General features: G+C 34.3%; 1 long non-coding RNA gene and 1 other non-coding gene across 2 annotated transcripts; both read right to left on the bottom strand.

The window, feature by feature from the left end:
- Positions 1-18,768: 18,768 nt before the first annotated feature.
- TRNAG-GCC (transfer RNA glycine (anticodon GCC)) lies at positions 18,769-18,839 on the bottom strand. Its single transcript has one exon. It is a non-coding gene; the product is annotated as a tRNA-Gly (tRNA).
- Positions 18,840-22,969: 4,130 nt separating this feature from the next.
- Positions 22,970-25,775, bottom strand: LOC136231964 (uncharacterized). Its single transcript, XR_010690204.1, has 3 exons — positions 24,694-25,775; positions 24,311-24,486; positions 22,970-23,788 (listed from the first exon to the last, which is right to left on the bottom strand). It is a non-coding gene; the product is annotated as an uncharacterized lncRNA (long non-coding RNA).
- Between the last annotated feature and the right edge of the window lie 46,314 nt (positions 25,776-72,089).

Genomic DNA, 72,089 nt, shown 5'->3' with positions numbered 1-72,089 from the left:
ACAACTTGTTTTGGTATTCCAAGACTTCAATATTTACAAACTCAAATTCATAAAATTGAAATTTAAAATTATAACTATAGGAGTAAAATAATAAAAGAAAAAGCCCCAACAATCCATAATTATATCAATCAAGAGAACACAACATCAATTAACTATAAAAGAACTTAGATGGCTCTGATACCACTTGAAGGATTTGAAGCGGAAGCATGTTGGTATTTAGGAACGAATTTCAAAAAAATTCCCTAAACAAACAATCAGTGAGATCCAATCACTCTGATAAACAGTCAAACATCCGATGTCTGACATCAAATCCTTAACCAAGATCATTAAGTTCTTCAATAATCAAATTGATATTTATACTACGAGATTGGAAAAATACCTCTTGTAGATTCCAATCGGGTATTAAAGCTTCTCTAGTGTTGAAGCCTCTAGTCAGTCCACTAAGTCGATTAGATCAAGCCTTGCAGAAATTGATTAATCTTGCTCAAAATTGAAAACTGATTCCGGATTCGATTTTCTGAACCGAAAAACCGTATCTCTCTATTGTATCTCTTAGTCTATATATATATATATATATATTTTTTTTTTGGTGACGAAAAAGTTTAGGTAAGGGTAGGTCTACCCACTCCCAAGGTCAGGGCAAACCACAGACCTCGATGAGGGTTTATAGTAGAATTTACAGATCACCTACCAATGAGGGCTAAATTTTGACGGAGCGAGGAATCGAACCTTAAACCACAGACCACGATGAGGGTTTATAGTGGAATTTATTTATATATATATATACTTTGTTTCAATCCATTCATGGATTGAAACAGATCATGCACTAGGACACTACGTGTCCTAGTGCATGTTTTATATATATATATATATATTATATATATAATAGAATAATAATAAATTAATATAAATTAATATAATAATTAATTATATTATTATTATTATTAATTTATAATATATATAATAATAATTAATTAATAACTTAATTAATTACTATTATATCCTTTAATAATATCTTAGAGGAGCTAAGTTAAAACACCTCTAAATTCCAACAGTCAACACTTGACTATTGTATTTGAAAAAAGCCATCAATTTAAATTGAGCAAGAATAATAATTTATAAATTCCTCAATTGAATATCAAACAGTGTTAGAATGTTTTGTTAATCCCATTGACATATTCAATTGTATCAATCAATTAATTAAAACATTTTTAATTAATCAATTTAACTAAAGCTTGATACAAACAACTTGTATGTGTGTGACTTTCTAGGTTCATCTTTAACTGGCATTAGAGACATAATAATAACACTTATTAATTATGTTAGGAATCCAATTCCTTGTACTACAAGTGTATCCTATATAAGCTTAGCTTATATATACTTATAGTCCTCTAAAGGTCATGATCTCCAGCTAACATATTGCGCCATGACGTCCCAATTAAAGAATGAAGTTACTTGAACTTATAATTAAACTAATTATGAACCATCGATCATAATTTCCATGCATTAAAGTCCTTTCATTAAAAATCCCGATCTTGACTAGAGTCACAAAGTGTCAAACTCTAATCGTCAAGATACTAAGAAATATTGATTAAGTCTTTGATAAAATAAGACTCTCATCAAAGAACCATTCTTTGATACTTATCTCATAAGGTGAGTCTTATTGTCCTGGCCAGGAACTCATTCCATCAAAAAACTAATCAATAACTATCTTAGGATTGATCTCTATTTACTTAGAGTAATGAATCCTCTATTAGCAAACTCTTAGTACACTACACAACTAACTATAGCGATTCACGGCCGGATTACCAGAATTAAGATCCCAGTACAAGGTAGGAACAAACTATAATTACCTGTGCAAGAACAACTAAGTTTCCTCAAGTCAAAGGACTATATGCACTATTATGACCTAGATAATAATTATGTTGACTAGGAGTAAACCTTCGTGCAATTATTATCTAACGTCACAGTTCGAACCATTCATCTCTTTGAATGTCAACATATTTATTCTGATATCAACATATCAAACAGAATGAGATTTTCTGTTTCTGGTTAATATCTCATACTAATCAAGAAAATAAACAGAGGTGATAGTGTAAGGATACATGAGTGTCCAATTCACTATCCACCGACTATGAACATTTAAGATTATTATTTTACCAAAGAAATATATCTCATTATTATTAACTCTTAATAATATTATCACTTTGTAAACAATCTTTGGACTAATATATATTCATTAAATAATTAAACAATACAAATAATTACACATGAATACATATTTTAATAACTGTCATTTGGATACAAAATTCACACTGTAAAATATACAAAAGGAATGGCCTAGGGCACACTACACTTAATTATGATCCTATTTACTTTTTTAACTCCATAAAAATGATATTTCTTATCCCTTTATAGTAGTCAAAAAAGTTGAAAAGAGAAAGAACGAATAAAAAATACAAATAACAAAAACATTAATATAAACAAGTTAAATAAATTATATGTAGGGATAATGTACCAAAATAGGTCTATGATTTTTGGGGAAGTATCAATTTAGGTTCCACTTACAAAATAGCATAAATATAGGTTTAATGTTTAAAAAAAGTTATCAATTTAGGCTTCGATAACGGATTGTAAGGGGTGAAAAATACCACTTTTATGGAGTTAAGGGGGTAAATAGAACATTCTATGAGTTGAGGGGATAAATGGACAAGTTGAGGGGGTGAGAAATACCACTTTTATGGAGTTAAGGGGGTGAATAGGACATTCGATGAGTTGAGGGGGTAAAATGATCAATTTGGACAAGTTAAGGGGGTTGGGGAAGCATTAGGCCTAATAATTTTAAACATTCATGACAATTGTTAACAAGTCAATTTCAAGGGATAAAAACCAAATTTAACCCTAATGTTTTAAAGGAAGTGCAGCTTTAGATTTAATCTATAAAATGATACAAGTTTAACCCTAACATTTTAAGCGAAATGCAGATTTAGCTTTAACGTATGAAACAATACAAATTTCACCCTCACATTTCCAAGCAACATCAATTTTAACCCTACGTTATCGAAAATTAGAAAAAACTATTTAACTGGTGATATTTAATTCTCATCTTTTCTAATTCTTTAACCAGTCCGGTTTCGATAACTATGGTACTTGGTTAAATATCAGATATAAAACAATTGAAAATCAAGCATGAGATGCATAAAGGCTACTGAGAGTTAATCATAGCAACAATGTTGTTTAGACGTATAAAACAACAAAACATTAACAGAAAATCTAGAATTGATATCATCATAACGAAGCTTTATCAAGCATAGAATAGTTGATCAACTACAACAATAATATGCAAATAAGAGTCACTTGTGTAACTAGTTTTAGTCTTTTACCATTAGAAAATGTCAAGTAGCTAGTTTTCTTACCTACTGCGACATTGTCGGCGGAAGTAGACTCTCAAAGTATGGAGATGCAGGCAAGGAGTACTAAGAATGCTTCTCTTTTTCTTACCATTCGACGTAAAGCTGAAGTAGCCATGAGATTTTCAACATGGAATTTTTTTCCATGAGCTTTTCAACCCACAATGGTGTTCGAATACCCATAACTCTTGTTGGCATTCAGAGTATTCCCGTGTAATTTCTATAGACTCCTTGTAGTTCATCACAGTTGAACAATCCAAACTTTTTGAAGGCAATTTTATATAATTCAGGCTTTCTTCCGTCAAATCAAAATATATTATGCAGTTGATGTGCTCATCTTCTTCTTCTTTGTTAAACAGCGTTTCAGTCCAATGGAGACCATTCTTTGCATAAATAAACCTTGAAGTATAATAATAGACCGAATTCCTTTTGGCTATCCTCTTGCTTTTCCATGAACTGCTTTTCAATAAAAATGTGATTCCTGTCAGCGTTTGTAACTCTTGTGATGGAGTAATATGATTCCTTAGAGATCTATGGAATCCATGTGTCCCAACTGAGTATAAGATAATACAATCTCTATTGATTTCAATAAACCTTGAAGTATAGTAATAGACCGAACTCCTTTTCAGCATGTATAGTGCCATCTCATGCGCCTCTGAGCTACCGCTCCTAGAGACTCACTAAGGGATAAGTGTACCCCGTCATTATTAAGTAATAATCTAGACAATTCCAGGTATCAAATCCACAGGATTTACTCCTGCAAGTATCGAGCTACTAGGTTTCTAATATTATCTAGGCTGTGGGGGGTTTAAGATTGAGTTTGATTAAGTTAAACTACTCCTAATTAAGTTATTCTACTCCTAAGTAATCCTTAAATAATGTAATTAACCTGGAGGGATATGGAAAGATATGATAATATCAAATTCAAACATATTTAATCAACCAAATATTAACCTAATCTGAGTCACTTGTGCCTAAGGCGATTAACCCTACTTATTCTTCTATGGTTCCTAGCGCGTGATTCCATTGTAAGGTCGAAACTAGCTCTAAGGCTCAGAAATTTGGGCTTAATCTTCTATAAGGTTTTCAATCCAATTAGTTGTATTTTCAGCTTAAACCTAATCTAACTTGTTTCCCAATGCAGGTGAAAGAGTGAGGACAAAATCGTGAAGTCATGGGGCCGGGAATCAGTCAAAAGACTGATTCCCGTAGGCCAACTCATCGAGCTGGGCATGGCCAGCTCGTCGAGCTGGCCTCTAGTGGCTAGCTCGTCGAGCTAGCCTACAAAGGCCAGTTCGGCGAGATGGACATGCCCAATTTGCCGAGCGACTGCCGGGGGTCCCCGAGACGTGATTTTTGCCCGAAATTGATCCCGTTTTAACCTACACATGCATATAAACTCCAAACAACGTAAGTCCAAAGGCTAAATTGACCCACCGGTCGTTAGATTTGAGTAAAAACTCCATTTGGTGTGACCTTTGGTGGATCAATTAGCCGAAATAAATAAGTGATAGTTCACGTGTGTGCTATTTTGGCAATATTTTGCCTGAAAACAATCAGAAAATAGCTAGAAACTACAAAAATTAATAAAACATATACTAAAATTAATAATCACGCGAACATGCATAAAAGTGCGACTGCCGGGGGTCTCCGAGACGCGATTTTTGCCCGAAATTGATCCCGTTTCAACCTGCACACGCATATAAACCCCAAACAACATAAGTCCAAAGGCTAAATTGACCCACCAGTCATTAGATTTGAGTAAAAACTCCATTTGGTGCGACCTTTGGTGGATCAATTAGCCGAAATAAATAAGTGATAGTTCACGTGTGTGCTATTTTGGCAATATTTTGCCTGAAAACAATCAGAAAACAGCTAGAAACTACAAAAGTAAATAAAACATATACTAAAACTAATAATCACGCGCACATGCATAAAAGTGTGAGATTTGCTCGCTTATTGAATGAAAACTAATCAAAACTATCCTAAAAACCGTACCTAAAGATAGGGGTTTTCGACCCCTTTCACCATCATAATCTTCTTTGTACAAAAGATAGGAATACGAAGCATTCTTATAAGGAAAAACAGGGCCAAGGAATTTCTTATGCTGATTGTAACCGGCAGCACGAGCAAAATGTAGATGTTTTTTTATGAACCCGGTACAGTTTATAATGGAATGCCAATACTTGCAAACTGTCTTAAATCTCAAAAGAGATTTCATAGGCAACCTCAATAGAATTTTTGTCATAATTTCCTCTGGCAACAATTCCACCATTGCATATTGTTCTTTAATTCTCCTTTTTTTCATCCATTTGCAGGTGAATAGATATTTGTTGATTTAACCTAACATTTTAAAGGAAATGCAGATTTAACTTTAACTTATGAAACAATACAAATTTTAACCCTCACATTTCCAAGCAAGATCAATTATAACCCTACCATTGTTAGTTCACTCAATTCAAACAATATTTAGTGGCTTAAGTGTTTACTCTCGGCTTATGTTCTTGCTTAGGATTACGTTGAATTTGCACGTTCATCCGAGTACCTCTACTTTGCTACATGACTCCAATAATATCAAAAAGCCTCGAAATGGGGTTGTAATGTGGTTAGAAAAGGTTATAGGTACAACAAAGGTTAAGAATTTTAACGTTATAAAAACAAGACTAGATGGATTTTAGCAAAAATAAAGGGAACGAGCTTTTTATTTCTCTTTTTTTCCTGAGATGTTTGATTTTAAGAACTGGGGAATGCTGTTTCAACCCTAAGCATTGGCAAGATATAAGAAGGCTTCAGCATGTAGTGGTGAATGGAACATGTCAACGTACACGGACGTAAGAGGTGGAGTTGGCATAAGGAACACTATAGGGGACAGGGACTATCCTGGCGTATAGATCTCCGCCACCCCCTAGGTCAGTAGTCGGTACTGGCTTAAGTGATCCACCCTAGTCTGCTAGAGACTAAGAGAGTCAGGCATGCGTCCTTCGGAAAGGGAGGCAAATGTCTTCATAGAGGGGAACTCTACGGACATTATGGGGCCGATGAGTGCCCATAGTGAGAGCCCATTTTAGGGCGAGGTTGCCCCACAGGGAGACCCTCCAGGACGGAATACCGATAAAGGCATTGACGGGACCCTTCGGTAGGAGTTGGCTGGTCGAGACTTGTGGAAGTCGAGGTGCCACACGGGCCTTTGGCTCGACCGAGAGTTACCCCCGTGTTTGCTCGGAAGAGCACCTTGGGATTGCTCTTGCCTCTCACGGTTCATTTGAGCCAATTGGTCGCTCAAATCCTTGCAAAACGCCTCATTGATTGCAAGTCGGGCTGACATTGCTTTCAAAAGGGACAATACCTCATCTTGTGAGCTACAGGGTTGTGGAGGAACTTGGCTGGCTTGTTCGTAAGGAAACCTTCCCAATTCATTTACCCCGTGCTTATTAACAAACATATATGGAGGCCTCAACATGTTACGGTTCCTGTAGACGGGACCCTTCGGTAGGAGTTGGCTGGCAAAGACTTGGGGAAGTCGAAACGCCATATGAGGCTTTGGCTCGACCCAGAGTTACCCCCGTGTTTGCTTAGGAGAGCACCTTAGGATTGCTCTTGCCTCTCACGATTCATTTGAGCCAATTGGTCGCTCAAGTTTTTGCAAAACGCCTCATTGAATGCAAGTCGGGCTGACATTGCTTTTAAAAGGGACAATACCTCATCTTGTGAGCTAGAGGGTTGTGGAGGAACTTGGCTGGCTTGTTTGTAAGGAAACATTCCCAATTCATTTTCCCCATGCTCATTAACAAACATATGTGGAGGCCTCAACATGTTATGGTTCCCGTAGGACAAATTTGAGTGTTGAGGTTTCCTCTAATCATTATCATAAAAGCTATAAGGATTGGGGTTAGAATTGTACCTTTGGTGATTGCCCACAAAACTTACACTTTCATTGGTGTTGAGGCTTAGTTTCTCCATCAAGATATCCATTTCTTATTTAACTCGACCATGGAGGGATTGGAAGCCTCACTCTTCAGGGCATGATTATGTTGTCTTGATGGGACAGTGAACTTTTGAGCTTGCCACTGGACTTTTTCTTGCCAATTAATTGATCAAAGAAAGCTGAGGAAAAGTGAAGTTCTATAGCACAAAAGTTCATAAGTAAGTTTTACAGCTATGAACACAAAATTTAACAAGTATAAAATGAAAAATCACAACTATGAAATTTTAACAAGTATAATCAAAGTTTACAACTATAAGATTTAACACGAACAGTCTATGTCTAGGAATATATACAGCAAAACAAATCAAGAGAAATCACATCTATCAACAAGTATGTAGTGTGCAGATTTTACACTTATCGAAGATATAAAGAAGTATATATATATATATATATATATAATTGTAATATAAACAGTTATAAACAAATAGAATGCCTAAACTAACAAATTCGACCTTTGGTTCGATATTGTAGGAAAAAAATCCCCCACAACAGCGCCAAAAACTTGATGCGCCTCCGAGCTGCCGCTCCTAGAGACTCACTAAGGGATAAGTGTACCCCGTTGTTATCAAGTAATAATCTAGACAAGTCCAGGTATCGAATCCATATGATTTACTCCTACAAGTATCGAGCTACTAGGTTTCTAATGTTATCTAGGCTGTGGGGGGTTTGAGATTGAGTTTGATTAAGTTAAACTACTCCTAATTAAGTTATTCTACTCCTAAGTGATCCTTAAATAATGTAATTAATCCGGAGGGATATGGAAAGATACGATAATATCAAATTCAAACCTATTTAATCAACCAATTGTTAACTTAATCTGAGTCACTTGTGCCTAAGGTGATTAACCCTACTTATCCTTCTATGGTTCCTAGCGCGTGATTCCCTTGTAAGGCCGAAACTAGCTCTAAGGCTCAGAAATTTGGGCTTAATCTTTTATAAGGTTGTCAATCCTATAGGCTTTGACTAGGTCAGATTCAGCTTGCAATATGTGCCAAGTAATTGTTTGGACTTATGAATGAGTTAAACCAAAAAGGCAAAGTGTAAGACAAAGATTAAATAAAATAATCAATTGAACAAAATAAGAAATTGAATTAACATTAAAGATGAAGAATATGTTTGTCATGATGTTACAATTAGCCTAGGATTCATAGAATGGATCAGAAGCAAACAGAATATAAAAGAGAAGAAATCCCTTTCAAGGAACCTGTCGACCAATGCAGACGTCTTCCTAGGACTTGAAGGATGGAGCCTTGAATAATCCTCGGGGGATGCGGAGCTTGAAGGTTCTTCAATGGTGGATGGAAATGAGAAGATGATTCTTCAAGGATAGAGGCTAGGGTTTTTAGAAAATAAAGGATGCCTAATACAATGTTACAAAGTCCTATTTATAGTTGTAGTTTCGTGCCTAAACCTAATCTAACTTGTTTCCCAATGCAGGTGGAAGAGTGGGGGAGAAATCGTGAAGTCGTGGGGCCGGGAAGCAGTCCGCAGGCCAATTCGTGGAGCTGGCCTCTGGTGGCCAGCTTGTCGAGTTGGCCTACAGAGGCCAGTTTGGTGGGATGGACATGCCCAATTCGTCGAGCGACTACCGGGGGTCCCCAAGACGCGATTTGAGTAAAAACTCAGTACAACATTAGTCCAAAGGCTAAATTGACACACCAGTCGTTAGATTTGAGTAAAAACTCTGTTTTGTGTGACCTTTGGTGGATCAATTAGCCAAAATAAATAAGTGATAGTTCACGTGTGTGCTATTTTGGCAATATTTTGCCTGAAAACAATCAGAAAACAGCTAGAAACTACAAAAGTAAATAAAACATATATTAAAACTAATAATCACGCGCACATGCATAAAAGTGCGAGATTTGCTCACATATTACATGAAAACTAATCAAAACTATCCTAAAAACCGTACCTAAAGATAGGGGTTTTCGACCGCTATCACCATCATAATCTTCTTTGTACAAAAGATAGGAATACGAAGCATTCTTATCAGGAAAAATAGGGCCAATGAATTTCTTATGCTGATTGTAACCGGCAGCATGAGCAAGATGTAGATGTTTTTTTATGAACCCGGTACAGTTTATAATGGAATGCCAATACTTGCAAACTGTCTTAAATCTCAAAAGAGATTTCATAGGCAACCTCAATAGAATTTCTGTCACAATTTCCTCTGGCAGTGATTCCAACATTGCCTCTTGTTCTTTAATTCTCCTTTTTCATCCATTTGCAGGTGAATAGATATTTGTTGATTTAACCTAACATTTTAAAGGAAATGCAGATTTAACTTTAACTTATGAAACAATTTAAATTTAACCCTCACATTTCCAAGCAAGATCAATTCTAACCCTATGTTATCGAAAATTAGAAAAAATTGTTTAAAGATCAGTTAAGTATAATACAAGATCAATTTACATATTACCTACCAATAATAGCTAAATTTTGACAAAGAATTGAATCGCAAACCTAACAAGTAGAAATTGTATCAAAATTGAAGTACATAGATATGATATAGATGATACAAAAATGGTAATCGTGTTAAACTAGTCATATAAAAATATGAATTGTCTCAATAAATCGTAATATCATGTTTCACAGCCGAGTGACGTTTATGTAGGCTAACATGGACAGATTCAAAGGGGACAGGGAGTTTGAGAAACCACTCATCAACTGAAAACGTCATTGAAATTGCGTACAAAACTTTGTTGTTTCCTACAAAAGTACTAAGATGGCGTTTGGTTCGAGCAGGGGTAACATAATGGAATCTAGAAAGGAAACAAGGAAAAAGGTATGAAATGACTATGAATTCTCTTGTCTGTTTGTTTCAATTCCACAAAGGGAATGATAAAGCTTTGATTCCATTTGTGGTTGTTTGTTTCAAATGAGGTAATAAACCATAATTATGTTTTTAATAACAATTTCCATACATACATTCTATTTTTAAAAAAAGCATTTTAAAATAATTAAAAATAAATACTAAAACTGAATAATATGATAAAAAAAATGATCAAAATTATTTTTCAAATGCAAAAAAAAGTAAAAATAAATAAGTATAAGGTTAAAAAATGAAATTAGTGTAGGGATAAAAAAATATAAATAATAAGTAAAAGAACAAAACAAAATCAAAAGGTAAAATTTAGTCAAAATATTTTTTGAGGAAAAAAAATAAAAATATGTAAGAAAAAGGATCAAAAGTGAAATTAATCCAATGATAAAAAAACGTAAAAATAAATAAATAAATAGACCAAATAAAAAGTAAAAAGTAAAATAGAGACTAAAATAGAATTTTACAAAAATGGTAAATGTTCAAGTTAGTATGAGAGGAGAAAGAGAATAGAAAACCTTGTGGGTTGGAGAATGAGATTAGAGGAGTTAGGAGTAAACCCAAAACTAAAAATAGGTAGAGGAAATAATTGAATTAATAAAACAAATACCAACAAATGATTGAATTAATAAAACCTCCTCTATCCCTTGTTCTTTCCTGAAACCCCCAAACAAGCAACCCCTAAAAAAATTCAATCAAACATCCATAGACATACACCACCTAGGAATGGAACGAATTTGTATACAAAAAGCACTCAAACAATTAAATTAGGCGTCGATAAACATGCACTAGCTAGGAATCGAACTCGTCATGGAAATTGTGTATGAAACTTTAATTTTTTCTAAGAAAAATATCAATCTAGTGCCCGCCCATAGGCATGCATCAGCTAGGAATCAAATCCGGGTCTGTAGTATGGGAAGATACTATTCTACCACTAGACCACTGATGCTTCATGCTATTGAGTGTATAAAAAGTTTTAAAACCTTCTTATTATTTATGCGTAACGAAATGATGTAACCTAAAGTTAAATAATAACCTAAAGATTTTATCACTTATTTTATGTGATAACCATGAAATTTAATAATATTTGATTATCTCATTCACAATCCTGTAATCAAATACCAACATTTGATGTATAAATTATAGTAGTAGTTGACCTGAAATAAGCTGAGCTTTGATCTTCTCATGCTCGCTAGTCAAAATCATTATGCTCATAAACTATAACCTACTAACATTATGCTCATAAACTTCAGTTACATAAAAATCATTGAACTTACATTACTATAACATTAAAGTTTAAAGCAATCAAAATCCATTAAAAACATAACGAAATGATGACGAAAGTTTAAACAACAAGCATGAGATGCATAAAGGCTACTGAGAGTTACTGAGAGTTAATCATAGCAACAATGTTGTTTAGACGTATAAAACAGCAAAACATTAACAGAAAATCTAGAATTAATATCATCATAACGAAGCTTTATTAAGCATAGAATAGTTGATCAACTACAACAACAAGATGCAAATAAGTCATTTGTGTAACTAGTTTTAGTCTTTCACCATTAGAAATTGTCAAGTAGCTAGTTTTCTTACCTACTGCAACTTTGTAGGTGAAAGTAGACTCTCAAAGTATGGAGATGCCGGCAAGGAGTAGTAAGAATGCTTCTCTTTATCTTTTGTGTCGTATTTGCCAAGTCGAACCAAAGTTTCTCCAGTCGATGTAGATATGAAGTGGCAAGGGAGGAAAGGGGAAGTAAAATCAAAACATGAAATTTTGTTCCACGAGCTTTTCAACCCACAATGAAGTTCGAGTACCCATAACTCTTACTGGGATTCAGAGTTTGTCCCTGTAATTGCTATAGATTCATTGTAATTCATCAAGGCTAAACAAGTGAAACCTTTTGAAGGCAAATTCATATAATCCAAATTTTCTTTCGCCAAATCAAAATATATTATACATTCGGTGTACTCATTTTCTTCTTCGTCAAACTTCATTGCAATCCAATGGAGACCATTCTTTCCATAAATAAACCTGGAAGTATGATAATAGATTAAATAACTTTTGGAGATCCTCTTGCTTTTCCATGAGCTGTTTTTCAATGAAAATATTTCAACTGAAATGTGATCTACATTAATGGGGCATTCATGGGACACTTTTATAATCCTGTAATCATCAGACATAGGATGATAACCCACTACGACTATATCTTTGATTGAAACCAATGGAGATTGTATAATCTTATAGTCAGCCGGGACATATGGATTCCATATTAGTATCCTTTGATCTTTAATTAAACATACTAATCCATCACAACAGTTAGAAACGCTGATCCGAATCAACTTTTCATGACCGAAAAAAAGCTTATATGGAAAATCAAATTGTTCCGTATGTATACTGCCATCATAACCTTCTTTGGACAAAAGCCAGGAATAAGTATTCTTATCGGGAAAAACAGGGCCAAAGAATTTCTTATGCTGATAGTAACCGGCAGCACGAGCACGAGCAAAATGTAGATGTTTTTTTTATGAACTCAGTACAGTTTATAATGGAATGCCAATACTTGCAAACTGTCTTAAATCTCAAAAGAGATTTCACAGGCAACCTAAGTAGAATTTCTGTCACAATTTCCTCCAGCAGCAATTCCACCATAGCCTTTTGTTCTGTGTTTCTCCTTTTTCCATCCATTTGTAGGTGAACAGATATTTGTTGTTAACTTCTCTGATAGCATAGCAGAATAAACAATCAGAATATAAGCATAATCAATTGCTCCAATAAAATGCAGAAGGGCATAAAATTGGATAAGAAGAACAGAAATCTAGCTAGATTTATCTATATGAAATCTGGATTTCGACTTTAAAACAAATATCTTATATGAAGGCAGTGGCGGACGCAGGACTTGAGGACGACTAGGTTGTTTATTTTTTGGTAAGCGAAATCGAAATCCTATCTTGAAGGCAGTGGCGGACGCAGGATTTCCGAATAGGGGGCAACCTGCAAAATATGATATGCCTAAGCACTAAGAGAGACATCATGTGCGGGAGTGAACAGTCAACCATGAGGCAAGGTACCCTTTTTTTAAGATAGCGAAAGATCTGCTTCGCTAGTTAAACGCGAGTGATCTTATTCTACTTCTACAGGCTAGGGATTACCCCTAATTTATCCTCTAAGCTAGATACATACTCTTTTACATATTTGTATAGGTAGGTCTGGGTAGGCTCCGAATATTTAAGTTTAACGTTAACATCCGCCACTAACTGCGGATGATTTTTGTTTATTAAGATAAGAGACGGATACTCTGGCCGCCGTCAAGGCTTTCTAGAAGATATTACTTCTACTTTTTTTTGCTAAATGTTATTAAAATAGGTGAACTTGGGATAAGGCTGTACACTATCTTAATCTATCTATCTTTAGTAGGTCACTGATGGTCTAGACTGCATTGGATCCTACTTGTTAGTACGGCTGGCTAGGGGGGCTAATTTAATCCCAACATTAAAAAAAATTATTTTACCATTATTAGTAACAGATCACAAACATATCATTAAACATGAAAAAAAAATTAAAAAATATTTCATTATTTAAAAATGGAAGACAAAAAGTTTAATATTGGATATATAAAACATTATTTATGACAAATAAATATTGTTTATTGACTCTTCACTTTCCTATTTCTAGTGTTTTATTATATATAAGAAGATATCTTCTTTTGAGTAATTTTATATCCGCATAATCCATATAATTTGTATCAAATAGCAAGAAGCTGATTTAAACAAGCATGACTGAGTAGAATTATAAACCAACTGGGGACGACGGCGGCGGCGGCGGACGAGGAGATTTGGAGAAATAGGGGATTAGGCCATCTCCAACCCATTACGTTATCTCCATCTCCATTTTCTATTTTCTAAATATCAAATCTTATTTTTTCTCCAACCCACTACATCATTTATTATACTAAAAATGATATTCTCCACTTTATTCCATTTTACATAACATTTTTATTAATATTTTATTATTTTTTACATATATTATTATTATCATCAATAATCTACAATAAAAAATTAATTCGAAAATTAATTAGAAAATAAGAAAACAATGTTATTTAATTTTAAATAATTAATAATATATTTAACTACAAAATATAAAAAAGAAAAAAACCTTTAAAAAATATTTATTTAAATTAAATAATTTAGGAAACATAATTTTAATTCTTTTAAAATAATAAATATAATAAATAAATAAATATATATATATATATATATATATTAAAATATTGGTTCTACCAAAATCAACCAAAATTGATTGGTTTTGGGATTTCTATGCCAAAATGGCATAGAAATCCAACCACCACCAAAATGGCATTTCCAACCCTCAATTGGTGAGGGTTGGAGATACTCTTATACAGATTTGGTTATTGAATGACAAATTATAAAAATAAACCAACTGTTTCAAAGTTTATAAATATGAAACGATACAAATTTACAAATTTATACCTAATATTTCCAAATAAAAGCAATTTACTCCTATCTAACGAAAAATTTAAATGAGTTAATTTGATAATTATTTGACTATCATATTGTATTTTTCAAACAATTTTGTCAATTAACTGAATCAGTTTCATACATTTTAGTTATTAATATTCTGACAAGTTATTTATAATTATGTTAGTACATAGTAAATATTTTAGACATTGTCTGGCTAACTCGCTCTGATATTTAAATCAGTTTAAGGTATGACTTGAAGATGAACACAACAATAAATCAAAACTGTAATATAAGTTTAATAAATTAATAAAGTAGTGAGTTGAGCTTACTCTATTTATATTGTGATCGAACTGTAGATGACAGTTATGAATTAAGGAGCGAGATGTGCTATGTATCACCTGTTGATATGTGAACGTGTGCTCAGATATCGAGGTATGGGATTCCTCAAACCCATGAGTCTCGTGATTCATGAAACCGACGTGATTGTGGTAACAAATAGATCTTTAACTGGGTCGTTAAGATTTTCCCAATCGAGATCTGTAATACGGAGTCGTATTGTCCAATTTGGCTATGGAGGCACCACGTTTTCCCTTTCCCCAAGTACTAGTTATGGTCTTTTAAGTGTCGCATGATGAGGTTTTATTCGTTTGATATCAGCTACCAATATTATGAGATATGGTGCAAAAATACTCATAACATTAACAGCCAAGAACAAGTTTATCATTAACATCATTGTGCAATTTTACCTTTAATATTTGCAGACAAGAAGAAGTTTACTCCCAAAGTTAACAAGTTTGATCAATTTTAGATATCATTATAAAACACAAATATTTTGTTTTTTATTCTGCACGATTGCATATCAATTCGTTTAAAAAACGATTTGACATTTTTTATGATTTAATAATAGAATTAAAGATCAATATTTTAAATTCGATGAAATTTTTGAATTATTTTTTGTCCAACTCGTATAAAATGCAATATAATTTTTTTTCACGTATATCAATATGTTTGCGATTTGTTACTAATGAGTAATACAATGATACACATTTAAAGTGTATATGACAAAATTCATGACTGAGAAAATAAATTAATGATTTATTTGTCAAATTCACTCAACTCATCAATATTAGAGGTAAATTTGCTCTTTATTACTAACATTAGATGTAAAATGACACATCAAGGGTAACTTACTTTTTACTGTCAATGTTGATGATATTTTTACATAATACATTATTTTTTCATAAAATATTAACCTATTAAATTTATATTGAATTGATTTTGTATTATTATATTCATAATTCTCCGTAGGACTATAAAGTGAAATAATTTATAGTGTTGAGTTTTAATTCAACCTAACCTATTAAAACAAGCAATTCCTATATGGATTGATAAAACCAATCCAACCCATCAAATATTGAGTTAAAATGGATTGGATTTTATTTTAAATTAAGAGAAAAGTAAAAAGATTTTTTAAATTAGATCTCATTCTTGTTTGATCCAACTAACAATTTGATAAAAAAAATGAAAGGACAAGGTTTTTTTTTTTAGTCTTTACCCATTTATTAATGCAAAACATGTATGTATAAATGTGGTTGTTAAAACGAATTCACAATTCTAGTAGATATGCCCTTTAATGAAACATGCACAAACGAATTCCCCTTTCTGGAACCGAACCTAACAGATAAAGAAATTCAGAATCATTCATTCTCTTTCTTTCTCCTTAAGCTCTTTCTGAATTCTTTTTGTTACCCATGCACGAACCAAATACTCCATAATGTATTGTAGGTCACCTAGTTTCAGTGGCGGATGTAGGGGGGTCAAAGGGGCACCCCCCCCCCCCCCCTCTCATCCTATAAAAAAAAATTTAAGTACAAAAAGAAGGGTTAAGTTGCAAAAATACACCTAATATTTTGGGTCAGGAGTAATTTTACCCCTAACGTCTAAATGGTATAATTTTACCCATAACGTTGGAAGCCAAGAGCAGTTTTACCCCTAACATTGATAAATTGGGTCAATTTGAGAAAAAAATTCATCAAACTGTCTTCTCGGTCGTGAATCTTGTCATCTACACTTCACACCATGCGTTATTTTATTAGTAACAAATCACAAACATATGTTGGGATGTGAAAAAAATAAGAAAAAATATTAAAAATATACTGTCTTTTGTACGATTTAGACAAAAAAAAATTCAAAAAATTCACCAAATTTATAAATATTAATCTCCAATATTATTATTAAATTACAAAAAACATTATATCCTTTTTTGGGAATTGCTCTTGGCTACAAACATTACGGGTAAAATTGCTCCTGACCCAAAACGTTAGGGATATTTGATGCGTAACAACCCGAGAATCCTGGAAATGGATGATTACGAGTCGGAAACATTAAAATTTATGTTTTTTATCAAAAAAAATAATGAAAATAATGCATGATAATTGAACGATTTTGCATTTTTTGTCACCAAAAATTAAACAATTTTGCATTTTTTGTCATAAAAAATTAAACAATTTTGCATTTTTTGTCTAAAATTTTTTTACATAGAATTTTGCCCCCCCCTCCCTCAAATCCTGGATCCGCCACTGCCTAGTTTAAAATGCTTTTATATGACATTTCAGTTATTATAATGCATTTCACTGATATAATTTTCTATTACTCTTTTTTCCATATGTATTAGTTTGGAAGTGCAATTACGCGTTAAATTAGTTCAAATACTAATATTTTAAGGATTAATTTAAAAAAAAAACATGTAGTTACACTAATTTGCATATGAAAGACTGTTTTTTTTTATTGTCAAAATGAGAACTGTGCTTGTCAAGATTTGTAAAATCGAGAACTTTTAGGTTAACATTACCAAGTTGGCCGTTAACGACCTCAAAATGAACCAAAAGCTCCCTTATTGTATTGTAGGTTACCTAGTTTAAAATGCTTTTATATCACGTTTAGTTACTATAACGTATTTTACCCTTTTAAGGGTTAATTTAAAAAAAAAAACATGTGGTTGCACTAATTTGTATATAAGAGACTGTGATTTTTTGTTGTCAAAACGAGAACTATACTTGTCAAAAATTGCAAAATCAATGACTTTTGGTTAACATTACCAATTTGGCCGTTAACGACCTCAAGTGAAAATTTTCAAAAATCAAAGTTGTTTTAGTATCACATTTACTATGGAATCACATTTTTTATTTTTCAAAATCATTAATTTTGGAGCTTTATCTCTCTAAATATTAACTTTCTCTCCTCACCAAACAACACATAAATGATCTTAAAACTAGAAAGTTGAAAATTAAAGTTGTTTAGAATATTATCAAATTCTTAAAAATTTCAATTTTGAGGTCGTTAATGGTCAAATTGACAATGTCAATCCAAAAGTCATCGATTTTGCAAATATCGACAAGCACTACCCACGTTTTGACAACAGAAAACTCACAGTCATTCATCTGCAAATCAGTGTAACCACATGCTTTTTTTTAATAACCATTTTAAATTAAAAATACAAAGTGTTTACTTTTTATTTTAATTTTTTAATTGTTGAACATATTCAAAATAAATAAAAATTAATCATTTATTATCGTTCAATACCGTGAAATTAAAAATCATACGGGGTGTTTGTTAGAGGGGATAAAGACACGAGGATAGGGATAAAAAAAACTTAGATGAGTTGTCCCGTGTTTGTTTTAGAGATAGATTAGGGAGATAAGAGCAAGATATGAGTCTTATCCCTCAAATCCTATACCCAAGAGGGGGTGGTATAAGGAGGTGGGATAAGCTCCTGCGAATTCAATAGGATGGAAAAGTCCATCTTATCCCTCAAATTAATGTTATGTAGTTTAAATAAGGTTAAAATAGTAAAATGTATTATTTTATCTATATTTCTATCCTACATACCAAACATTGAATAATAATTCTCGACTATCATATTTTTAAAATAAAATTACAGGCTCAAACCTTGAAACTAAAAAGGTTGGAGGACTTAATTATGGGTTTTATTTTTTCTTTCATCACATCAACATAGAAAATCAGAAAATAAAACAAAAAGAGCTCCAGTGAAATTATCATTGCTCTAAAAAAACTGCACCAGCCGGGAATCGAACCCGGGTCTGTACCGTGGCAGGGCACTATTCTACCACTAGACCACTGGTGCTTCGTGAGCTCCAGTTGGGATAGTTTATGAGTCAAATATAACCAAATAATAAGTAAAAAAATAGTGTCATGATATACCACAGGAAAATTACAAAATTGGATCAAATGGGAAACTCATTTATATTTTTAACTCATTTACTTAACCTATTACATATCTAGACTATGTTTCTGTGACTTTTCTACTCGTAGACTTCTCGAAATCATCGATTCGCGAAGTAGATCGTCACGTTTCAGGCTCTTTCTCATCGTAGATCTTCGCGAAACCAGACTACGCGAAGTGATTTTCTGGAAAAACGTAGAGAAAACAGTAGATACTTACATTTTTCGCGCCTTTCACCATTAAAATCGACAATAACAATATTATAAACTAGGAAAAACGATGAAAATAACGTAGAATAACCATTTCTTCGATGGTCACAAGAAAAAGGAAACAAAGGAACGAGCAGGAACAGGAAAATGAAGAACCATGGCTTCGTTTTGTAGGATTAGGAAGATGAAGAGATGAAGAAGAGAAATACATGGTGATGTGGAGAAATGGAGAAGATTTCGTGAAATTTAAAGGAATAGAGGAAGATCGAAAGTTTGGGAGAGCAACCGTTCGCGTAGGGAAGAGAAGCGGGAAGGGGGAAGATGAAAGTGTGAGGGTATTTTGGAAAAGTCATACAAACATAGTCTAGATATGTAATAGGTTGAGTAAATGGGTTAAAAATGTAAATGAGTCTCCCATTTAACCCAAATTTATAATTTTCCCTTCTACCACTAGATCATTGGTGCTTCATATTGCTCAACGCATCTAAATTAATATAATCTGTAATAGTAATGGATATTCTCCATAACAATATGGGATTTTGCTCCTATTTAGGGCTTTTATGAAGATTTAATTTTCATAAAGGTCCTAGTTTAGCATTTGATCCATTGTGGGTCTCTGCTAAGGGTGAAATCGGTAGTTTTTTTACTGGTTTCATTTTGTAAAAAAACCGGTAAATTAACTACCGGTTTCATAATTTTTTTCTCTAAATTCAAATGAAACTGGTAGTTGGTCTACCAGTTTCAATATATAATGAAAATCGTTGGACAGTGCTCATGCTCATCTCTGGGGTTTTGAAAATTTTAAAGAAAATTTTCAAAAATGATCTCTCTATGCTTTTAAAATTTTAACTTAACTTTAATCTTTAACTATTTATTTTTGGACTCATTAATTAAATCTTTCATTGCTAAATTAGTTTGTAGTTAATATCCAATTCAGTTAAAAATGTTTTATTCTTTTAAATGTGAGTTTGAAATTATATTTTTCACAGTTTAAATTAGGATTTTTTACCGTTTCTTTATAGTCACATTACAGTTTGAATTATGGTTTTTATAATTTGAAATTAGAAATTTAACCATAACGTTTTCAAGCAAGATCCTTACATTTCTGAAAATTGAAAAAACTGGTTTCAGTGTTATTTAACTGTCACATCAAACATTCCAAACAAGTTTGTGGATAAATTAAAATAGTTTCATACATTTTTGGTTAATTATTTGTAACTATATTAGTAACACAGTAAAAAAATTAGACATTTTGAAAACATTTTTTTTATGATTAACTTATATGTGAAAAACTTGGTTATTAGTATGTTAACATTATTTTTTTTTTGTAATTGTATTAGTAACACATTAATATATCTTAGACATAATTGAAGTTTGAAATGTCAAAAGTGAGTTAAATAACAGTCAAAACAATCTTTTCAAATTTTCTGTGATGTTAGGCTAAAATTGATTTTTCTTAAAAACGTTAGGTTTTAATTTATACTATTTCATATGTTAGGACTAATTAACCATTTTCTAAAATTAAATAACAAAATTTAAATATTAATGTTTGAAGTTAAATTGAAATTATTAAAACTATATGACTCTAGAGGTCATGGGTTCAAATCACATTGGGGTGGGGTGGGTTGAGGGTTTTCCTTTCTCTTTAATGTAATCTTCCTTTGTTTAATATAAGTGCATTGCGCACAACTTTTTTTTTTAAAAAAATTATTAAAACTATAAGGATCAGTTTTGAAATTTTTCCTTAAAATTTTCAAAAGTACACAGATGAGCTGCTACATGCCATCCACATATTAAATTCATTATATAACTAAAACTGGTAGATTAGCTACGAGTTAGAAAAAAAATATGAAACCGGTAATTAATCTACCGATTTCTTTACAAAATGAAACCGGTAGAAAAACTACCGGTTTGACCCCTGGTTAGTAGAAACGCACCGTGCCTAGGACCCTTATAAGGATTAAATTCTCATAAGGGCTCTAAATGGGGGCAAAACCGAACAATAGGACACATACTTTAGGTGATTTTTTTTTCAAAGCTGATAGCCTCTCAACTTAAATAAAAAGTACAATTAGTTCATTAAACTTGCGTAAAATGTAATCAATTAATCACTCAGTTGCAAAAGAGTAAATTAAATGCGAAAAATATATTGACACGTCTTAAAAAAAAGTAAAACAACCAAGGTCTTGGTATGCAATTCTAATATTAGAGAAGACATATTTTACCGTTGAACAAGTAAAAACTTCATTTTTAATCTATTATGTGAATTATATAATAACATTTTAAGGAGCGTGCAACACATCTTGTGCATAAAGTTTATTTTTTTTTATTTTAACCGAATGATTAATTGATTACATTTTATGCAAGTTTAAAGAGCTAACTGAATATTTTATGCAACTTGAGAAAGCTATCGAAACACTTTAAAAATTAAAAGGTCAATCAAACGTTTTAGATAAATTCAATGGTCAAATGATGTATAAAGTCTTTTTTATATATATAAACGAGTTAAGCTAACTTAAGTCCTTCCATTTTTATTTAATATACTGTTTATGTCATACTTTATTAATATACTATTTAGGTTTTGCGTTTATTTTATTCAATTGTTTAGTCTATCAATTTTAACCGACTTAAAAAATTTGTGTCAATTTAAAAATGTCCAATTATAGGTTCAAATATTAAACCTAAAGCTTTTCTCACTTATTTCTCATTCACAATCCTGCAATAAAGTAGCAACAAATCACCCAACTATAGATGTACAAAGGCAGTTCATTTAAACAAGCCTGACTGAGTAGAATTATAAACGGAATGGAAAAAAACATGTAATGAATTTATATTTCACTCCTGAGTCAGGTTGGACTATAATCGAGTCGAGCTGAGCCGAACTTTAACCTGTTCAAGTTCGGCTCGCTATAAAATTAACAAGCCCGAGCCCGAGCCAAGCTTTGGCTTGCTCAAGTTAAGGTTTTAAAAGACGCTAAGCGCTAGTCGGGCGGAGAGGGCCCTTACTGATTAATCGGTGATTAATCGGGATTAATTGGATTTGTATTTTTTATATTTATTTATTTTTTATTAAATAAAGTATTATATAAATACCATTAATATATGAATTATACAATGTAAAAATAATAATATAAAATATTTAGAATAAAAAAACATACCTATTTTAATATTATTTATATTAATGTTCTTAAAAAAAATAACAAATTGATTAATAAAATAATATTTATAATAAAATGTATCAAAATAAAAAAAAAATTCTTAAAAATAAATTTAATAGTTTAAGGTTTTTTTTTATTTTTTTGTTATTTAATATTTTTTTTTAAATTAAAAAAGTTAACACAAAATTTAAGGACCAATTTTTTCAAAAAGGCCGCCTGGGAGTCGCCTAGGACCGCCTGGAACCGCCTGGGACCGCCTAGGCGGCCAAAAATCGGTCAACCGATTTATACCGCCTGATTAGTGAAAATCAGGACGGTGTTTTAAAAATTCCCGCCTAGGCGGCCGCATTGGCCGTTTTTTAGAACACTGGCTCAAGCTCAGCTCAACTTATTAGAAAATAAATGAGTTCGAACCGAACTTCGAGCTTGTTTCAAACCCAAAATTCTCTTTGAACTTGATTCATTAAGAAAATTATCAATCATAATTTGTTTGTGAATAAATTATTAATTATATTTATGAAGTTTGTTCATAAATAACTTTTTAATTGTGTACATAAACAATTGATTCAAAAAAAAATTGTGTACATAAACAAGCTCAGAAACAAAATTCGTGAATAAATAAACAAGATGCTTTCTAATAGTTTGTTTATTACTAATTTATTATATTTGTGAACCAACTAATCTAATAGCATATGAAATAATATTAAGTTTACATATTTTTGAACTAACACAAAAACTAGATAATTTTCTACAAAACTAAAATTTAGACTTAATATATATTTACACCCTTAAACTTGGCAAGTTTTACCTATTGACACCCTAAACTTTTTAAATAACCTATCACACTTATAGTTGGCATTAAAACTCATCACACACTAATCTGTCAACTTTGACAGATGTCCGCATGAACCAACTTTAGGGGTGTGATAGGTTATTTAAAAAGTTTGGTGTGCCAATAGACAAAACTTGCTAAAATTAAGGGTGTAAATATACATTAAGCCTAAAATTTATTCATAAATGTTCTAATCGAGCCTACTCATGAGCTTTCGAACCGTACTTTGGTCTGCTCTAACCAGGCCAGTAAATCGTGCTCACGAGCAGCTAATTTACAAATCAAGTCAAGCTTTTATAGTCGACCACCAAACCGCTCATAAACGACTTAGCTCATTTACAGCCCTAACCCCAACCTACTAAAAATTTACATTTCTCACCCTCAAACCCACACACCCCTCAATATAGGGTAAAAAAAATTATGACCACCAGTAAAAAAAAACACAATCAAAACAAAATCCCTGCTTTTTCACTCTACTATTTAACTAGATATGATCATATGAGGACCTGGAAAAAGAATGTTTCATCTACATGAATATTATTTTGTTAGTGAGTCAAATCTTCACTTCCAACACGAACACTTGACTTGTCGATGGAGCGTTCGTATACTCTTCCCCTAATCTCTGCTTGCTTCTCGCTGAACCGCTTTCAACTGCATTTACACAATACATTCAACAATTTCGTGTTATTGTCTCAAATCGTTATCTATATCTTCCATATGTGATATACATATGTAAGAAAAACGATAATTGTGTTGTGTGAATCGAATTGGCTTTTTTTTTTTTTTTGTAAATCATGTTACTATATCATAAATTCTCACTCTGAAGTTCATGACTATAGCAAAATACATCCATGACCCTTAATTATAGGGCTGCTAACATCATAACTCTTAGACTACATTTTTTATTTGTAAACAAAAACCCTTAAGACTTACATTACTTCACAAACTCAAAGTTGAATGATTTTATTGAGACAAATTGAAGTTGAGTGACCATTTTGAAACAACTATGTAAGTCCAGTGACCAACAGTTCATTTAACCCGTGAAATTTTGTAATAGATAATCCGAAATACCATGAATTATGTCAGCAATAGCCTGTGAATCACAATTTTCTCCACTTCGGATTGACAAAGGGATTAAAAGGGTATAATACTCATAAATTGATTTGCACTAACCTTTTACAAAACTAAACACTCTCAGTTACCCTTTCTTTCAAGCAAATTGATTTGACTCAAACCGCAGCAAATAAGATTAAGGAGAGTGATGAAGAGAGGTGAAGTCCCAGAGCGCAAATCCCATAATAGGTTGAAGGGGACAAATCTTCCACCAGGCTCCTTCGAAGCCCGTCAAACTGATTAAAGCAAGCAAAACTCGCATTAGTTTTTTAAACAAATTTCTCAAAATTTGAAGAAACAAGCTTAAATGTAACTTAGCAAAACATTAACAGAAAATCTAGAATTGATATCAACGTAACCAAGCTCAAGATGCAAATAAGTCATTTGTGTATCTAGTTTTAGTCTTTCACCATTAGAAAACGTCAAGTAGCTAGTTTTCTTACCTACTGCAGCTTTGTAGGCGAAAGTAGACTCTCAAAGTATGGAGATGCAGGCAAGCAGTAGTAAGAATGCTTATCATATCCTGTCTGAACCAAAGTTTCTCCATTCGAGTAGCCGAGGAAAGGGGAAGTAAAATCAAAACATGAAATTTTGTTCCATGAGCTTTTCAACCCACAATGGTGTTCGAGTACCCATAACTCTTGTTGGGATTCAGAGTTTTCCCCTGCAATTGCTATAGACTCTTTGTAATTCATCAAGGCTGAACAAGTGAAACCTTTTGAAGGCAAATTCATATAATCTAAATTTTCTTCCGCCAAATCAAAATATATTATATATTCGGTGCCCTCATCTTCTTCGTCAAACTCAGTTGCAATCCAATGGAGACCATTCTTTGCATAAAGAAACCTCGAATTATAGTAATGCGAACCTCTTACTTTTCCATGAAAAGCTTTTCAATGAAAATATTTCAAGTGAAATGTAATCTTCAGCAATGGGGCATTCTTCGGACACTCTTATAATCTTGTAATCATCACACATAGGATCATAACCCATTGCGACTATATCATCAATTGAAATCAATGGAGATTGTATTATCTTATACTCAGTTGGGACGAATGGATTCCATATGAGTATCCTCTGATCTTTAAGAAAGCATATTAATCCATCACAAGAGTTACAAAAGCTGACCCGAATCGGCTTTTCATCACCAAAAAAATGCTTATATGGAAAATTAAATGGTTCAGCATATACAGTACTGTTCTTGCAGACCTGATATGAACAACTTGAGGACGACTCAGTTGTTTATCTTTTGGTAAGCGAAATCCAAATCATACCTTGAAGATCGTTAAGCAGGTGGAGATCGGAGCGTCTCTGTATGCTGCAACGGCGGTGGTTCAGCGGAGGATCCGGCAGCTGCGGTGATTTGAGACGCAGCGGCGGTTCAGCGGATGACGCGACGGCGTTTAAACAGATGATACAGCGGCGGCGGCGGACGATGAGATTCGGAGAAATAGGAATTGGGGTTTATAAAGAGATGGGCAGGCGGGGAAGAACGAATATAAAGTGTGCTTATGTTCATTGAACGGCAAATTACAAAAACATATCAATTGTTTCATGAATTTATAAATATGAATTAGCTTAAATTTTGCCCGGTGTAATTATGAATGATACAAATTTACAAATTTACACCTAATGTTTTCAAATGATACGAATTTACACATGACGTTTCTAAATAAAAGCAATTTACTCCTATCTAACAAAAAATTTAAACGGGTTAATTTGATAATTATTTGGCTATGATATTGTATTTTTCAAACAATTTTTTTGATTTAACTGAATCAGTTTCATATATAAATTATTAATATTCACCAACTTATTAATAATTATGTTAGTACATAGTAAATATTTTAGACATTGTCCAGCTAATTCGCTTTGATATCTAAGTCGGTTTAAGTAGGGATGCAAGTGGGGCGGAGATTCCTCGTCCCCATCAGTGCCCTGCCCCGATAGGGATGGGGAATCACCGATAAGAATCCACATGGAACGGGGATGAGGACAATTTTATCCCCCATGATGGGGATGGGGCGGGATGGAGAATGTTATCCCCGCACCGTGGGGATCCCCGACCCCGCCCTACTAATTCCCGATGGGGAACCTCTGATGGATCCCCAATTATAATTAAAATTATACTTTAAATATTATAATTTATAAATTTAACTTAGATTAAATAAATTTATTTTCAAATAAAAATTACATGGCATAAATAAAATACTAGACAATGCCTAAATGGATATTTTTCCTAACCTGAACTAAACTAAAGGCATAGTATCTATACAATTCTTTCGAACAAAACCTAGAATTAGAAAGCATAAGAGAAAATAAATATACTGATTTTGTTTTAAATATAAATGGTGATTCCTTACAGGGATGAGGATGTGGAATTGGAAAAAATTGTTTTTAAACGGGAATGGGGATCCCCCATAGGGACGGGGATGGGAGACAAATTTGTCCCCGTCTAACTCGCGGGGATGGGACGGGGATGAGAAATGTATTCCCCGCCTCGTCCAGTTTGCATCCCTAAGTTTAAGGTATAATTCGAAGATGAACACAGTAAATCAAAGTTGTAGGATAATTAGGATTGACGGTCACAAAAGTTTGAACAATATCCTCAAAAAGTCACAAAAGTTCAATTTGTCTCAATAAAATCACGTAAGTTTGCTTTTGTCCCAATAAAGCCATTTTGAATGTTTTCAAGTCACCTTTTCACCGGAATTACTGACATGGTATCTCAGCTTCACGCCAACGCCACCTGGCATAGTAAAAAAATTTAACTACAAATTTTAATTGACAATTCATATATTACGTAAGTTAATTTGTGGTTAAAATTTTGATTGGCAACCCTTATTTACTTGGGTTAATTTTTTTTATTATGTCACATGATGTCAAGACATGTGCTTAGATGTCACGTATTTAACTCCGACAAAAAAAAAACCGAAAAAGTCCAAACTGACTTTATTGAGACAAAAACAAATTTATGTGATTTTATTGAAACAAATTAAAATTTTGTGAGCTTTTGATAACATTATCCAAACTTTTATAACCACCCGTAGTAACTATCCCAAAATTGTAATATAAGTTTAATGAATTAATAAAATAATAGGTTGAGCTTGCTCTAGGATAAATTACTCATTTTAATATTGTGGTTACTGAACTTTAATTCTTAACTGTATGACCACTGAATTTTATATTTTTAACACTAGTGGCTGCTTAATTTTAACTAACTCCTCAAATTGACCGTTAACAACCTCAAAATGGAAATATTCAAGAATTAAAGTTGTTCAAAACGACATTTAACATGAAACTACATTTTTTTTACCGGAAACAGTTGGCAGGTTAGCGGAATAGGCTTTAAACCTGGTAGAATTTGAAATCACTTTCGAACCAAGTAAGGCTTTTAAAACCTCTTGGAATTTGACTCCCAACATGTTGCCCGCGTCTTCAACTCCGGTGGCCCTGTGTTTAATGAATTGGGTGTTATCATGGTTGACTGTAAGGTTATTGCCTCTCAGATTGAAAATTTTCAGCTTAGGTTTATCAAGAGACTTTCATGCTCAAGAAAGGAACCAAAAACGTATTGGAGTTCTTATATACCTTTGGCAAATTGACACTTCACCTATTTGAGTCCTATGGAACTAGGGACGGCCACCGTAAAAAGCACTTTCCTAAAAACTAAGACTTGGAGCCTTCTTAAGCATGCCCACCGTTATCATGCATGATGAAACCTTTTGGTCTTCATCTGAGGAGGCAAGCAAACTAGTAGCTCATGGTTTAGCTAGAGATGCTCGGTTACATGCTAGTCTCTCCTTCTGGCATTACGACCCTCACTCAAGCCGTTCATTGGCACTCCTTGATGTAATGAACTCTTCTCACTAATGAATTTCTTCGGTTTAAAAAAAAACAATGTTTAAAAGCCTTAAAAAATGTGTTGTTGAATTAAAAATATTTAAAAAATTCAAATTAAACATCTATTTAATTCACTTAAAATGTTTCTTAATTTGAAAACCAATTTGAGAGAAATATAAAAATTAATATTTAACTTCTGATATTTAGTTCAATTTATTAAATTGGTTTCTAAATTTTAATTTAGGCTGCACATTTGACTGTGTGTTGTACACAATTTTAACACCAATAAACAGTTTTGAATTAAAAATATTTAAAAAATTCAAATTAAACATCTTTTTTTCAATAGAAATAGGGACGATGCCTCTATCCGAGACGGGCATCCCAAACCAGGTTGGCACCCTCAGCTTTAGAAGAAGCAAAACTCAAATATATTAAAAAGAAAAATTACAAACCAAAGAGAAAGCTAGCTAATATGATAATGTGCTAAATTACAAATATCATCAGAAATAACTGAAGAACAGAAAGTGGGAGCCGAACTCCACCACATGACCACACTAAAGGTAGTATCAAAGCCAGCTAAAGCGTTTACATCATAGTTTCCTTCACAATATATGTGTCGTCACAACTTTCATCGAAGCACACTGAGTTAGACACTGAAGCCAATCCTGTCTGACCATCTAGGGGAATATCATAGGAACGAACGACGTGTCATCAAGTTAACCACACAGGTAGAATCAGCCTCAATCCAAAGCTTCATCCAGTTACTCTGCCAGGAAATATCAACCGCAAACATAACTGCCTTTAGCTCTTCAATATGCGCATAGGAGCCTGGAATCGGGAAAGTGAAGCTGTCCATTGCAAAGCCCCGTGAATTAATTAAACATCTATTTTTTATTTAAGAAATTAAAAATAAAACATCTATTTAAAATAGGTATGAATGGAATTCTTTTACTAGTTTTTATTTTCAAACAACAGAATTTAATAAATTGAAGTTTTGAATTCCACTTAAAATGTTTCTTAATTTGAAGAGATTTTTCTACCAATTTAAGAGAAATGTAAAAATTAATATCTAACTTCTGTATTTAGTTCAATTTATCAAATTGGTTTCTAAATTTTAATTTGGACCACACATTTGACTAGTGTATTTGACACAATTTTAACACCAATAAACAATTTTGAATTAAAAATATTTAAAAATACAAATTAAACATCTATTTTTTATTTAAGAAATTAAAAATTAAACCTCTATTTAAAATAGGTATGAATTGAATTCTTTTACTAGTTTTTGTTTCCGAACAAGTGAATTTAGTAAATTGAATTGAATTTCAATTAAAATGTTTCTTAATTTGAAGAGATTTTCCACCAATTTAAGAGAAATATAAAAATAAATATTTAACTTATGTATTTGGTTCAACTTATCAAATTGGTTTCTAAATTTTAATTTGGGATAAGCTTAAAATTTGCTCAATATTTATGAAATGATACAAATTTACACTTATCGCTTTCAAATAAAACTAATTTACTCCATACCTCAGGAAAAACTCGAAGGGATTAATTTGATAATTATTTGATTGATACATTGTATTTTTCAAACAAATTTATCGACTAACTGAACCAGTTTCATAAATTTTAGTTATTGTTATCTAATAACATCCGGATTTATTCCTTTTAGAAGGACGAATAATAATAATTAGTATGAACAATGATACACAGTTATTCCTTCTAGAGGAATGAATAATGACAATTTATGTAGGGTGAATGACAATTTGATAACATCCAGATTTATTTCTGGGGGGAGGTATAATAATGTGGAAAGAGAATAATGCTACATCACTATGTCACGCCACCTGTATCAAAGGAAGACACACCATATAAGGGAAGATACGACGGAAGAGGTGGGATAAGAGAGATCCGCTTGACGTATATCCGTCATCATATCACATCATGACAGTTTCAGGGAAGATCAAACGACGCCTTTATATCTCATTTTAAGGGGAATAGATATAATTAAATGATAACTAATAGCCATTAAAGTACTGACGTGACTTTTCAATTAGAACATTATTAAATGCAAAAGGTTACAAAAACATGTATAAATACCCCAACTCGGGTATGTTTCAGGTATGTTGGTTAACTTCTATAAAACTCTTGTCATTACCATTTTTCTTATCAAATATCTTACTGACTTTGGCATTGGAGTGTCCCCAACCGAACCCAACGACACTTCTCATGGAAGGATTCCGATCAATAAATTTTGACCAGTTATCAATATCCTAACAAGTTATTTATAATTATGTTAATACATAGTAAATATTTAGACATTGTCTAGCTAACTCGCTCTGATACCTAAGTCGAGATCTATAATACAAAGTCGCATTGTCCAGTTTGGCTATGGAGGCACCACATGTTCTCTTTTCCCCAAATGCTAGTTCGGTTCTCTTAAGTGTCATATGAAGAGTTTTATTCGTGTGATAATAGCTACAAATATTATGAGTTATTTTTATATGAGATAAGATGCAAAAATACGATAGTCAAAAACAATTTTATCTTTAATATCATTGTGCAATTTTACCTCTAATATTAGCAAACATGAGCAATTTTACTCTTGTTGTTGACAAGTTTAGTCAATTTCACACATCATTATCTTATTTTTTTTATTCTACACGAGTTGCATGTCAGTTTATCTTAAAAAAGATTTCAATTTTTTGTGACTTAATAATAATATTAAGGATCAATATTTTTAAATTTGACGAAATATTTGGATTATTTTTTATTAAACTCGTACAAAATATAATATAATTTTATAATTTGTTTGGTTTTTATTTTTATTTTTTTACGCTATTTATTATAATACTAATGAATGATAAGATGGCACACATTTGAAGTGTAGATGACAAGATTCATGATGGAGAAGACAATTTGATGAATTAATTCTCAAATTGACTCAACTCACCAATATTAAAGGTAAATTTGCTCTTTGCTGCTAACATTAGATGTAAAATTACACATCAAGGGTAAACTTATTTTTTACTGTCAATGTTGATGATATTTTTACATATTCTCTCATTTTTATACATTATTTTTTTCATAAAATATTTGTTGAAACACCTTTCCACATAATTTTGATTTGACAAAATTGTTTAAGTATAATTTGAGATACATATTCTAAACACACTAAGTTTAAATGCTTTGATTTATTCTACTAATGTGTTTGTTCAATGTTGAGTTAAAACTGTTATAAGACATAAGGATTAAAAGGCCCAAGCCCAATACGGAAGCCAAGGCCCAAGTCAAACAACTCAGTACAACTCGACCCGCGTATGTCAAGACGTTGCCGTTTTGAACAAAACGCAACTCAGCAAACGAAAGGATCTAGAAGACCTTCGGGAACAACTTCAAGATGAAGCTGCTGAGTAGTCTCGACAAAGCGTACAAGACAGCAGCTGACTAAGCAAAACTTCCAGACAAAGTATTTCCCTTTTGGGCAAAGTTCAGACGACACAGTATGATGTCCAGTTGACTTTACCATAAAAGGAGAGACAGTCTGCTGAGCTGACCGAGGACAGAAGATACACAACTCTGATTGGCCGAGAGCTCTGAGCAAGTCAGGATGACAACGACATGTAGCCGTTTCCCTCCAATGGTTATTTCGAAATTCGAAATGACCGATGCCCAGACGTCTCTATAAATAGTGCCATCAGAAGCTTCACTCAACACAGAACTTGATCAAGCCATTACGCTGACCAAAATTTCTACAAGTCCTGTAAGCAAAGAAGCAAAGCAAAATCTTACACTACAATTCTTATATCTGTGTAAAAGTCTAGAGTGATTGTTTCAATCGTCTAAAGTGTCTTAGCAAATCTTTGTATAGGACAAAACACTTATCATTTCTAGAGATAGAAAGGAGAGGCTGAGTACTCGGTTTTAGTACTCGGCGAGAGATTAGGATTGAGTAGAGGTATAGAGGAAGGTACTCTTGTCATACTCAGTTGCTGATATTGTAAAAGGTTTGAGGCTCTACCTTTAAAGAGCTCAGTAGAGGATTCGAAATCTCAAAACGTGTTCCGGGGACAAGACGTAGGCTTAGAAGAAGCCGAACCTGGATAAATCTGCTGAGTGAAGTATTTCTTACCTTTAACTCCTTATTTATATTGCTTGCTTAAAATAACCAAAAAAAACTGACCAAGTAAAGAGGTCAAGTTGAGTTGTGCGCGTTGAACGTCTGAGCTCAGGAATAGACTCTAAGTGCTATCTCCTGACTCAAGCTAAGAAACTGACCTAGTCACCAGTTGACTAAGCCAGTATCTTGCTGTTTACTCAGCGCCGCTGTTAAGACCTTTTTCCTTAGAAAAAGAAGTCTGCCCTAATTGCAAAAAAGTTTAAATAGTTCCTAACCCCCCCTTGGAACTATACTTGCAACCTTTCAAGGGACCAACAAGTGGTATCAGAGCTTAAAAGCTCACTCTAAAAGGTCTAACAACCTTGAGCTGATCCCTACCATGGGCGAAAACAGCACTCGATTTCTCCCTGGAAACCAAACAACTCAAATACTGCCTGAGGGGCTGTCCATTACTAGGCCTCCCCTATTCTTCGTGTCAAACTATACCTTCTGGAAGAATAGGATGAAAAACTTTATTCAGGCTACAAACATGAGTGCCTGGCTATCTATAGTCCAAGGCCCATTTGTAGCTGTCGAGGTTGTGGCTGGCCAAACAGTTGTAAAAGCTGAGGCCAAATGGACAGAGGATGATCTTAAGAAGCTCCAAAACCATGCTTCGGCTATCAATATGCTTCACTGTGCGCTCGATGGTGCAGAATATAATAAAATCTCAGGTTGTGAGTCGGCACAAGATATCTGGAGAAAGCTGAAAGTCACCTACGAGGGAACCAATAAAGTAAAGGAGTCCAAGGTGAATCAGCAGATGAGACTGTACGAGCTGTTCGAGATGAACAATGATGAGGGCATTTCAGACATGAATGCAAGGTTTACCAACATCATTAATGAGCTCAAGAGACTTGGGAAAATCTTCACTGAGGAAGAACAAGTCAAAAAGATACTCAGGAGTCTTCCTAAAGACTAGCAAGCAAAGAAGACAGCAGTTGAGGAAGCTCAGGATTTAACCACCTACAAATATGACGAACTCATCGGTTCATTGCTGACCCATGAGATATCCATGAAAAACTTTGAGGTGAAGGAAAAATCTGAAGACAAGAAGCAGAAATCCCTTGTCATGAAAGCTGACTCCACTGACGGGAGTTCAACTGACGATGAGGAGATGGCTATGTTCACAAGGAAGATGAAAAGGCTATTCAGGAAGAGTGACAAATACTCTAAAAAGCCTTACTGAAAGTTTGATAAGTATAAGGCTGACTCAAGTGACATCAAATACAGAAAGGACAGCTCAAAGCCCATTACATGCTTTGAGTGCCATCAAACTGGCCATATTAAGTCAAACTGCCCCACGCTCAGGAAAGACAAGAAAAGTGGGAAGAAAGCAATGGTGGCTACTGATAGGGGTCAAAAACCCCTATCTTTGGGTACGGTTTTAGGACGGTTTTTAGGTTTATTTGGCTAATAAGCGAGCAATTCTCGCATTTAAATGCTTTTGTGTGAGTTAGTTAGAAATTGGAAACATTCTATTTACTTTTCGTCGTTTAGGCTCGTTTTGTGATCAATTTAGGCAAACACGGCCGAAATAGCATGCATATTAGAATTCCGTTATCTTTTGAAGCTAATTGGTCCGTCAAAAGTCGCACCAAACGAAGCGTTTGCTAAAAATAAGCGATTGACGGATCAATTTGGCTTTTGGACTAATGTTTTCTGGAGTTTTTATGCATGTGTAGGTGTAAGTTCGGACGAAAAAGGGTATAGAAGTCACTCGGCACGGATCGAGCATGCTTCGGGCGAATTGAGCATCGACGCGCAGCCCGGGCGCTGCTCGGCGAGCAGCCCAGGCACCGCCCAGGCACTGCCCCAGGCACCGCCCAGGCACTGCCCAGGCACCGCCCAGGCACTGCCCAGGCACCGCCCAGGCACTGTGCCTGCTCGCCGAGCAGGCTGTGCCTGCTCGCCGAGCAGGCCCTTGGAGGCCTGCTCGCCGAGCAGGAGCCTGCTCGGCGAGCAGGCCGCCAGGCTCCTGCTCGGCGAGCAGGGGCTGCTCGTCGCAATCCTGCTCGGCGAGCAGCCTTTCCTGCTCGACGAGCAGACCTGCGGGAATTGGTCAAAAAGACCAATTCCGCCCCCACGAAGCCACGTTCGGCCCCACGTCTTCCTACACCAACAAGGACACGAAATTAGGTCAAAACGAGGCCCGAGACCCGTCTATAAATAGGAATTTTCAATTGTAAATTAATCATCTTTTACTTTTGTAATTAGCTTAGCTTCCACCTTGAGAAATCCTCTCCACCTCCTCCATAACCTTCAAACCTCCATTGAAGACACCTCCGAAGCTCCGTTCACCGAGGATTACTCAAGCTCCATCCTTAAATCCTAGAAAGGCGCCTGCATTGGTAGACAGGTTCCCTAAAAGGGATTTTTCTTCTTTTATATTCTGTCTAGCCTCTGATACATGCTATGAATTCTAGGTTTATTGTAACTTCGTGACAATTCCTTCATCTTTGATATATAATATAGATTTTGTTTATTCAACTGTTTTGATGTTTTAATCTTTGTCTTACGCTTTGTCTGATTGATTTAACTCATTCGATAATCCCAAAATTAGGTTGGCACATATTGCGAGCTGAATCTGACCTAGTCAGTGCCTATAGGATTGACGACCCTATAGAAGATTAAGCCCAAATTACTGAGCCTTAGAGCTAGTTTCGGCCTTACAATGGAATCACGAACTAGGGACTTTAGGAGGATAGGTCGGGTTAATCGCCTTGGACATAAGCGACTTAGTTTCAATTCAATTGCTTAAACACTCTATCATTGTTATCATCGTATTCCTTCATGTTCATTCAGTTAATTGCTTTGGTAAAAGATCAATTAGGGGTAGAGTAATTTAGTTAGGCTTAGAATAACTTAGCTAGAATTAGATAACTTAATTAGAATTAGTGTAATTCAACCTAGGAGTAGATTAATTAAACAAAACCAAACTCAAAACCCCCTAAGCCTAGATAACATCCGAGACTTAGTAGCTTGATACTTGCAGAAATAAATCTTGTGGACGATAACCTGGACTTAAACCCAGAAATTTATTACTTGATAACGACGGGGTACACTTATCCCTCAGATCGGGTTCTTCATGGAATCCGCATCAAGTTTTTGGCGCCGTTGCCGGGGATTTATTTCTTCTGCAATATCGAACCAAAGGTTGATTTGTTAGTTTAGGCATTCATTGTGAATATCTCTGTTTATATCGTTTATACTTGTTGATATATGATTTCTTTATACGTTTCTATACTTGTTCATATCTGTATACTGTTACTTATCAACTTTTGTGCTAGAACTTCACTTTTTCTCAGCATTCTCTGATCAATGAATTGGCAAGAAAAAGTCGAGTGGCAAGCTCAAAAGTTTACTATCCCATCAAGACAATACATTAATACCCTGGAGAATGAGGCTCCCAATCCCTCCATGGCCGACTTAAATGAGAAAATGGATATCTTGATGGCAAATCTGAGCCTCAACACCAATGAAAGTGTAAGTTTTGTGGGTAATCACCAAAGGTATAATTCTAACCCCAATTCTTACAGCTTTTATGGTAGTGATTGAAGGAGACCTCAACACTCAAATCTGTCCTACGGGAACCCTAACATATTGAGGCCTCCAAATAGGTTTGTTAATGAGCACAGGGAAAACGAATTGGGAATGTTCCCTTACGAACAAACAAGCCAAGTTCCTCCACAACCCTCTAGCTCACGAGATGAGGTGCTGTCCCTTTTGAAAGGAATATCAGCCCGACTTACAATCAACGAGGAGGTTTGCAAGGACTTGAGCAACCAACTGGCTCAAATAAACCAAGAGATGCAAAAGCAATCCCGAGATGCTCTCCCAAGCATAAAGGAAAACATAGAAATCCCACAAAGGGGATCAGCTCAAGCCATCTCTTTGAGGAATGACAAAAAGGTAGAACCAAGTCCACTATCACATGCATCACTCGAGGTAAGTGAAGAACCGGAAGCGGTAAGCAACCCCGGTTCAAAATCTGAAATTCTAAATCATGTGGTAGAGATAAAAGATCAAATCAAAACTTGTGTATCTCAAGTACCTTTTCCTCAAACATTAGAAAAGTTTAGGTTTGTTTCATGCTCAGAAGTTTTCATTCTCTTCGACCTACCAAGAGAATCCAAAAGGGAGCAAACCAAACTTTTTCATAATATGTTTAAATTCGGCCTCCTGCTTTCATTAAACTTATTAGAGGCCCTTAATCCGTTTTGTAGGTACGGATTATTTATTCAGGAATTTGAATTCCTAACACGAGTAGAAGCATACACCTAGGCGGGAATTCTATGTCGAGCTCACCGACTATAACGTAGCGCTTCTTGGGAGGCAACCCAAGTTTTAATAAAACTTTTCAGGTTTGTTTTATTTAGATTATACATTGATCTCTTAGTTTAGTCTTTTTAGTTTTCTTTTACGTTTTTTTTAAGTGTTCGTTTAAAAAAAAAATAATAATAATAAATAAATATTTTTTTAGTTGTTTAGTTTTCTTTTATTTTTATTTTTATTTATTTTTATTAAGTTTTCAGGTTTAAAAAAAAAAAAAAATTGGCCCCAGGAGGCCCAGCTCGGCGAGCAGGGCCCTGCTCGCCGCGCGCTGGGCGCTGGCGCCCAGCACGCCGCTGGGCACTGTGCCCAGCCTGCCGCTGGGCGCTGGCGCCCAGCACGCCGCTGGGCGCTGGCGCCCAGCCCGCCGCTGGGCACTGCTGCCCAGCGGCGGTGCTCGGCCGCGATAAGGAATTTTTTTTTTTTTTTTTTTTTTTCGAGATTTTTTTTAAAATCCCGAACGAAGCTGAAATAAATAAATAAATAAATAAAAAATTTTGCCACCGCAAATCGTCAAACTTTTGCGATTGCGATAAAATCCGTAAGTTTTCTTCTCCACCCTAACTTTTTACACTCGTACTTCATGATTTATGATGCAATGTTGGAACTTATTGCATATTTTAAGTGTGAGGAGGAGGGGTAGACAAACTTACAAAAATTGTATAGATTTTTAAATTTTTGTTGCGTCGTGTCTAGTTTAGGTTTGCGTTTTGGCGTTTTATTATGTTTTTGCATGTTTAGGACCTAAAACCGTGAACCTCATTCGAATCTAAACTTCGTTATTTGTCTTTGAGGGCTGAGAACCGAATCTAAAATTGCATGACAACTAGTTTAGGTGTGGGACACAACTCTTGTATCTGTAAAAGCATGAGCTACAGTTTGCATTTAGACCCTACTTTTGAAGAAATGCTAAAATCATTACTTAGGTAGATAACTTAAGAATTGAAGGCATGTAATATTAAAATTGAGTTTGGGGAAAACTAGTAAACACAAAATTGAAACCCAAAGAATTGTGAGTTGAATTTGAGCCTAAGAGCGAACATCAAAAAGCTCTTTTTCTTGACATTTTTGTGTGAATGCTTTGACTTGTGGAAGATTACAGATTTTGCACCTAATACTGTGTTGAACCTACATGCAATGATTTGAGATGATAAACGATGAATCAGCCTCATTAGAATTAACCTTTTCTTTACCTTGTTTTTCTTTTTCATCCACTCTAGGAAGCCCCTTTGAGCCGACATTTTTGTAGTTTGTAGATTTTTCTTTCGTTCTAACCCGTTTTTGGGAACCACAACTTGGTTCGCTACTTAACCTTTGTTTTTGCAAAGCTCAAGTTGAGCCTTTGTTTTTCTCTAGCGCTTTATCGTTGTTTATGGCATTATAGTAGCAAGCCAAAAGGCTAAGAAGTGAATGAGCATCACTATCCCAAAAGAAAAAAAAAAGAGAAGAAGAAAAACAGAAAAAGAAAAAGAAAAGAAAAGAGACGAACAAAAGGGAAGAACTCCATTCCCTAGTTCTTAGAAAAATCAAAAATGTCTCAAAGAAAACATCCCAAAAAGGAAACAATAAGGACGAATAAAAAGCTCAATCACTTCATATTTGCTAAAGCCATTTAAACTTTGTTGTTGTAGCGCTAGAACACTTAACCTTTGTTGTACCTTTAACCCTCTAACCACATTACAACCCCAATTAGAGGTTGTTTTTGATATCATCGGAGTCATATAGCATAGTAGAGGAACTCGGATGAACGTTCAAAATCAACGTAATCCTAAGCAAAAATATAAGCCGAGAGTATACACTTTAGCCACCAAAATTGTGTGAATGAGTGAACTACCTATGGTGAGGTGTTTTACTTAGCGATCCCCTCAAGCTCGTTCAATTGAACATGTGTTCCTTTACTTAAAACTATGACCTATTGTAATTGAAATGCGGCTTTTGGATATCGTGTCTCTACTTTGTATTTCCGAATGCATGTAATTACAGATGCTCGAAATTGTGTCAAGCACCTAGTCAAACTGGGAAGTTTTCTAGCTTGCTTGTGATGGCGGGTTTAGTTTTTTAGTTTACTTGGGGACAAGTAAAGTTTTAAGTGCGAGGAGGTTTGATAGGGGTCAAAAACCCCTATCTTTGGGTACGGTTTTAGGACGGTTTTTAGGTTTATTTGGCTAATAAGCGAGCAATTCTCGCATTTAAATGCTTTTGTGTGAGTTAGTTAGAAATTGGAAACATTCTATTTACTTTTCGTCGTTTAGGCTCGTTTTGTGATCAATTTAGGCAAACACGGCCGAAATAGCATGCATATTAGAATTCCGTTATCTTTTGAAGCTAATTGGTCCGTCAAAAGTCGCACCAAACGAAGCGTTTGCTAAAAATAAGCGATTGACGGATCAATTTGGCTTTTGGACTAATGTTTTCTGGAGTTTTTATGCATGTGTAGGTGTAAGTTCGGACGAAAAAGGGTATAGAAGTCACTCGGCACGGATCGAGCATGCTTCGGGCGAATTGAGCATCGACGGGCAGCCCGGGCGCTGCTCGGCGAGCAGCCCAGGCACTGCCCAGGCACCGCCCAGGCACTGCCCAGGCACCGCCCAGGCACTGCCCAGGCACTGTGCCTGCTCGCCGAGCAGGCCCCTAGAGGCCTGCTCGCCGAGCAGGAGCCTGCTCGGCGAGCAGGCCGCCAGGCTCCTGCTCGGCGAGCAGGGGCTGCTCGTCGCAATCCTGCTCGGCGAGCAGCCTTTCCTGCTCGGCGAGCAGACCTGCGGGAATTGGTCAAAAAGACCAATTCCGCCCCCACGAAGCCACGTTCGGCCCCACGTCTTCCTACACCAACAAGGACACGAAATTAGGTCAAAACGAGGCCCGAGACGCGTCTATAAATAGGAATTTTCAATTGTAAATTAATCATCTTTTACTTTTGTAATTAGCTTAGCTTCCACCTTGAGAAATCCTCTCCACCTCCTCCATAACCTTCAAACCTCCATTGAAGACACCTCCGAAGCTCCGTTCACCGAGGATTACTCAAGCTCCATCCTTAAATCCTAGAAAGACGCCTGCATTGGTAGACAGGTTCCCTAAAAGGGATTTTTCTTCTTTTATATTCTGTCTAGCCTCTGATACATGCTATGAATTCTAGGTTTATTGTAACTTCGTGACAATTCCTTCATCTTTGATATATAATATAGATTTTGTTTATTCAACTGTTTTGATGTTTTAATCTTTGTCTTACGCTTTGTCTGATTGGTTTAACTCATTCGATAATCCCAAAATTAGGTTGGCACATATTGCGAGCTGAATCTGACCTAGTCAGTGCCTATAGGATTGACGACCCTATAGAAGATTAAGCCCAAATTACTGAGCCTTAGAGCTAGTTTCGGCCTTACAAGGGAATCACGAACTAGGGACTTTAGGAGGATAGGTCGGGTTAATCGCCTTGGACATAAGCGACTTAGTTTCAATTCAATTGCTTAAACACTCTATCATTGTTATCATCGTATTCCTTCATGTTCATTCAGTTAATTGCTTTGGTAAAAGATCAATTAGGGGTAGAGTAATTTAGTTAGGCTTAGAATAACTTAGCTAGAATTAGATAACTTAATTAGAATTAGTGTAATTCAACCTAGGAGTAGATTAATTAAACAAAACCAAACTCAAAACCCCCTAAGCCTAGATAACATCCGAGACTTAGTAGCTTGATACTTGCAGAAATAAATCATGTGGACGATAACCTGGACTTAAACCCAGAAATTTATTACTTGATAACGACGGGGTACACTTATCCCTCAGATCGGGTTCTTCACGGAATCCGCATCAGCTACTTGGAGCGACAGCGATGAGTCTTCATCTACAGAAACTGAGGCCACCGAGTCAGCGAAGATATGCTTCATGGCTGATGAACTTGCTGAGCCATGCGTCTCTGAGCATGCTGACCTATCAGATGACGAGGAGCAATCAAATGAGGTAAGCCTGAGATGTGCCGAGAAGTCAAAGCTGTGGTATATTGACAGCGCATGCTCAAGGCATATGACGGGTGATGAAACTCAGTTCATCACGTTTGAGCGTAAACGAGGAGGGAGCGTAAGTTTTGGAGACAACAAGAAGGGTAAGATAGTAGGGTCAGGAACCATCGGAGGTAGATACCAGCCGCTGACCGAAGATGATCCACACTCAGTAACCACCGCTGACCAAGAACCAGCTACTGAGTCATTCACGAAAAGGCTGACCAAAAGTAAGAGTGAACCTAAAATTACTTTTACTGACCCATCTACTTCTGCAGAGATTGTTGAAACAGAGATAGCACAAGACATAAATCTACCTAAAGAGATAAGGATTCCAAGAGGGCACTCAGAAAGTGCAATCTTTGATTCTGCTGGGAATACCCTGATGACGAGGAATCAACTCAGGAAGTACCTCAGCAATGTTACTTTCGTCTCAGTATAAGAACCGAAGAATTTCGCTGAAGCTGAGTACGATGAATTCTGGATGATCGCAATACAAGAGGGGCTCGATCAATTTAGAAGAAACGATGTATGGGAGTTAGTGCCTCATCCAAAGAGTCAAAAGACCATCGGAACAAGATGGGTCTTCAGGAACAAGATGGATGAACAAGGAAACGTAGTCAGGAACAAAGCAAGGCTTGTAGCTCAGGGCTACAGTCAGCAAGAAGGTATTGACTACGGTGAGACCTTTGCCCCAGTGGCAAGGCTAGAGGCAATTAGAATTCTATGTGCATATGCATCTTACATGAACTTTAAATTATTCCAAATGGATGTCAAAAGTGCATTTCTTAATGGAGTTATAAACGAGGAGGTTTATGTAAATCAACCTCCAGGTTTTGAGGACCCTAAGTTCCCAAACCATGTTTACAAACTCAAAAAGGCTTTGTACGGCCTCAAGCAAGCACCACGTGCTTTGTATGAGAGGCTGACCAGTTTCCTGCTGACTAGAAATTACGTCAGGGGCAAAGCTGATACAACCTTATTCATTAAGAAAAAGAGTAAAGATACCCTGCTGGCCCAAATTTATGTTGATGATATAATATTTGGTGCAACTAACGAATCAATGTGCAAGGAGTTTAGCAAACAAATTCAGACTGAGTTTGAAATGTCCATGATGGGAGAACTCAACTTCTTCCTCGGTCTTCAAATTAAACAAGGAAAGAATGACATCTTCATCAGTCAAGCCAAATATGCCAAGGAGATATTAAAGAAATATGATTTGGAAAATTGCAAGCCAATATCCACTCCTATGGGCACTGACACTGTCCTCTACGCTGACGAGAATGGTAAGTCAGTAGACAGCAAATTATATCGAGGTATGATAGGCTCTCTACTTTACTTAACAGCCAGTAGACCGGACATTCAGTTTTCAGTATGCTACTGTGCTAGATATCAATCTAACCCTAAGGAATCTCATTACATTGCTGTAAAAAGAATCCTTAGATATTTGCAAAGCTCAGTGAACGCAGGTCTGTGGTATCCAAATACTCATGATTTTACACTCATCGGATACACTGACGCTGACTATGGACGGGATAAGCTAGAACGAAAAAGCACCTCTGGAGGATGTCACTTCTTAGGAAGCTGTCTTGTATCCTGGTTCAGCAAAAAGCAGGCGTCAGTAGCCTTGTCCACCACTGAAGTTGAGTACATTGCTGCTGGTCATTGTGTTGCTCAAGTCCTATGGATTAAGCAACAGCTTGAAGACTATGGTGTTCAAACGAAGACAATTGAAGTCAAATGTGACAACAAAAGTGCAATTGATCTCTCAAAGAACCCAATTCAACACAGCAGAATGAAGCATGTCAGCATCAGACATCACTTCATTAGAGACCATGTACTCAAGGGTGAGATCAAGCTGACCTTTGTCCCAACGGATGAACAGCTTGCGGATATCTTCACGAAGCCACTGGCCCGTGAGCAGTTCAGCATACTGAGAGAAGCAATTGGTATGTTTAATCCTCTTCAGTAAATTCCTGTGTTAAATGAATATGAATGCTGAGTGAATTACTATGCTGAATGATTGATTGTTTGCTGAGTAACTCATCGAAACTGACTGAACATCAAATACTGAGTAAACTTGCACACTGAGTAAATTAGTTTAAACTTAAGCTTAAAAATCATCCCTTTATGCAATGCTGACCACTCAGAATATCAAACGCTTAGTATTCTACACGCTGAGTGTTAGATCCGTTAGAATGAATGCATTAGCACGCGTATAGCCCTAGGATGACGTATTCGTCGTATGTGTCATAAATGCCAGGATCTTTGTCGGTACACAATCCCAAGGCAAAACTGACACATGGATTTGATTAAATCCACACCGCTCATTCCATCTATAAATAATGGGTAATTCCCCATTTTTTATTCTTTACGCTTAATCAAAGTCTAAGGCAAAAGAAATTCTTTCTCTCTCAAAATCCTTCTAAACCTTCCCCATCCTCGAAAATGACTAAGGTATCCTACAACGTCTCCGGTGCCGGCCACCAAAAGACTAGCTCCGATGAACCTACTGGAAATCCTCCTACGCCGAGCAAAGGAAAAACTGGCCAAACCTCTGGTCAAGGAAAGACTGTGAAAGTCCGAACCTACTCCAAAGTTTTTGAGAACGTACGAGAATGGAAAGTTGAGCCATCCAGATGGGTCTCAGAACACTTCGTACAAAACGAACAACCTTTCTGCGAATGGATTTCACAAAACGGATGGACGGAGCTATTTTCGGTTAGGGATGAAACCTATCCTGACCTAGTGAGGGAGTTTTACCACAACCTCAAAGTTGCCAATGACAACACTAACTACCTGTGCACTGAGGTGAAAGGCAAAACCATCTTCATCAACCCTCTCTACATAGGAAATCTTCTCAAGCTAAAAACTGAGGGAGCAAGGCTGAGAAGATCGGGAGATCAGGACAAAACTAACTATGCACACAACTTTTGCAAACCTGAGGGTCACTCAGGAGAAGTGTCAGCTTCATCAATGGGTCAGCACCAGAAGATGGCTCACTACTTACTGACCTACTTCATCTACCTGAAGATCAATTGCACTACATCAGCAACAAATTTCAAGCAGTGCTTTATATGGCACATGCTGACGTACACTCCCATCAACATGCCGGTCTTCCTCGTTGCTGGTTTCCTTCGAAGCACTGGCACGATGCGGCTTGGATCACTCATCACCAGAATCCTCATTGACCATAAGGTTGATCTTGAAGGTGAGGAGAAAAAATCGAGGATCTGAGATAACAGCTGCCTCACTGAGGGCATTGAAATTTGGACAACCCTTGAAGAAAGGTAAAGCTGCTGCTGCTGGCCAAGCTGAGGGAACTGCTGAGCCTAAGAAAGGGCGAAGGACTAAGGCCCTAGCTTCCCGCAAGAGGAAAACTGCTGAGACTCCTACCCAAAACGTTGAGTCTCCAGCAAAGAGGCAGAAGTCAGCTGGTAAGTCAGCTGAGAAAAGAAGCAGGCAAGGTGAGCCTGGAACTGAGGAAGCTGCTGAGCAACCTCAGAAGAAGCAGAAGTCTTCAACACTGACTCCACTGAACGCCATACCTACGGACTTCATTGTACCGGGTGACTCTCACTTCACCCAGTGTCAAGGTACAGAAGTTGAGCATGATGAACATGAGGTTCAACTAGATGATCACTTCATCTCTCAAGTTGAGGAAGAACTTGACGGTGACAGTACCGAAGAAGAAGAAGAAGCCAGCGGTCAGGATGACGCTGAGGACTCTGAGGAAACAGCCAGTGAGATTGAGGTTGAGCATGCCGATACTGAGTTGGCTGCTGGAGTTGAGCAAGTACTCGACCAACACACTGTTGATCCAGCTGAAGAACAAGCTGACCAGCCTCATACTGAGCAACAAGAATCTTCCCCTACTCACTCAGGAGAACCTGATAATACTGTCACTCCACCTCGTAGAAGGCGAAAGTTGGTCAAGGCCAGTGAGAAGCTAGTCACTGAACCTCCTGTGCAAATACCAACTCTTCCTGACTTTGTCGTCTCAAAGACAACTAAGGACCCTTCTAGCGTCAAACTCAAGTTTTTCAAACGCCAATCCACTTCCACTACATCGGCGCCATTAGAAAAACAAGCCTCTGTTTCTTCTCAACAGGAACATGCCGACCCCAATGCTTCTGCAACATCAACCAGTCAGGTTGAGGCGTCTACTGTTCATGCTATCTCCTCAAGCATGGTGCTGACCCCACACACCTCTGCCGTGAGCACAGACAGTATTCGCATTACAACTTCTCAAACTCAACTCTCTGCCGATCAATCCACTATTCCTACAACTCAAGTGCAGATTGAGCATACTATTCCAGTCACTGACCAGGTTACCCCTTTCACTCCTCTTCCTTCCGATCATACTGATGTCCCTAAAGGTTCACAAAGCCATCTGAATGCCACTGAGTCCGGCAAAAAGATCATTGACTCAGTGCAGGCATTAATCAGAGACCTTCAACATTCCACTTCTCCTGCTGTTGGATCTTCAATTCTTGAGACCACCCAGCTCTCCCAGGTCACTCAGCTTCTCAACGAAGTTAAGGGACTAAAGGATCTGCTGAACGTCGTCTTATCCTTCCAAGCACAGCAAGCTAAGCAGGATTCAATTGCCAAGCTGGCTGAGATCCAGCTGACAACCGTGCAACACCTGAACTCTCTCCATCAACAAGTCCAAAAATTGTCAGCTGTGAACACTGACTATGCCACTTCATCAGAAATCAAAATGCTTTTTGCTCAGCTTCATACTGAGCAACTTAAGACCAACGAGCAAATGGTGTCGTACAGTCAGTGCTCAGTAGAGCAAATTGGTGAGGCTATAAGGTTGCTTAATCTGAATAAGCAAGAGATGGATACTGACGCAATGAAGCAGAACGAGATGATGACTCTCGCACAACAAACTTTCAACCACATTCGCCATAACAACATTCAACGTCAGTATTACGACACAGCTCTCTTAAAAACCTTCCACCAAATCTTTGCTGGCCTTACTGAAGCTCTTATCTGGCAAGGTAAAGCTCAAGCATTCAGCGTCAATATGCTCAGTGCTGCTGATCTCAAAGTACCCGAAGAGGTCTCAGCTGATGGAGTTGCCATTTTTTGTGGAGTAAATGAAAGCGCTGAGAAGCTTAAGGAGCTATCCCAAAAACTGACTCGCGCAGTATTAACTGATGCTTTCCGACTCCCTGAAGTTGACAAAATGGGGGAGAAAGAACATGCAGCTCGAGCTCAGCATGAGCGAAGTCAGTCATCGCAACACAAGAAAAAGAAATAGATAGGCTAGCCCAGTTTTAGACTGAGTCACTTGTAATCTAATTCTATTTGCCTTATCTATAAAAACTTTTGCTGTGTAATTACTGACTTCTATCTATATATCATATTTGCATCTCTTATTCAAATCCTGAGTTATGATATATGTTATTAAGTACTAAGTCATTATGTATCTTCAATTAAATCAGCTATGTTTAATACTTGTAACATTTATTGACTAAATGATATGCTGATAACATGTTTGACATTGACCTATGTGTTTATAAAATATTCTGATAAGAACTCATTGAACAACAAATTACTCAGCGCGCTCTATATAACTAAAACTTTCGCTTAATACTGAGTAAATAGAATATGTTGATATAGCTGACCTATATCTGAAAACTGACCTTAGACTTACTCATTTAAACCTTTAAATGTTTTGAGTAAAACTAAGTCAGTAGCTCAACCCTTACGGGGGAGTTTGCTAAATTATACTAGGTCAACTATCATGGGGGAGCTCATACTGAGTTCCTCGCTGAATAGTTTTGCCAACATCAAAATGGGGGAGTTTGTTGAAACACCTTTCCACATAATTTTGATTTGACAAAATTGTTTAAGTATAATTTAAGATACATATTCTAAACACACTAAGTTTAAATGCTTTGATTTATTCTACTAATGTGTTTGTTCAATGTTGAGTTAAAACTGTTATAAGACATAAGGATTAAAAGGCCCAAGACCAATACGGAAGCCAAGGCCCAAGTCAAACAATTCAGTACAACTCGGCCCGCGTATGTCAAGACGTTGCCGTTTTGAACAAAACGCAACTCAGCAAACGGAAGGATCTAGAAGACCTTCGGGAACAACTTCAAAATGAAGCTGCTGAGTAGTCTCGACAAAGCGTACAAGACAGCAGCTGACTAAGCAAAACTTCCAGACAAAGTATTTCCCTTTTGGGCAAAGTTCAGACGACACAGTATGCTGTCCAGTTGACTTTACCATAAAAGGAGAGACAGTCTGCTGAGTTGACCGAGGACAGAAGATACACAACTCTGATTGGCCGAGAGCTTTGAGCAAGTCAGGATGACAACGACATGTAGCCGTTTCCCTCCAACGGTTATTTCGAAATTCGAAATGACCGATGCCCAGACGTCTCTATAAATAGTGCCATCAGAAGCTTCACTCAACACAGAACTTGATCAAGCCATTACGCTGACCAAAATTTCTACAAGTTCTGTAAGCAAAGAAGCAAAGCAAAATCTTACACTACAATTCTTATATCTGTGTAAAAGTCTAGAGTGATTGTTTCAATCGTCTAAAGTGCCTTAGCAAATCTTTGTATAGGACAAAACACTTATCATTTCTAGAGATAGAAAGGAGAGGCTGAGTACTCGGTTTTAGTACTCAGCGAGAGATTAGGATTGAGTAGAGGTATAGAGGAAGGTACTCTTGTCATACTCAGTTGCTGATATTGTAAAAGGTTTGAGGCTCTACCTTTAAAGAGCTCAGTAGAGGATTCGAAATCTCGGAACGTGTTCCGGAGACAGGACGTAGGCTTAGAAGAAGCCGAACCTGGATAAATCTGCTGAGTGAAGTATTTCTTACCTTTAACTCCTTATTTATATTGCTTGCTTAAAATAACCAAAAAAAAACTGACCAAGTAAAGAGGTCAAGTTGAGTTGTGCGCGTTGAACGTCTGAGCTCAGGAATAGACTCTAAGTGCTATCTCCTGACTCAAGCTAATAAACTGACCTAGTCACCAGTTGACTAAGCCATTATCTTGCTGTTTACTCAGCGCCGCTGTTAAGACCTTTTTCCTTAGAAAAAGAAGTCTGCCCTAATTGCAAAAAAGTTTAAATAGTTCCTAACCCCCCCCCCCCTTTGGAACTATACTTGCAACCTTTCAAGGGACCAACAATATTAACCTATTAAATTTGTATTGAATTGATTTTGTATTATTATATTCATAATTTTCTATAGGACTATAAAGTAAAATAATTTATAGAGTTGAATAATTCAACTTAACCTATTAAAACATGATAATCAAATATTCAGTTAAAATGGATTGGATTTAATTTTAAATTAAGAGAAAGGTAAAAATATTTTTTAATTTAGGCCTCGTTTTTGTTCGATCCAACTAACAATTTAATAAAAAAATAAAAGTACAAGGATTTTTTTAGATTTTACCCATTTATTAATGCAAAACATGTATGTATAAAAATTAAAATGAATTCACAATTCTAGTAGATTATGTCGTTTGAACCAAATATGTACAAACGAATTCCCTTTCTAAAACCGAACCAAACAGATAGAGAAATTCAGAGTCATTCATTCTCTTTCTTTCTCCTTAAGCTCTTTCTGAATTCCTTTTTGTTACTCACGTACAAACCAAATGCTCCCTAATGTGTTGGAGGTTACCTATATGAAATTTTACTTACTATAACACATTTTACTGATTTAATTTTCTATTACTCTTTTTTCGTATGTATTAGTTTAGAAGTGCAATTACGCGTTAAATTAATTCAAATATTAATATTTTAAGGATTAGTTTAAAAAACCTGTAGTTACACTAATTTACATATGAAAGACTGATTTTTTTTGTTGTCAAAATTAAGAACGGGTAAATTACACCCATGTCCACTGAACTTTATCCATTTTAATATTGTGGTCACTGAACTTCAATTCTTAATGGTATGGCGACTAAACTTTACACTTTTTAACACCGGTGGCCACTCAACTTTAACCAAATCCCCAAAATGACCATTAACGATCTCAAAATGAAAATATTCAAGAATTAAAGTTGTTCAGAACAACATTTACTATGAAACCATATTTTTACTTTCCCAAAATCACCTTTTTTGGAGCTTTCTCTCTCTAAAAATTCACTCTCTCTCCTAACCAAACAACACTTAAATGACATCAAAACAAAAAATTTCGAGAATTAAAGTTTCTTAGAATATCATTAACTCTTTGATTTTTTTTTTAGACCGTCAGCGATCATTTTGAGGCACTGAGTGACCACCGGTGTTAAAAAGTGTAAAGTTCAGTGGCCACAATGTTAAATGGGTAAAGTTCAGTGGCCATGGATGTAATTTATCCAAATAAGAAATGTGTTTGTCAAGATATGTAAAATCGAGAACTTTTAGGTTAAAATTAGGGGTGCACACAAAAATCCGAAAAACCAAACCGAAACCAAACCGAAAATAAGGTTACATAACCCCCCTTTGGAAGTCAGCCTTAACGTGAAATTTTTAAAATAGTTCCTAACCCCCCCCCCCCTTGGAACTAATCTTGTCACGTTACACGGGACCAACAAAAGGATTCTTCAAGGATGGAGGCTAGGGTTTTTACAAAATAAAGGATATCTAATACAATGTTACAAAGTCCTATTTATAGTTGTAGTTTCGTGTCTAAACCTAATCTAACTTGTTTCCCAATGCAAGTGGAAGAGTGGGGGCGAAATCGTGAAGTCATGGGGCTGGGAATCATTCAAAAGACTGATTCCCGCAGGACAACTCATCGAGCTAGCCTATAGAGGACAGTTCGGTGGGCTGGACATGCCCAATTCGCCGAGTGACGTCCGGGGGTCCCCAAGACGCGATTTGAGTAAAAACTCAGTACAACGTTAGTCCAAAGGCTAAATTGACCCACCAGTCGTTAGATTTTAGTAAAAACTCCATTTGGTGCGACCTTTGGTGGATCAATTAGCAGAAATAAATAAGTGATAGTTCACATGTGTGCTATTTTGGCAATATTTTTCCTGAAAACAATTAGAAAACGGCTAGAAACTACAAAAGTAAATAAAACATATACTAAAACTTATAATCACGCGCACATGCATAATCGTGCGAGATTTTCTCGCTTATTGCATGAAAACTAATCAAAACTATCCTAAAAACCGTACCTAAAGATAGGGGTTTTCGACCCTATCACCATCATAATCTTCTTTGTACAAAAGATAGGAATACGAAGCATTCTTATCAGGAAAAATAGGGCCAAGGAATTTCTTATGTTGATTGTAACCGGCAGCACGAGCAAGATGTAGATATTGTTTTATGAACCCGGTACAGTTTATAATGGAATGCCAATACTTGCAAATTGTCTTAAATGTCAAAAGAAATTTCATAGGCAACCTCAATAGAATTTCTGTCACAATTTCCTCTAGCAGCAATTCCACCATTGCCTCTTGTTCTTTAATTCTCCTTTTTTCATCCATTTGCAGGTGGATAGATATTTGTTGATTTAACCTAACATTTTAAAGGAAATGCATATTTAACTTTAACTTATGAAACAATACAAATTTAACCCCCACGTTTCCAAGCAAGATCAATTCTAACCCTACGTTATCGAAAATTAGAAAAAACTGTTTAAAGATCAATTAAGTATAATACATGATCAATTTACATATTACCTACCAACAATAGCTAAATTTTGACAAAGAATTGAACCTCAAACCTAACAAGTAGAAAATGTATCAAAATTGAATAGATATGATATAGATGATACAAAAATGGCAATCGTGTTAAACTAGTCATATAAAAAATGAATTGTCTCAATAAATCGTACTATCGTGTTTCACAACCGAGTGACGTTTATGTAGGCTAACATGGACAGATTCAAATGGGTCATGGAGTTTGAGAAACCACTCATCAACTGAAAACGTCATTGAAATTGCGTATAAAACTTTGTTGTTTCCTACAAAAGTACTAAAGGGACGTTTGGTTCGAGCAGGGGTAACATGATGGAATCAAGAAAGGAAACAAGGAAAAATGTATGAAATGACTATGAATTCCCTTGTCTGTTTGTTTCAATTCCACAGAGGGAATGATAAAGCTTTGATTCCATTTGTGGTTGTTTGTCTCAAATGAGGTAATAAACCATAGTTATGTTTTTAATAACAATTTCCATACATACATTCTATTTTTTTAAAAGAATTTTAAAATAATTAAAAATAAATACTAAAACTGAATAATATGATAAAAAAATGATCAAAATTATTTTTCAAATGCAAAAAAGTAAAAATAAATAAGTATAAGGTTAAAAAATGAAATTAGTGTAGGGATAAAAAATATAAATAATAAGTAAAAGAACAAAACAAAATCAAAAAGTAAAATTTAGTCAAAATATTTTTTGAGGAAAAAAATAAAAATATGTAAGTAAAAGGATCAAAAGTGAAATTAATCCAATGATAAAAAAAAAGTAAAAATAAATAAATAAATAGACCAAATAAAAAGTAAAATGTAAAATAGAGACTAAAATAGAATTTTACAAAAATGGTAAATGTTCAAGTTAGTATGAGAGGAGAAAGAGAATAGAAAACTTTGTGGGTTGGAGAATGAGATTAGAGGAATTAGGAGTAAACCCAAAACAAAAAATAGGTAGAGGGAATAATTGAATTAATAAAACAAATACCAACAAATGATTGAATTAATAAAACCTCCTCTATCCCTTGTCCTTTCCTGAAACCCTAAAATAAGCAACCCCTAAAAAAAATTCAATCAAACATCCATAGACATACACCACCTAGGAATGGAACGAATTTGTATACAAAAAGCACTCAAACAATTCAATTAAGCGTTGATAAAGATGCACTAGCTAGGAATCGAACTCGTCATGGAAATTGTGTATGAAACTTTAATTTTTTCTAAGAAAAATATCAATCTAGTGCCCGCCCATAGGCATGCATCAGCTAGGAATCAAATCCGGGTCTGTAGTATGGGAAGATACTATTCTACCATTAGACCACTGATGCTTCATGCTGTTGGGTGTATAAAAAGTTTTAAGACCTTCTTATTATTTATGCGTAACGAAATGATGTAACATAAAGTTAAATAATAACCTAAAGCTTTTATCACTTATTTTAGGTGATAACCATGAAATTTAATAATATTTGATTATCTCATTCTCAATATTCCTGTAATCAAATACCAACATTTGATGTACAAATTATAGTAGTAATTGACCCGAAATAAGCTGAGCTTTGATCTTCTGATGCTCGCTAGTCAAAATCATTAGGCTCATAAACTATAACCTACTAACATTATACTCATAAACTTCAGTTACATAAAAATCATTGAACTTACATTACTATAACATTAAAGTTTAAAGCAATCAAAATCCATTAAAAACATAACGAAATGATGACGAAAGTTTAAACATCAAGCATGAGATGCATAAAGGCTACTGAGAGTTACTGAGAGTTAATCATAGCAACAGTGTTATTTAGACGTATAAAACAGCAAAACATTAACAGAAAATCTAGAATTAATATCATCATAACGAAGCTTTATCAAGCATAGAATAGTTGATCAACTACAACAACAAGATGCAAATAAGTCATTTATGTAACTAGTTTTAGTCTTTCACCATTAGAAATTGTCAAGTAGCTAGTTTTCTTACCTACTGCAACTTTGTAGGCGAAAGTAGACTCTCAAAGTATGGAGATGCCAGCAAGGAGTGGTAAGAATGCTTCTCTTTATCTTTTGTGGCGTATTTGCCAAGTCGAACCAAAGTTTCTCCAGTCGATGTAGAGCTGAAGTGGCCAGGGAGGAAAGGGGAAGTAAAATCAAAACATGAAATTTTGTTCCACGAGCTTTTCAACCCACAATGAAGTTCGAGTACCCATAACTCTTGCTGGGATTTAGAGTTTGTCCCCATAATTGCTATAGACTCATTGTAATTCATCAAGGCTAAACAAGTGAAACCTTTTGAAGGCAAATTCATATAATCCAAATTTTCTTCCGCCAAATCAAAATATATTATACATTCGGTGTACTCATTTTCTTCTTCGTCAAACTTTGTTGCAATCCAATGGAGACCATTCTTTGCATAAATAAACCTGGGAGTATAATAATAGATCAAATAACTTTTGGCGATCCTCTTGCTTTTCCATGAGCTGCTTTTCAATGAAAATATTTCAACTGAAATGTGATCTACATTAATGGGGCATTCATGGGACATTTTTATAATCCTGTAATCATCAGACATAGGATGATAACCCATTGCGACTATATCATTGATTGAAACTAATGGAGATTGTATAATCTTATAGCCGGTCGGGACAGATGGATTCCATATTAGTATCCTTTGATCTTTAATTAAACATACTAATCCATCACAACAGTTAGAAACACTGATCTGAACCGACTTTTCATGACCGAAAAAAAGCTTATATGGAAAATCAAATTCTTCACTATGTATACTGCCATCATAATCTTCTTTGGACAAAAGCCAGGAATAAGTAGTCTTATCGGGAAAAATAGGGCCAAAGAATTTCTTATGCTGATAGTAACCGGCAGCACGAGCACGAGTAAGATGTAGATGTTTTTTATGAACCCAGTACAGTTTATAATGGAATGCCAATACTTGCAAACCGTCTTAAATCTCAAAAGAGATTCCACTGGCAACTCCAATAGAATCTCTGTCATAATCTCTTGAGACAGCAATTCCACCATAGCCTCTCATTCTTTATTTCTCCTTTTTCCATCCATTTGCATGTGAACAGATATTTGTTCTTAACTTCTATGATAGCATTGCAGAATAAACAATCAGAATATAAGGATAATCAATTGCTCCAACAAAATGCAAAAGGGCATAAAATTATATAAGTAGAATAGAAATCTTGCTAGATTTATCTCTATAGAATCTTGATTTAGACTTTCAAAACAGAAAAATGAGCAGAAGTGGTATGAACGACTTGAGATTGTTTATTTCTTGGTAATGGAAATCGAAATCATACCTAAAGTTAGAACCCGCTCCAATGCTAAGTAAGCAAAAGTTGGAAGGGTTGAAGATGGTGGATTACTTTGTGAAGCAGTAATGTTAATGTACCTAAAGGGTTTGTCATACCTGCCTATTTATATTGCCTCTTATCTAGTCTATTTTCTTCTAGGAATCATTCTTATATTTGGAGAAGTCATCCCTTAGAAGAGGTCTTCCATTAAGAGACGTCTTGTCTAGCTGGCAGAAGAGGTTCCCTTAATGGAAAACTGTTACTGGAAGTCGGTTGGATCCGGAGATTCTTTTTCTTCCACATGATTATTGGATCTGAAGGATTTCAATGCTCCCGTCTCTGCATTTATTTCTTACGGTATAAACAATTTTGAATTAAAAATATTTAAAAAATTCAAATTAAACATCCATTTAAAATAGGTATGAATAGAATTATTTTAAAATGTTTTTACTAGTTTTTGTTTTCAAAAAACAAGAGAATTTAATAAATTTAATTGTTTTGAATTCCAATTAAATTTTTTTTTAATGAAGAGATTTTTTAACCAATTTGAGAGAAATATAAAAATTAATTCAACTTCTGTTTTTGGTTGAATTTATCAAATTGGTTTCTAAATTTTAATTTGTGCCGCACAATTTATTAATTAACTCATTCACTTTAATTTTTGGTAAATTTAGTCCGTGCACTCAACTTTTCATAAAATTTGACCCATAATTTATGGAATTTACCTATTATCTATTAACAAAAGCTAAAATTTGACTGGATGGGAATCGAATCTCCAACTTAATAACTAGAGATTTAACTCCTTACCACTCGACCTAATAGGTATATCAATTAATTTTCAAAAAAATTAAGAAAATAAACTAAATATATCAAATTCAACTATAGAGATATGATATAGATGATAAAAAAACGAAAATTATATTAAATGAATCATATCAAGTGAGTTGTCTCAATAAAATAATATTATTAGTATCAAAAAGTTGAGAGCCGAGTGACATGTATTTAGACTAACATGGAAAGATCTAAGGGCGGCTCTCATTCAAAAAAAGGTCTATAAAAACATTCAAAAAATATCAACGAGCATTTATAGATCGCTAGAGAGAACCCAAACATATGCTACTAATGAATCCTGAATTTGTGACCGCATCAAGATAGACTCGATATGAATTTTGTGATAATAACAAGAATTATGGTATTCCAATTAGGGATATAATGGAGTCGAGCCGAGCTATGGTTTGCTCAGGTTCGACTCATCAGAAAATTGACGAGATCGAACTCAATATTCTATTCATGAGCTGTTCGGGAACTTGCTAACAAGCATGTTCACGAGCTTTGCTCGCGGGCAGCTCATGAACTTCGCTCGCGAGTAGCTCATTAATATTGTTCACTAATTATATTGATTTGAAATTTCTTTAACAAAAATCTACATAGTTTTGAAATCTACAAAATTAAAGTTTACACAAAACTATGTTGTTTTACATTTTTCCCTTTATATAAATATTAAAATAATTAAACCAAGCATACTCACGAGCATGTTCATGAACATTATATCGAGCTTGCTTATGAGTTTATTTATGAACCTATAATCGAGTATGCTCACAAGCTTCCAAGTCGAGCTTCATCGTGCTCAAACTCGACTCATTTGCAAATCAAACCGAATAGGATCAATCTTTTATTGAATCGAAAACCGAGCCGTTCATGAGTGGCTCGGCTCATTTGCAACCCTAATTCCAACTCACCACATCTCTCTGAGACATTTCGTCTGACCACATCTTTGTGAGACATTTCATCGAGCACCTATATAGCATATACAAAAGAACGAAATTTTGCATACAAACCCACGAGCGATTTGGAAAACAAGCATTTTCTTAGAAAAGAAAACAATGTTTCCATTTAGAGCATTTTTAGTGGGTGTTACAAACTTATTACTTGTAACACCTAACTACTCGATGACTAGTTACTTTCTTGTTACTACATTTTGTAACAAAGAAAAGTACAACCAAAAATTAATTTTAAATGCTTTTTTTTCTTTTTCAAGATAAAGTCTTTTTTTATTCATCTATCACTTATTTTTAGTCCTTTAAACATTTGTAAAATTTTACTATATCATCACTATATTTAATTTTTCATTAAAATCTGTCTTAATTTTACTTTGAAATAAAAATAAATATTCAATTAATGTTTTAATTATTAAATTTTCGAATAATAATGATAAATATTGAATTAATTACCAATTAAGGTTGATTTGAGTGGTTAATTAAAACTTTATGCATACTCTTAGATTCGAACTCGAAATCTAATTTTAGCGACTTGAGGCCTTTAACCACTCTATTTTTATTTATTTAGTTATTCAATTTTATTAAAATAATAATACTTATTGAATTAATTATTTTGTTGGGTAAAAAATCATTAATGGTAGGTTAATCGAGTGAATATATAGTGTTTTATGACAAGTGGATCCTATCAAAATTTGAAGTAACAAGTGATTATAATGATGTGTTATTTGGAGATGTTACTTATATCCATGTGGCATCAAATTGTAACAATGGTTTGTTACAACCATTATGGATGGTCTTATAATTGGTGTAAAGTGACAAAGTAACAGGCCAGTCAAAGCTTGTAATCATTTACATTTTTGGAAAGGTTAGTATTTTTACCAATTGGTCATCAATTTGGAAGAAATTTTGTGAAATTAGCTAATAATACTTTGGAAAATCAGTTTAAAATCCACGTGACAACTCTCTTTATGAACGTTCGTGAATATTCGTGTTTGTAAACATGATTTTAAATTTCACCGTCCAAATTCAAATTGGTGTGATTTTTGTCAAACATTTATTTAAGTCCACCTTCTTTTATTTCTTTTATTCACATATAATTTTTTACTTTAAGTTTTTCCATTCACACCCCAAAATTTTTCTATAAATACCATGCATTGGCATAGGTTTTGATCATCGAAGCAATTGACACTAGAATGTTAATTTGAGTAATATTCTCAAAGAGAGAATTGTGATGTTTTTGGTGTATTGGGGTTAAGAGATTTTGAGTGTTATTTTCTCTAATATTTTGTACCACTTTTGTTTCCATAGTGGAATAATTTCCTATCTCCTTCGTCCATGGAGTGAGCACATTAAACCCCTCAGTAATGGTTCCGTTAACTAAAATGTTAGTAAATGACTCAATACATGAAAATTAAAGATCAAAAGTTTAATCCTTAAAATCTTAAAAATTCAAGGGTCTAAATATAATTTTTTTCATATAATAATAGAAATGAATATGAATTAAAGAGACTTTTGTGGGTGTTTGTTCGGGAGTTTCAGGAAAGGATAAAGGAAATAAAATATTTTATTCTTTTTTTGGTGTTAGTTTTACTAATACAATCATTTCCTTCGCTTTTTTTGAGTTTTAAGTTTACTCCCAAAAGTTCTTCATTCACTTTCCTTTCTTTTACTGTAAAATTCTACTTAATCTCTATTTTAGTTTTTCTTTTTCGTTTTGTTCTTTATACTAATTTACTTTTATCTTTTTATCCCTAGATTAATTTCACTTTTAATTCTTGTATTTATTTATTTTTACTATTTTATTTGAAAAATATTTTTCTCTCAAAGAATATTATTCGGTTATCAGTCATAGTTCCTCTTCGGTGGACTGGTATAAATTTGTTTGGAATGCTCACACTCCCCCTTCTCGCTCCTTTACTTTCTGGAGAGTTTTGTATGGACGGGTTCCGACTCACGATCTCCTGCAGCGCCTTGGATTCTCCATTGCCTCTTGCTGTGTTCTTTGTGGTCGGGATGTTGAGTCCATTAATCATTTATTCATTAGCTGTTCTTTTGCAGATTCTCTTTGGAGGGCCCTTGAGATTCATTTTGCCTGCTCTTTACCTCGACATTCCCAATTCATCCACTTCTTCAGCAATCTTCGTAACATTCATTTTGGCTCCCAGGTGTCGTCAATCGGGCGTGTTGCCGCTATCTCTTGCATCTGGTTAATCTGGCATTGTCGGAATGAAGCAATCTTTAAGGATGTTTCTCCCTCTATTCAGCACTCGAAGATCAAACTTTTTCAAATAATTCGCGAGTCCTTTGCCTTTTCTAAAGGTTTTTGTTCTTCGCGGAGAGATGATGTTATCTTATCCAGTCTTCTAGCTTCTCCTAGACCGCCTCCTGCTCCCAACATTATTCCGGTCCTCTGGCTTAAACCTCCTCTGGGCTGGGTTAAAGTCAATATGGACGGCTCTGTTTTTCACGCTCCTAGCGAGGCTAGAGCGGGTGGTATTTTTCGCAACTATCGAGGTTTTCCTAAAGGTTGTTTTGCTTTTTCTACCTCTCCTTTTTTTGCTTATATGGCTGAATTGAGAGCCATTATTTTCGCAATTGAACTCGCTTGGGAGAAAAATTGGCATCAGCTTTGGGTTGAGTCAGACTCAATGTACGTTGTTAATCTGCTGAGACATCGTTCTATGGATGTTCCTTGGAGTATTCGACAAGAATGGTTGCACTGTCTCAGTATTTGCTCTAGGATGAACATTCTCTTTTCTCACATCTTTCGGGAAGGAAATAGAGTTGCTGATGCTTTGGCAAAATTTGGAGTCTCTTCTTCGATGATCAATTGGCGGCCTTCCGCTCCTGATTTTTGCCACAAGTTTATCAATGATGACATTGTAGTATTTCACATTTGCGTTTCTCTTAAATTTTCTCTAAACTTTTCTCCTCCCCTCTTCTTTTTGTTTGTTCTCCTTCTTCTCCTCTTGTTCAAACATTCACTTTTTCCTTTTATTAATATATTTCGGGTTTGACAGTTCTTGGACCATGGGTGCTCACCCCGTACTAGTTCTGTCTCGTCCCAATTTCTATCAAAAAAATATGGAATTAATGATAATTAATGCAGGATTAATGCAAGGGTGAATATGCAAATAATTAAGAAAAAAGAAGGAGTTTTTAGCATTATGCCACGCCACGTGGACCATGGGGAGACACGCCATAACAAGATACGCCCGATGAGAGCGAGTAATGGAGACTCACCATTGTTCTTAAGGAGAGCATACATACGCCTCGACGGATCTAAGAATACCAAAAGATGCTTTTATTACCATCCATGAATGGGAATAAATACAATTAAATGGAAATTAATAGCCATTAAAAATGAATAAAGACTTGATTGTTCGAATACCCCAACTTTGAGGTTTTTAAGGATAAATGCTGGGATTAATGGAGAATTGATAGCAATTGAAGATGAGTAATGACATAACGCTTCACATGCTTCCCCATTAATGTTGAAGGTTACAGAAACCTATATAAATACCCTAGCTTCCTAGGATCAAAGGTACACTTTCCAAAAACCCTACTTTGTACTTACTGTTTATTCTCTCTAGAAGTATTACTAACTTAAGCATCGGAGTGTCCCCAGCCGAACCCAATGGCACCTCACAGCGAAGAGCTCCGGTTGAAGATTTTTCACAAGTTATCAATTGGTGTGGTAACAGAAGATGACAAAATCTTGATTTTATAGAGTTTCACAAAGAACACAACAATGGAGTCAACGGAACAGAAATCTCAATCTCAAATCTTGGCTTAATCAGTACAAACAAATCTATCCAAAGATAGGGTTCTTTATAGATTGGTGGGAAAGATTTTTCTACATTAAATCTGGGATTTTATGATAAACAAGAAAAGTTTCCTCCCCTTTCTTGTTCCATTTTTAATTAAAGAAATTTGAGATTCCTCACCCTTATGAAGTGGTATGAATATCGTTGCATGTTATTATGATAGATCTAATAAACTGTGAAAGATGAAGTCATAGAGATAGATCTTTCATTAAATCTTGCATGCTTAATATGCCTCATATTTTTATGCATGACAAGTGTAATAGGCTATTATCATTGAATTAGTATAAAATGCATGTATAAGACCCGTAATCTTGGGATTTTATAGAAAAAATCACATCCATTCAAGGTGATTTTGTCATTTGATATTAAAATATCATAAAAGGGCTCGTGTAATTACAGATGATTTAGGTTTGATCAGTCTTTTGGATTAACATGCATATAATTATTAGAAGAAATTATAAAGAAAATCATATTTGTTTTTTTTTGTACAGTTCACCATCTTCTATTTATGACTTTTATCATATATGGTATCTTTAATTTAAAATATCAGAAATTCATGTTTTTAATTATTGTTTTATCAAACAGTTATTTCATCCATTTTTTACGGAGATGTGTCTGTAAAAACTGTTTATTTGACATTGTTAGAATTTCTTTTATCAACATAAAGAGACTTGTAAATATTGAGTCTATTTGTGATTATCTTGTAATCGTCCCTAATTATTAAGGCCATTATGGGCAGATGAATTACCAAATTGGGTAAACAAAACTTTCATGTCCTGAGCTAACAACAAAAGAGTGCAAGTGTCAGTTTCAAATGAGAACATTAATTTATGCAAAGTTCTTAGGATATACATGCAAGTTCTTTAGAAATTGTTTGGATGGTGACATTTAAAGGTAGGTGAGGGTGAATTTTTGGTAATTTTTCTTACACCCCGAATTGGAGGAGAATCATGGTTAATGTCTTTTTCTTCCAAAATTACCCTTTATCTTTTATTTTATTTTACTTATACAAATAAAAGGATATAAGAGTAATTTTATATATAACTACATTATTAAATCATCACTTACCTTACTTCAATTACACTTCATCCAAACGAGACTTTAATGATCTCTGAATGCCATTAATACATAATAGCATATTATTATTTACAAGTAATAGTAACTATATCTTACCCAGTATTGAAGGTTATAATTTTTATGATATTCAAAATAAATTTATTATCTTGAGTGATAATGTGCAGTAAAATGCAAAAAGACATTGTTTTTAACCATTATCATTATGGTATGCATTTTTAGAAATTCATTATGATATTTATGTTTGGTAGTAATCTTTATGGTTATGACCATTATACGTGGTATTATTATTAAGAAAAACACAATTAAAATTCTATTATGAATTTGTTTGGTATATAATATTTACTCGGTTTTATCCTTTGACTAAATTCATTCTAGAGTCAAGGACCAACGTGAAGGAATTACTAAGTTGATTCCAAGATGAACTAAAAATTCCATAAAGAGACATTGCATCGTACATAATATTTGCCAACAAGGCCAATGCAAATAGTCTTTCGCTATAAAGTCTATTCCATGGATTAAGCCATTGACCCTAATGTAAGTGAATATAGCTTTTATGCCTTACCACAATCTTTTAATAATGGACAAGGTATGCCCTACTTCTAGAGTTCTTTCAGTACTAAAGTACAAGGGGATCGTTAATACTGCAATAAGCGTCAAACACTAGCATGAAAATTGCTAGAGGGCTCAAACCAAAAGAGGATATCACAAAGGCACTGGCAGAATGTGAAAGTGTTTTTGCCTGGGAGAACAAAGTGTTAACAGGGGTAAGCCCAAGTTTGATCACTCACAAGCTAAACATGGCGGAAGATGCAACGCCAGTTGCTTAGGAAAGACGGAACCATGAGCCTAAAAGGCAGAAAGCTATGGAAGAAGAAATAGCAAAGCTGAAGAAGGCAGATGCAATCAAAGAGGTGATATACACCTAGTGGCTGGCAAATGAAAAGTCCCACAGGCAGATCAATTACCTCAAAGATAGGACAATTGATCCCCATCAAGGGCGGGGTCCCCTTTCCTCAAAGATAGAAACGCAGACCCTCAAGAGCTTTCAAATGAGCTTAATTCTCTCCTCAAAAAACGAAGGAAAAAGCCCCACGAGGCGAATGCAAAATAAAGGCCATCGAATGGCGAATGACACAAAAGAACACCGAGAAACAGTGCAAAGAATGCTTTAATAAAGCCTTAATTCGCGAATCAACTACCTCAAAGATAGGAAAAGATTGATTGCCACCTAGGGCGGGTTAAAATCACCTCAAGCATGAGAAAATTACACCCTAAACTCTCTCCTCAAAGATAGGAGAATGAAAAGTCTCATCGGTAGATCAATTACCTCAAATATAGGAAAAGATTGATTGCCACCTAGGGCGGGTTAAAATTACCTTAAGCATGAGAAAATTACACCGTAAACTCTCTCCTCAAAGATAGGAGAATGAAAAGTCCCACCAGCGGATCAATTACCTCAAAGATAGAAAAAGATTGATCGCCCCCAAGGGCAGTTTACTTTCCTTGGGGAATTAAAACTAAGAACCTTCTAAAGGTTTACACATTGGGGTACAGTTGGCCACCTATCCTAAACAATCAGAGAAATCCTAAGTAAACCAGGTTCTAAAAATTACTTGCTAAAAGATATATGCAAAGTAAAAATATTTCTGGAAGGAAAAAGGGTTCATACAAAAGTCACATATTGTACTTATTACACAAGGCATTGAAAGCCTTCAAAATACAAGTCAAAATAAACTAAGGCGCCGGAAGAGAAACATTCGCCTCGCCCTAAAAGTGAATCATATCCATATATGATCCCACATAGGGCGGGTTATTCCCTTTCTAAAAGAAATATAACCCTCAAGAAAAAGTCTTCAAAGGCTAATATGGTGAATGCCTAGAAGGCAAAAAAAAAATAAAGCTCATTGAATGGCGAACGACGCAAAGAACGCTGATAGGGGTTGAAAACCCCTATCTTTAGGTAAGGTTTTTAGGATGGTTTTGTTTAGTTTTCATTCAATAAGCGAGCAATTCCCGCATTTTTATGCATGTGTGCATGTTAGTTAGTTTTAGTGTATGTTTTATTTACTTTTGTAGTTTTAGTCTATTTTTATGGTTCATCATTGCGCGCTTCTCCGATGAAAATGCAAAGCTTGAATTTCAAGCTAGAACGAGAAGGAACGCGAGCGACCAAGATGGGTTCAAAAGGAATGTCTACTTCTGAACCAAAGGAAGCATCCGGATCGGTGGGGGAAGCTAGGGTTCACCAGCAACTACCCCTAGGAAAGGAGAATGAAGCTATAGTAGACAGTGGTTCGTCGAGGGAAAAAGTTGTTGAATCGGGAGTCAAAATAAGGTTGTAGGGATAGGGCTCTAAGATAACACAAGTAGAAGACAGCGAGACCCCCCTGAAGCTGCGAACTGTGAAAGTTGTGCGGGATAGACGACAAAAATCTGCCAAAGATGTCGGGATCCATGCAGCTACATGTCCGGGTTAATCGGGGACGAATAAGAAGAGAATGGCAGAAGACTATTGAAAGGATGTGGTAATATGCATGTGGTGATTGTCTTACCACTATATTCAAATATGAGATATAAAACAATTGAAAATCAAGCATGAGATGCATAAAGGCTATTGAGAGTTCATCCTAGCAACAAAAATTACCATTAACAGTGTTTTTTAGATGCATAAAACAGCAAAACATTAATAGAAAATCTAGAAATGATATCAACATAATGAAGCTTTATCAAGCATAGAATAGTTGATCAACTACAACAAGATGCAAATAAGAATCATTTGTGTAACTAGTTTTAGTCTTTCACCATTAGAAAATGTCAAGTAGCTAGTTTTCTTGCCCACTGCAACTTTCCAGGCGAAAGTAGACTCTCAAAGTATGCAGATGCAGGTAAGGAGTAGTAAGAATGCTTCTCTTTATCGCCTGATGAATTACAAGGAGTCTATAGCAACCACAGGTTAGCTTGTTGTCTTCCCTTGTAATTGCTATAGTATCCTTATAATTCATCACAACTGAACAATCCAAACTTCATATAATACTTTCTTCCACCAAATCAAAATATATTATACAGTCGATATGCTCATCGTCTTCGTCATTAAACACCATTGCAGACCATTCTTTGAATCAATAGTATAGTAATAACAACATTCCTTTTGGCTATTCTCTTGTTTTTCCATGAAAAGCTTTCCAACGGAGATTGTATTATCTGATATATAGCAGAATAAACAATCAGAATATAAGGATAATCAATTGCTCCAACAAAATAACAAAATGCAGAATGGCATAAAAATGGACAAGTAGAACAGAAATCTGGCTAGATTTATCTCTCTATAAAATCTTAACTAAGACGTTAAGGGTCTGCTTGGATGAAGGTTTGATAAGGTTAATTAAATGGAATGGAGGTTATTTAGTTAAACTCCAAATCCCACCATTTTGATAAGACTGAAAGTAGCATTATTTCAAAATTTTCTAACCTTCATTTAACTCTCCCTTCCATTTAAACTCATTTTCAAGCAAGATTAGCTAAATAACCACCCTTCAATTAACCTCCTCTAACACCAAAACAAGCAGACCCTAAACAGAAAAATGTTATTGTTCTTGCAGACCTGATATGAACGACTTGAGCACAAGTCGGTTGTTTATTTTTTGGTAACCGAAATCATACCTTGAAGACCGTTAAGCAGATGGATATCGGTGCATTTCAGTATGCTGCAACGGCGGCGGCCATGGACGAAGAGATTTTGAGAAATAGGAATTGGGGTTTATAAACAAACAGATAGGGCAGGCAGAGAAGAGCGATAAAATGTGCATTTGTTTATTGAATGTCAAATTACAAAAATAAACCGATTGTTTCATGTATTTACATTACATTACATTACATGTCTGGCTGATTTCAAAGTTTATAAATATGAATAAGTTTCAAATTTGCCCAATCAATTTAGTGTGTATTTTTTTTTAATGGTATGAAATGGTACAATTTAAACCTAATCCTTTTTATAAAAAAAAACTAATTTACTTTTGTCTAATGAAAATTTGAACGAGTTAATTTGATAATTATCTTATTGACATATTGTATATTTCAAATAAATTTATCGATTAACCAATACATACATTTTAGTTATTGATGCAAGTTATTTATAATTAAATATTTTTGATATTATTCTGCTAATCCGCTCTGATACCTAAGTCGAGATCTATAATATGGAGTCGTATTATCCAGTTTGACTATAGAAGCGACACATGTTCTCTTTTCTCAATTGCTAGTCCGGGTCTCTTAAGTGTCGCATCGCAAGTTTATATTCATCTGATATCCGCTACCAATATTACGAGTATTTTTATATGAGATAAGGTGCACAAATATTCATTACATTTGACAGTTAAGGACAATTTTATGATTAACATCATTGTACAATTTTATCTCTAATATTGGTAGACAATAGCAATTTTACCTGTCATTGACAAGTTTGGTCAATTTGAGAATTCATTATAAAACACAAAATGTTTTGTTCTTTATTCTACATGTTCACTTTTCCTGATTGTTGGTTCGGGTCTTTTAAGTACCACATAATGAGTTTATATTCGTCTGATATCAGCTACCAATATTATGAGTGTTTTTATATGAGATAAGATGCAAAAATACTCATACCATTGGCAGTGAAGAACAATTTACCATTAACATCATTGTGCAATTGTACCTCTAATGTTGACAGACAATAACAATTTTACTTCTGGCGTTGGTAAGTTTGGTCAATTTCAGACATTATTATAAAACATAAATATTTTTGTTCTTTATTCTAAATGAGTTGCATATTAGTTTGTTCTAAAAAATCACATTTTTTGTGATTTAATAATAGAATTTTAGATCAATATTTTAAAATTCGATGAAATATTTGGATTATTTTTTGTCCAACTCGTACAAGATACAATATAATTTTTTTGTTTTTATTTTTTCACATACATGCATATGTTTGTGATTTATTACTAATTAGTGATAATAATGCAAATTTAAAGTGTATATGACAAGATTCACGACCGAAAAAATAATTTCATGAATTGTTTTGCAAATTAATTCAACATGCCAATGTTATGGGTTTTTATTGTTAATACTAAATGTAAAGTTACATCATTTATACATTAAGAGAAAAATTATTTTTAATTGTAAATGTTAAAGATATTTTTACACATTCTTCCATTTTTTTTTCCAGAGATTCACATTCTCCCATTTTTATACATTACATTTTAATAAAAATATTAACATATTTAAATTCGTATTGAATTGGTTTTGTACTATTATATCATATTCATAATTGTCTATGGAACTATACATGTGCTTTTAATTTAAATATTTACACGTTTTTTCTCTTTGCTTTTCAATTTGAAAACAATTTTATTACAAAATATTATTTTAATTCTCATATTAGATCAAGATAAAGGTAAAAAGAATTTTTAATTTAAGTCTTGTTCTTGTTGAACCCAACTAACTTATATAATAAACAGGTTAGGTAGGTTAGTTTAGTTGACCCATTTAATCCATTTAACAATTTGCAAACGAAAAATTCCCAAAATATTTAGGGTGGGGATGGAGATGGGAGACATTATTCTCAAAATCAAAACTCGGGTACTGTCGCCCTATCCCGCAAATATATATATATATAGGAGATGGCTCTTGTGAGAACCCTTTCCTAGGTGAGAACCACCCAAAACTACGTAGTTTTGGGTATGGAAATTTAAAAAAAATGCTGCTGCTTACTAGGGGGTTCAAAGCTAGGACCTGTTCATCTATACTCCATGTTGTTTACCACTAAGCCAATTGTCTTTCTTGTGTATTATGTGTCGCGCTGCTTAATATATTACGACCCTTTTAGCTTTCATTGTTTTTTTTTTTGGTAGAAAGCTTCCATTGTTTAATATTTGATGCATGCACTTATTAATATCAATTAAATATGCATAATAATAAATTATTAATAAAAAAAGAAATATGCATAATAATGAATTATTAATAGAAAAAAAATGCAAAAACATGCTCTAATTTCTTATTTATTTAATTCCTCTATATTTTTGTAATTTATATTTTAAAATGTTAAAGACGATGTTCTAAATATTGTTACATATATTCTAAACTTTATAATTTGTGTTCTAAAAATTAAGTATAATGTTTAAAAAAATAGTAAATATATGGACCATTTTTACATTTGTTCTATAATATAATTTATAACACTCATATTCTAAATAACATAATGTATGTTCTAAAAAACATAACGAATGTTCTAAAGTTTATATTTTGTGTTCCAAAAATTAAGTATAATATTCTAAAAAAACCAGTAGATATCTCGATCGGTTTTTCATTTGTTCTATAATATAATTTATAACTCATGTTCGAAAAAACATAACACGTGTTCTAAAAAATATAACGTATGTTCTAAAAAATATGTCGTACGTTCTAAACTTCATAGTTCGTGTTTTAAAAGTTAAAATATATGTTCTAACGTTTGTTTTAAAAAATATATAGTTTGTGTTCCAAAAATTAAGTATAATGTTCTAAAAAAATCAGTAGATATCTCGATCTTTTTTTCACTTGTTCTATAATATAATTTATAACTCATGTTCGAAAAAACATAACACGTGTTCTAAAAAACATAACGTATGTTCTAAAAAATATGTCGTACGTTCTAACTTCATAGTTCGTGTTTTAAAAGTTAAAATATATGTTATAACGTATGTTTTAAAAAATATATAGTTTGTGTTCTAAAAATTAAGTATAATGTTCTAAAAAATCAGTAGATATCTGGATCGTTTTTTCATTTGTTCTATAATATAATTTATAACTCATGTTCGAAAAACCATAACACATGTTCTAAAAAACATAACGTATGTTCTAAAAAATATGTCGTACGTTCTAAACTTCATAGTTCGTGTTTTAAAAGTTAAAATATATGTCCTAACGTATGTTTTAAAAAATATATTTTCCTATGTAACATACATTACAAAAATATAAAGGAATTAAATAAATAAGAAATTAGAGCATGTTCTTGGATTTTTTTTTTATTAATAATTCATTGTTATGCACATTTCTCTTTTTTTCTATTAATAATTCATTATTATGCACATTTCATTTTTTCTATTAATAATTCATTATTATGCATATTTAATCGATATTAATAAGTGCATGCGTCAAATATTAAACAAAAAAACAATAAAAGCTAAAAGGGAGATGATATATTAATCAGCGCGCGAAATAATATACAAAAAGAGCAATTGGCTCAGTGGTAAACAACATGGATTGTAGATGAACAGGTCCTAGGTTTGAACCCCCTACTAAGCAGCAGCATTTTTTCTTAATTTTCCTACTCAAAACTACGTAGTTTTGGGTGGTTCTCACCTAATGTGAGTTCTCACTTAGGGGAGGGTTCTCACTTGATCCCTCCCATATATATATGGAAAAGTTTTATGAAGACTACTTATTGATGGAGACTAAAAATATTTGAATAAATTACCTGCTATAACAAGCTACCAAGTGGTTATCAAGTTACCTAAAAACATATTTCTCTCTCAATGATAAATCTTTAAGAAGATTTTTCTCTCTATAATAAATGATTGTCCATATTTTTTAAAAATACGTACTTTCTCCATAATAAATCCATCATAAAAATGATTGGTACATAAAATTATTAAAATGAAAAAAAAAATCAAATTTGGAAATCATTAAAAAAAAATAAGTTAGAATCGCAATTCTTCCAAAAACAAATTGATGGTGAATGAATTAAAAAAAAAAGCTATTTTCTAATATAGTTGTTACATGAAATATCTTAAGATTTTGCCTATAATAAACTTTATAAAAATTAATAAACGTTGTTCACAATATTAATGGCCTCCATCCATTTACCTATATAAACATAAATGATAAATGTTTAAATGAAATATAAATAGAGATTATAATAACTAAATAAATAAAGATTCTAATAAATATAAAATTTATTTCCCTAACTTTGGCAGTAAGAAGTAATTGCATCCCTGATATTGAGAAATAATTTATCAAATTGTCTTTTTAGCTATTATTCTTGTCATCTACACTTTACATTTGTGTTATTTTACCATTATTAGTAACGGATCACAAACATACGATTAAACATGAAAAAAAATTAAAAAATATTTCATTATTTAAAAATGGAAGACAAAAAAGTTTGATATTGGATATATAAAACATTATTTATGAGAAATAAATATTGCTTATTGACTCTTCACTTTCCTATTTATAGTGTTTTATTATATATAAGAAGATATCTTCTTTTGAGTAATTTTATATCCGCATAATCCATATAATTTGTATCCAATAGCAAGAAGCTGATTTAAACAAGCATGACAGGGTAGAATTATAAACCAACTGGGGACGGCGGCGGCGGACGAGGAGATTTGGAGAAATAGGGGATTAGGCCATCTCCAACACATTACGCTATCTCCATCTCCATCTTCTATTTTCTAAATATCAAATCTTATTTTTTCTCCAATCCACTACATCATTTATTACACTAAAAATGATATTCTCCACTTTATTCCATTTTACATAACACTTTTATTAATATTTTATTATTTTTTATATATATTATTATTATCATCAATAATCTATAATAAAAAATTAATTCGAAAATTAATTAGAAAATAAGAAAACAATGTTATTTAATTTTAAATAATTAATAATATATTTAACTACAAAATATAAAAAAGAAAAAACCTTTAAATAATATTTATTTAAATTAAATAATTTAGGAAACATAATTTGAATTCTTTTAAAATAATAAATATAATAAATATATATATATATATATATATATTAAAATATTGGTTCTACCAAAATCAACTAAAATTGATTGGTTTTGGAATTCTATGCAAAATGGCATAGAAATCCAACAACCACTAAAATGGCATTTCCAACCCTCATTTGGTGAGGGTTGGAGATACACTTATACAGATGGGCAATTGGAGATTTGTTTAAAGTTCGGATTTGGTTATTAAATAACAAATTACAAAAATAAACCAACTGTTTCAAAGTTTATAAATATGAAACGATACAAATTTACAAATTTATACCTAATATTTCCAAATAAAAGCAATTTACTCCTATCTAACGAAAAATTTAAATGAGTTAATTTGATAATTATTTGACTATTATATTGTACTTTTCAAACAATTTTGTCAATTAACTGAATCAGTTTCATACATTTTAGTTATTAATATTCTGACAAGTTATTTATAATTATGTTAGTACATAGTAAATATTTTAGACATTGTCCGGCTAACTCGCTCTGATATTTAAATCAGTTTAAGGTATGACTTGAAGATGAACACAACAATAAATCAAAACTGTAATATAAGTTTAATAAATTAATAAAGTAGTGAGTTGAGCTTACTCTATTTATATTGTGATCGAACTGTAGATGACAGTTATGAATTAAGGAGCGAGATGTGCTATGTATCACCTGTTGATATGTGAACGTGTGCTCAGATATCGAGATATATGGGATTCCTCAAACCCATGAGTCTCGTGGTTCATGGAACCGACGTGATTGTGGTAACAAATGGATCTTTAACTGGGTCTTTGAGATTTTTCGAATCGAATCGAGATCTGTAATACGGAGTCGTATTGTCCAATTTGGCTATAGAGGCACCACGTTTTCTCTTTCCCCAAGTACTAGTTATGGTCTCTTAAGTGTCGCATGATGAGGTTTTATTCGTTTGATATCAGCTACCAATATTATGAGATATGGTGCAAAAATACTCATAACATTGACAGCCAAGAACAAGTTTATCATTAACATCATTGTACAATTTTACCTCTAATATTTGCAGACAAGAACAAGTTTACTTCCAAAGTTAACTAGTTTGGTCAATTTTAGATATCATTATAAAACACAAATATTTTGTTTTTTATTCTGCACGAATTGCATATCAGTTCGTTCAAAAAAAGATTTCACATTTTTTATGATTTAATAATAGAATTAAAGATCAATATTTTAAATTCGACGAAATTTTTGAATTATTTTTTGTCCAACTCGCATAAAATACAATATAATTTTTTTCACGTATATCCATATGTTTGTGATTTGTTACTAATGAGTAATACAATGATACACATTTAAAGTGTATATGACAAAATTCATGACTGGGAAAACAAATTAATGAATTATTTGTCAAATTGACTCAACTCACCAATATTAGAGGTAAATTTGCTCTTTATTACTAACATTAGATGTAAAATGACACATCAAGGGTAACTTATTTTTTACTATCAATGTTGATGATATTTTTACATAATACATTATTTTTTCATAAAATATTAACCTATTAAATTTATATTGAATTGATTTTGCATTATTATATTCATAATTCTCCGTGGGACTATAAAGTGAAATAATTTATAGCGTTGAGTTATAATTCAACCTAACCTATTAAAACAAGCAACTCCTATATGGATTGATAAAACCAATCCAACCCATTAAATATTGAGTTAAAATGGATTGGATTTTATTTTAAATTAAGAGAAAAGAAAAAAGATTTTTTAAATTAGGTCTCGTTCTTTCTTGTTTGATCCAACTAACAATTTGATAAAAAAAATGAAAGGAGAACGGTTTTTTTTAGTCTTTACCCATTTATTAATGCAAAACATGTATGTATAAATGTGGTTGTTAAAACGAATTCACAATTCTAGTAGATTATGTCTGATGCGTGGCATCTTTCCCTAGGATCGAGTCCGAGCGAGGGAAGTCGGAGGAAGAACCAAGTGCGAGCAACAAGCGAGTAAAGAGGCCAAAACAATACAACACATCTCTCGGACACGCCCCGCGTGTACTTGGACACGCTCCGCGTGTATTTGCGATTGATCCGGAGAAGGTCGGAAGGTCACATATGCAGGGCTTGGATTGGGCACGCTCCGCGTGGAAGAAAACACGCCATGCGTACTTGTGGGTTTGATTCGGAGAAGAGTTCAACAGCCAAAGTACGCCCCACGTACTTCTGAGTACGCCCCGTGTAAAATGGCTCCTGATCCAGAGAATGGCTCATCAGCCAAAGTACGCCCCGCGTACTTTTGGATACGCCCGTGTACTTGCACTTTTCAGGAACTTGCTTCTTACTCTAGCTTCCTAGATATTTACACCTTTGGTCCCTCAGCTCCTCTCCCTCCTTCAAATCAACCCCCTTCACTCACCTTTACCCCATTTACCCCTTATCTTTATGTTCTAATTAGCTAAAGTTCTTTACCCTTTATGTAATTAGGCAAGTAGGGTTTTTGAGATGATATAAATTCATCTCTTTCTTGTAATTCTTCTTTAACTTTTTATCAATCAAAATTATATCTTCTTCAAGAAGCTTATTAAGGTTTATCCTTCAACAATGGGGAATCTTGATTTCCTATGGATTTAGTCCATGAATTGGGATTCACTCCTTCTAGTTTAGCTAGAGAATTGGAATATCTTTGTTAGTTTACGATTAAAACTAACACGTTACTAATCCAGATAAATCCGATCTGTATCAGTTGGTATCAGAGCCGATCGTTTTCCTTGAACGGAGACTTCTTTCGACAATGATTCAACCGAGTTTTCTACAAGCCATTAGAGATTATGCTGCCAAGAGCCTTGAAGTACTCCAAACCGAAGCAAGGGAGATGGATGTTGAGCTTGCCGAGATGAGGAGGAAGACTATAGAGAACTTGGAGCAAGAAAGGCTACAAAGAGGCAACCGAAACAAACGTAGGCGACAACGTCGGGCCCAATGGGAAAAGGATGAAGAAACCTCCATGTTGTCTCCTCAAGGTTCATCCCAAATCTTTCCTCCATTATACAAGAAAGAGGTAAACCC

The sequence above is a fragment of the Euphorbia lathyris genome, chromosome 6, assembly GCF_963576675.1.
Source record: "Euphorbia lathyris chromosome 6, ddEupLath1.1, whole genome shotgun sequence".
NCBI lineage: Eukaryota > Viridiplantae > Streptophyta > Magnoliopsida > Malpighiales > Euphorbiaceae > Euphorbia > Euphorbia lathyris.
The sequence above is the reverse complement of the archived record's forward strand: the minus strand, read 5'-3'. Positions and strand labels throughout refer to the sequence as shown.